Here is a 72,089-nt window from a genome sequence, read left to right as displayed (position 1 = left end):
GTGTGAGAACATGGGCGCACACTACCAAAATGGTGCTTGGGTTACCGATGGTGGCGGATTTCATGACGTATTTTCCTGTCTATATTTACCGCGACACTTTCACGCACTGCAGAGAGTACATTCTAAAGAGATTTAATACAAGTAACTTTGAAGAAGCATTTAAGAAGTCCTACCATAGCGCCTTTCTAATATCTCCAGTCAACGTTGTGATAAGTTACGCTGGGTTCTTCGAGAGAGATCGATATGACTGGAATCTAAAGATATGCTGTAAACTGACGTTATACAATACACGTTTCCCAGTCGGCCACAAAATTGAACCACAACACACAGAAGATGTTCTCTCTCAACCTCAAACAGCTTTACATATTGATCATACTTTTCAGATAAACACAACATTTTTTCTTCCCAACATTTTTGTTAGTTACTGTCTGTCACAAAGAGCAGCCGATAAACAACAGGCGATTTGCTCCACTCGGTCATTTTCAGCGGACACTAACCTGGTTCTTTTTAATCACGATCTTATGAAACTCACACCGGGCCATGAAACACCATGTACTAGAAGCAAGAGAAACCACTGCCTAAAGAATCTAGAGCGCCATTATAACCAAGTTGGAACTGAAATTAAGCAGGGGCGTGAAATAAAATGGCGGGACCTTGAAACTGTGGAAAGGCTTGCGAAGGAGGCTGACATTATCTGCAAATATTCCACCTAGACAATACGCGTCATAAAACGGTGGAGCTCATGTGAACGGGAAATCCACTCAATCAACGTTTGTAATCGAGTGATCAACAATCTCTTACAAAATAGTTTTTTTGGCAACACCAAGTATTTTGCGCGTTTCCTATTTACCAGGCCTCAGTTTGCCCTATCTTTGTTGTTTTTTTAAACCTTACATTTCGGTTTTAGTTCGAATTCAGAGTTCAGTTATTACGATTTTATTCGAAATTCTTTAAATCTCCTATATTCTTCCATGACTCTTGATTTGAGTCCATTTTGAATTGGTTTGCACTTAGCCAAGCTACGTGTATTAAATTGTGGGCGTCTGCTTAATGCCCGGGTTATATAATTAATTGCACTGAGGACATCAAAAAGCGCTCAGCAGGACGGGCCAAAAGGTGTCCGCGACCGCTTAATAGAAGTGACCGTTTCATAGGGATTTTATTTACAGTATTTTACTCACAGCAATTCTAAGACTTTGATAACTGGCCGCTTAACAGAGGGTGGCCGCTTAATGGCGGTTTGGCAGTATTCCATACGGTAAACGTTTTGACAAAATCTACAATGCGCTGTAGTCCTAGAATTTAGAAAAAAGTTCTGGATAATTCATTCAATTCATGATCACCTCGTACATATTTACAATGATTTTATAGAATGTAAATTTTCATGAATTTCTTCATCTTTATGGGTTTGCATATGCGCGTCACATTTCAAATATCTTTTCAGTACAGGGAACAAAACAACGAAAGAACAACGATTATTTAGGGTCGTGAACCGACTTTTTTTGTTTAATCTATAGTTCGAGCGCTCTCAAGTTTTCTTCTTAAGCTCTGCGCTAGCGACGATCGCATGTTGTCTTGACATGTTGATCATTTCTAGTTCTTTTAATTCATTTCCGCGTCTCCGCATCAAAACATTGAGTATCACTATACTCCTTATTCCTCAGATAGACTTCGATGCTTACAAGATTTTTCCTTAATTTCCAAAATTCCGTGAGAGTGCCATTAATTTATGTACATGTCTCAGTACGATTAACAAGAGCAAAGTAACACTAACTTCTTAGAGGTACCTAACAAGATTCACGTTCCCAAATAAAATCTGCCTCTCTTCTGAATACCATTCTATGACTTCTAACACGTGGACTTCATTTGAATTCGATCCAGTCCTATGCATTTACATCACCCTGCGGTTAAGCACATTCCAACGGTGCCGATCAGGTTGCTTGACATCAACTTTTTATCACTTCTTCAGCAGAAACGCTCAAAGATGCAAGCAAAATTTATCACAAGCTAACAATATTTGATAAAACTTCCTTTGTTAAAGCTCAGAAAAAAAAAAAACAGAACAGCAGGATTTCGTATGTAAGACTTCACAAACAGAGATTTGCTACAGCTCTCATGTTCAAGTTTTGTTCGTGGAAAGCATAAATTTAAATGGCTTTCAATGCCAGAAAAGTTTTACAATGAAAGGTCGTCATATCGCTAGAAAATTCTCTGTAAAATTCCCGCAATGCATTACTACCAGTTTGTTGTGTTTTTTTGCTCGGTCTCCGAGTGCCGAGTGCCTTTCTTGAACCAGCTGATTCAACTCCTGCTCGCTTTAATTCGCAAATCTCTAAGAAGGGGGACGCCCGGCAAAAAAATTAAGCTCGAAATTTGCTAGCTCACGGAAATAATATTCCCCATCTCCGGAAGAATCATTAGATTTTTCCATATTTAGAAGAAAAATAGGAATTATGTTTTACATAGTGTCAACATCGATGAAAAAAATTGCCGAGACAAAGTACGAATAAACAAACTGACGTGAGCGTGCAAGGCACGGGCAAATGGTCGAGCGCGTTAGCCAGTCAGAAAGCGCGCTTCGATAAGGCTATGTTAAAATACGCTTTTACATCACCCTGCGGGGACATTTAAGCACATTCCAGCGGTGCCGATCAGGTTGCTTGACATCACCTTCACATCACTTCTTCACAACAAACGCTCAAAGATGCATGCAAAATTTTCGACGATCGGAAGGCTTGCATGGAGTAATGAATTCAAATTGATCGCTCTCACCTGCGTTATTTTCAGTATAAAAATGCTGTACGAGAGCGACAAAAATGAGTATCGGAACGTTTGGAGGTTTTCGTGAGGGACTGGTGTGGGCCTTAGGCCTGACCATACAAATAATGCTGCGGTTTCAAATTTCTCCGGCGTATTTTAGACTGGGTCCCTCTGTGTTAGTTGGATACTGTTTGTTTTTATACACGCTTCGTTTGCTACGTACTAGGAAATAACTCAGTTGTAAAGTTAACTGTTTATGTTTATCTACTTAAGTCGTGATAAATCTGTTCTCTACAAAATGGTCAAAAACAACAGACTTCAAAAGTTAGGCTTGAATTTGAATTTCATGCGTAGACACCATCTAACGACGGCTATTAATTATTTATAAAAGCGGACAAAGAAATTTTTTTACGCAAATAAGTGTCTCCATCTTTCTGGCAGACGCGAGATGTTCCACAGGGCTTCATCATAATCTTAATTAAAAAGACAAGGTTGCAATGAAACGCAGGTTTTTCTGGGCCTTGAATCGCTTTGCATTGACGCGAAGGTTTCAATTCGTCGCCCTATTGATGACCTTCAGTGGCATTATTTTATGGAACTGTATCAACATCAATAACAAGAGCGAAGTAGCAGCCCCGTCATACAACCTCGCTGACAAAGCAAGACAAAATCGTGATGGCACTTCCATGGAAAATTCTACTCCATCGATCTCGCTGTTCGTGAGGATGACGGGCAAACTGAAAGAACACAGGACTCGTTTTTTTCTGCGACTTGTTCAGGACTGCTGTTCTCTTCTGACCTGCATCGTTTGGGAAGACAGTCGTAGTTCTTGACGAAGAATCGGAGCAGGATCATATTTTTGCCAGAAACCTCACAAGTCAAATCAAACAACACTTTCCAGATCGCAAACTTGAGGTGGCCTTTGAGTCGTTACCCAAAGACGCAAGTGTTTTAAAGTTCAAGGGTGCTCGAAAATCCCCGGGTTACAACCGCCAACTCTGGAGCAGTTTCTTTATTGATCTATACACAAACGACCACATTATAGCATGGATGGATACCGATGTTGCATTTCTGGCACCCGTAACAAAAGCAACCATATTTAACGGCTCAAGGATACGCATCCTGGGTTCTCAGTGCTCTATGAAAATTGGCTGGGTGCGAAAGTGGGCGAACGCTACCGAAATCGCGCTTGGGTTACCGATGGTCGCAGATTTTATGACGTACTTTCCTGTCTACATTTACTGCGACACTTTTACGCACTGTAGAGAGTACATTCTAAAGAGATTTAATGCAAGTAACTTCGAAGAAGCCTTTCAGAAGATATACCAAGGTGCTAGGTTGATCTCACCTGTCAGTGTAGTGATTAGTTACGCTTGGTTCTTCGAGAGAGATCGATACGACTGGAACCTAAAGATATGCAGTAAGCTGAAATCATACAATAGACGGCTTCCAGTCGGCCACAAAATTACGCCACAAGACACAGAGAATATTCTGTCCCAGCCCCAAACGGCTTTCCATGTGCCTTGCCCAAAAGAGCCTCTTTCCCCAAACATCGTGATTAGTTACTGTCTGTCACACGAGGCAGCGGGAACCCACAGGCCATGTGCTCCAATTATTCAGTTTCACTAGCCGATAACTTGTTCTTTTTCACCACGATCTTCAAAGGATCACTCCAGGTAAAACACCGTGCACTGGTAACAAGAAAACTGAACACTGTTTAAAAGTTCTAGATCGTCATTACAAACAAGTTGGGATGGACATCAGAAAAGGACGCAAAATACAATGGGAGGATTTTGAAACAGTCGAAACCCTTGCAAAAGAACTTGACATTATATGCACAATGAAGGCAAAGGGAAAAAAAGACAGACTGATTAGAATTGATAACTTAGAGTCACAAGTGTGATTATGAAAATATCGAGGGACCCCAGCCAGTATAAATCACATGTAGTAAAATTTTAAAACGTTCTCGGCTAAAAATATTATACAAGCACAAGCTTTCGGCTGCATAAGGGTGAGTTTTCAATGGGTGAAATGATGAAAGAGGCGCCGCCGGCTAAAAGTGTTAAAATATAGTGTGATTGCAAGAGAAAATAATGGAGATATAATTTAGAATTTTTGCTCAAAAGAGCCGATGCTCTATCGTTCTGGGAGTGGAAAAGGGCACAACTTGTACAGCATTCTTTTGCATAATGTTGTTCCGTAGTTCTATTTTATCTACTGATTTGAGTTGATAACTTGGAGTCTCAATCAGTTCTGATTATGAAAATTTGGAGGGATTGCAGCCAGGATGAATTATACTAAAATTTGAAAACGTTTTCTGGCTAAAAATATTGTTAAAAAACACAAGCCGGAGTTCTTCTGATAATTAATAAAAGAAATAAATAGACTAAGGTAATGGAAATAAAGTGCATCAAACCCCCATTTTTTTTTTTTTTTCGTTAAAACGAATCTACTTGTTATTTGAAATACTTCTGCGAAAACACTTTTGGATTCAGTTAAATCCTCGATTTTCTGTGCCCCGACGAAATCTCGAAAATAGCTCCAAAACACCGCCATTTTGTTTCGCGACCGAGTTTAAAGGAGAAGGTCGCCCCAAAAACCGTGTATTTTTTTCCATCACCAATAAAAAGTTCACATTGAGTTGAGTTACTCACCGTTGTTTTAGCTTCTTAAGTGGATGCGATCCCAATGAAAAAGAAGTGAAAAGTTCGACACCGGGAGCCGCCATTTTGAAAGGATCTTGCAGTCCAGGCCGAATATCCGTGACGTCATTCCGTCCGAATTGGCGCGAAGCTCAAAGGCTGAAGCTCTTCCTTTCTGTTCTAAATTCGTTTATTCAGCTGTGAGCTAAAATGTTCGGGCCCCGGCTGTAAAACCAGAACCGAAAAGGATAGGGAAAGAGGAGTGACTTTCCTTAATTTGCCTGGAAAGAACAAAAATTGCCAAAGAAGTGGTTCTAATAGCTACGTCGGGATCGGATGAGAGATTCATGCAAAAAAACTCGAAAATATGTACGTGTCCAACGAGCATTTCACAGACGACTGTTTCAAAACTGAATACCAGTTCGAGCTTGTGGGTGGAAACACAAGAAAGAGGTCATTGAAGAAAAATTCTTCCGACAATTTTTCAACGGAAGGCCCTTGTAAAGGCATACATTACAAGCGAACGGCGCATCGCAAGGAACGAAAAGAGGTAGCCATCAGTTATACTTTTCATTTTTAAAATCCTTTTGCTCTGCAGATTTGTCGTTGATTTGATTTGGTAAATATTATTTCTGCGCAAGAAATTGAAGCTCCTCGCTGGACTACAGGGCTCGAGTTTCAAGAAAAAACATTGGGTCCAGCTTGCCCCTAAGTTTTCAAGTTTGGTCGCCAGCACAATTATTTTAGTTCGTATAGTGTGATCGTCCGGGTGAGTGTAGTTCTGAAAAGAACTGTTGTTGGTGACTGACGTTTCGACAACCTGAGCGGAAGTCATCTTCAGAGTCAAGTGAATAGTGTTTGTCAGTCGATGATGTTATAAGTCTGGTCCGTTGAACGTGATTGGTCAGTATAGCCATGATGGTATTGGCTGAAAGACTCGTGTAAAGTTTGTCATCAGTCATTGGTGGGTTTCGATCCGTCTATTGTTAGTCAAGTAGGTCGGTTTTGGTCCGTGTATTGTTAAGTCGGTCTGTTAGAAGTCCGTTTGTCGGTTTCGTTTCTGTCGTGGATAAGTCGTTTGTAAGGCGCTGGTAGTTGTTGACATCTGTTAAGAGGCGTTTGTTCTAGGTTAGTGTACCAGCTTTCCAGAGTCAGTCGTTGAAAATAGTTTGTACTGTAGGTTAAGCACTGAGCAGAGTCCCAGTCAATGTTGTGGTTTGTCAGTTGATGATGTACAGCAATGTGATTGTTGGCATCACCATTTCTCGTGGCTCGTTTGTGTTCAGTCAGTCTCGTGTTAAGGTTTCTGCCAGTCTCACCAATGTAGGAAGCCTGGCAGTCGGAGCATTTGATCTTGTAAACTGCTCCCTGTCTGTCGTTAGGTTCGTCTCTGTCTTTCACGTTGGTCAGTAAGTGTCGTAACGTAGTTGTAGGTTTGTGGGCTACACGAATGTTGTAGGGCTGTAGGATCCGCGAGATGGTCTCAGAAGTGCCCTTAATGTAAGGTATAGTCACTGTAGTAACAGGCGTAGGGTTCCTGTTCGTAGCGTCAGCTTCAGTAGGTTGGTAAATGTTTCGTCTAATAAAGTCAGCGTTGTAGTTGTTTTTGTGAAAAACACGTTCAAGGTATCTGTTTTCGTCACGTAAGCTGTCCGGTGTGTAACTAGTCGCCAAAAATTTTCGACCCCTCAGGCTTAATATATTTAACGAAAAAGACGCTAAAACGGCGTGAATCACGGGTTTTTTCATGTATAATCAGTTCGCCGCTTTTTTTCTATAATGACAGGGAAAATGGCTAAATGAAATTCTTTTTTTTCATTTACAAGTCTTACCAGTATTTATAAAAAAGCTTCCATGTTGCAAGCTTTGATTCATTATTTTTCGTATCCTGGCGCTAGGTTTTTCGTGTTTTCGTGTTTTCGTGTTCATTGTTGCATAGCGACTGCACGCACTTTTTGGAAATGATTTATTAAATTTCTTAGGGTACCGTGGAAACTTCAAATGCCCTGCAGATTTCTTTAAAATTACAAGCCAGACCAACCCGCTACGGTTTTCTTTTATCGAAAAAGTATTTTTTGCGATTTGTAAATCTCTTGCGTGGGCCAAAATCAGAGCGTGTTTAATAATCGGCCTTGACAGCTAGGGATGAGTTAAAATATTTACAAGTTTTTAAATGCTGTCTAATTTGATTTGAAATACATTGGAAGAAGTAGTTAATTGTACATCAGTCCTACCGACAACTACCGATAACAAGTCCTGCTACAGCGAAATCCGATATCCGCATGTAAATAATATTATTCTATGCATCATAGAATGTATCATTCCAAAAATCAAAAAGAGAAAAAGAATAATGATAATAATACAAAAAATTGAAACCTAGTTTACCATAGGAGCAGTCCTAGTTACTTTGTTGGTCAATAACTACACCATCCTTTGTAAAACTGCCACCTCAAACTGAAATCAAAAGAAAAGCATCCTTGCCTCAGAGTCTCAAACTACACAGGATACTCAGTGTATTAAAGGAAACGAATATGCTGTAATTTTATTACACTACGTTGCTCTTGGTTAATTTGTTCACTTCTAATCAACAATCTTGAGTTGATAGCCCTAATCTCATATAATCTGAGTGTGTCTGCTCGCTCATTAATTTTTTTGTCCTGTAAAGAGATCAAGAGACATCGGGAAATGAAGAATCAGTTAAATGTGTTCCTATCTCTTCTTTCAAACAATTGTATGAGCCATATGCGAGCAGCAACAGTAGAATCTATCTGTAGGGTAATTTACCAGATAAGAAAAAACTGCCAAACTTTAACTACACGTTGCTACTGTGTTAGGGTACAGAAGGAGTTATTTAGCAGGGCAGAGTAAGTAGTGTGAGAGCGAGAGGGTTGCTCTTTTCTCGCAATCCGTGTTCACCAAGCAACATCGGCCCCGATAACTTCCTGTTGTCAGCTATCAATTAGTTTGTACACTGTTAATTCCAAGAACAATGGTAGGTTCTACATGTATACCTGACATTTAGGCTCCTTTTCTTCAGTAATAGAGTAATTGCTATAAGAGTTTTATTTCCCTAATATATTGAGGATTGTATGCAAGTTACTTCAGTTTTAAAATGTTTATTAAAACATATGATGCTGACTCTTACTTTAAAACAACGTATATTTACAAGGTTTTGGGCACAGGGAATTACCTTTCCCCGTGCTCCTGGGGGGCTTTGTGATGTTGAACTGGCCTACGAAAAAAGAAAGAAAGAAAATGAGAATAAGGCCAGCATAAATTACTATTCAAATTGGTGTAAAAATCAATTAGTCATAATAATAACTAGTTTTCTTTGCATTATTATTGAAAAAAAAGAAAAGAAGGTTTAGAAAAATCAAAAAATTGCAAATAAAAATTTTACTTACCCCCCATCCCCGGTTTCCTGTACCGGATAATTTCATCGCTCTTCTGGGGCCCTTAAGATTAGGGCCCGAACAAGAGCTGCGATTATTATGGTAAGTAGAACAAATTGCATCTGCAAATAATATAGTAAAAAAGTTAATTACATTGGGATTGAATAATGGGTACATCATTTAGCATTAGCGAAAAATTGTATTATCTTTGATTGGAACTTGAAGATTTTATTCCCGGTATAATAAGAGAGTTAAATTAACAGTAACAATATGTACAAAGAAGGTCCAAAACAAGAAATAGAACTAAAAGGAAAGAGTTGGATTAGTCACAACCAAAACATTTCTTTCATTTGTGTCCTGAAATTTGACCCTGTTTAAATACTTTCGCCCTTGAAGTAAGCGCTTATTCGGATGTTCTAGATTTTCGTTGCTCAGAGCACTGCCTTTTTTTTCTAGTATTAATGGTTTAAAAATTTACACTAACTTCATTAAAGGTAAAGACGGATGGAATTTATTTCATTATCCTTTTTTCTAGAAATTCCAGCCAACAAATTTCTGTCTTGCACGTGGTCACACTGCAGAGTACAATGGCCTTCCGAGGGGTCAAAGCTAAGAGCTTCCAGCTACATAACCCCGATTAACTGGTGTTTGGGACAGATGATTTGATGCCAAAAAAAAACAAAATAATAAGACCGCGACATTTGCTTCCACTGGCTAAGCGAGGTAGGTTCACGAAAGATTGCAGCAAATTACACTGCTGCTTCAAGACAGCTACGCAGTGGCGCTATGGCCTGTTTCGCGTTGTACAACAAGTAATGAAGAAATAGCTATCCGAAATGAGGAAATACATACTAACAGATGCATTCCTTTCATTTTCATTCCATCAACCGATGGCGAACGGAAAAATTAGCTCAAATCATAATCTTTGTCCCGTTTGCGGATGTACACAAGCAAAAAAGTCAGTCTCTGCAAAGATTAATCTCTCTGTCGATTAAAGTATACATGTTCTCAATTTTTGTACAGTTTTACGATCCTAACATTGGACAACCGTATAGGAAATGTTTTGAACAGTTCTGTTCCCACGATTACACAACTGTGTGTGTGTATTCTCGCAATAACTAATTCATTGAAATCATTCCTTACCTCACTCATCAAACTCTTCTGCCAACAAATCAGATTATAGGCGTTCACTATTAACAATGCTTTCTATCATCTCTTTCCATAAAAGGAAGGCTGTTGTTGTTGTTGTTGTTGTTGTTGTTTTTGATTGACAGTTCATTGTTTTCCACCACTAAGGAAATTTAAACAGATTTCTGCTTCGTCGTTGCAGAAAAAGTACCAACTGATGCACTCAAGGTACAGTTTGTTTTTTTTTTTCGCAATTATCTTGGTGCTAAGAACACTTACACAGTGGGTGTTGGCTGGAATTCGGTTTTCTTATGTTGCCGTGTCGCTTTTTGCTGCCGATGGAGTCTGTTATCGTCCAGCAATAATGTTCCGCAGCGCTTACACTACGTTAAAAAGAAAAACATTCGTTGTCTTATATGATGGCGGTTCCGTTTTGTCCTACTAGTCGGAGATTTGTACAACGGAAAATGCATCTAGCGGAGGAAGAGGCAAATCTGGGAGTAACTGGAACATTGAATATAATATCAAGATGATTAAGGAAAATTGTACATTACTCATTGACAGAATGTGTATGCATTGTATCTTCAACGAAATCTGCACTTCTGGACCTGCCTTTTTTACAAAAAGTGCGTGCTGAAACCGAGAGGAACTCAAACGCAGGTTAGTGATGTAGCAAAGATTAGCGCAAAATGCCACTGCTACAATATACAGTGGAGAATTACGCAGCTCACAGTTAACATTGCGGAATCCGGTAGGTTTGCCCTCATGTAGGTTCTGCTGCATTAAAATTGATTCCCCTACACCATTAGCAGATGTTTCGCCAACCCTGAAGTTTAAACACGATGTTTATTTTACCATCAAAAAAATTTGAGAGTCCTTACATTATAATCACGAGGCATTAAACCTTCGCCTGAAAGCTTTACAGTGCGGCGAATCGACAGGTTTTCTGCGAAGTATTTTGGAGAACAAGTTACGGACATTTTTCCAGTTTGGACTAAACTATTTATAATCGCTTTCTTTCTATAGTTCCTGGTTTAGTAAGGTGGAGTTAAATAATATGTAAAATACTTACAAGGAGTCCAGTAAAATTCTAAACACTAGTATTCTCTAATATACATAAGTTAAACATTAGTTAAGATATTATTTATATGGCACGTTTCTTGTTACATGTACATGTACAACGTTGTTTTCGCAAATCCATTTTCTTTCTTTATAGGTCAGTTATGTGCAATTGTTAATGTACACACTGTTAGATTCTTTGTTGATTTGTATAGAATTGTTGTGAGTCCTGTTAGAAAAGAATTTATGAACAACAAGCAGCTTGCTTGGAATCATTGTGTTTAGGGGGATTCTAAAAACTTGCTATTGAGCACCGTGCGGAATAAGGATACTATTTTACAGGCAACTAATAAGGGCCAGAGCCAAATGCATGGATCCTTTTTTTTTTTTTACATCATACTAAACAATAGCCCCCCAAAAAGCATTTCTTATTCCTGCTAACACTTAAAGTACATTTTGCCATTTCTTTCTTGTACGCTTTGAGATATTTAATTCAGTGATGTCGTTCTATCAAATATGGAGGTGCTATATTATTCGTACACCCCTGTCACTCTCTCCATCCTAATTATTCTAAAGGCAAAAAAATTAAAAACCTCTCAACCGTACTTAACAGTTTCACATAGGGCCCTCCTTCGAAAATTCCTAAGAATACTTTCAATGGTTTTTATTTGTATTACGTGAATTTGATTTTGTTAAAAGATGTTATAATATGTTAAAGATCAAATGATGTAAAATTACCATGCTGCAGTACTGTTTAAATGACATAAAAAATAGGGTAACAGGCTTTTACCTTCTTTTTCATCAATCTTTCCTTTGCTTTCTTTGAAGGAGAGAAATTGGATTGTACAATTGCCAAGTATTTCCTTTTTATTACAGTTGTAGTGTTCTGTAGAAGCTGTTGTCTCTATGCACCTTCCAATATGGGAATTTTAGTAATCTTCTGCATAAGGTTATTTTCCTTAAACAAGTTGCAACTCAAGCACTCCCCCTAAAAAGAGAACGCAAAACATCAGATTAGTTGCAACACTAGTTATTTGTGCTTCTTTGCCTTTCAATACGAATAGGTAACTGTTTTTCATATATATCACCATTGCAAAAGTATTCATTCCAATGTTGGTACAGTTTGTAATAATTTATTTCCCTCAGGTAACTTCAGGAGTTTACAGCACTAAGCTTCTCCAAATTTGAACCAATCTCCTTTACAGAAGAAACTCTCGTTCTAATGTACGTGAGGCTTAAAGTTATAGAAACTTCTATTAGGAGCTAAATTTAGGAGTTTGACACAGTTTCTAATCTGAAAAATTACATAAGGATCAGAATGTTCTGGAATGTTCTTATACGAATTGGTCACGGCTGAATGACTTCCGGTTCTAGATTGTTCTAGAACTTGACTTAGACAATTTTTCGTAACACTACGTCACGCGTGAACGGTCATTCCGAATGTTCAATAAACATGACAAGTCTTGTTTTCCACATTTGAGCATTGCCTTTTGTTTTTACTAATTTAAAGAGGAAACTGCAAAATTTGAATAGCGATTTGGAATTTTCGAGTTTTCAAAATGTTCCGACCAGCGGCCGTAAATTCCCTAGGTCAGGAATATAAGCCTCCCATCTCCTGATCAGCTCATCTAACAAAAGGCGCAGTTTGAAAGATCATTTGAGCGTGTGATTTTCGCCTCCTCAAATAATCACTTAACGCATCACGTGAATCCAGTTCGACATTGGTTTCGTTTGCTGTCATTGTACGAATACAGGCTTTGAGTAGCAAGCCTTCCTCTTTTTTTCTGCAAACGGTAAACGCACGTCGACAGAAATTATACTCCCGGGGCAGAAGCTCGCCTGCACTCCTTTTTTCATTCTATAAAAATATATTTTATAAGAATATCGATGGTGAAATTTGCAAAATTTTAAGAATATTTTAAGAATAAACCCCAAAGCTGAGATTTTAAAAAGAATATCCTTTTCTGTGTTGAAAATTTGTAAATACAATACATTATATGTTTTTATCTAAACTTGATATATGAAATTCCTCCTTTTTCTAAATAGCAAAACTAGGAAAAAAAACAGCAAAAAAAAAAGCACTAGCCGTATAACATTTCTGAAAAAAAGTTCTATGTGTCATATCAGGATTTATTGCCTGCAGTCCAACATTTGCTCCAATTTTTTTCTTTTTTTACAAAAAAAAAAAGACTACGGTCGAACCTCCCGTAAGCGACCACCCAAAATGTCAAGCCTAGGTGGTCGCTTACGGGAGGTCGTCGCTTACGAGAGCTCAGACCATTTTGCCGGTCAAAATTTTACCTCATTAGCATACGGTAACTGCAGAGAATTACCCATGCTTTAAATGTCTTATTTACGTGAAAAGTCAATTTCGAAAAGAAAAAAAACCGGTACTTTTCGCTAAGAAAATTTCCATCTCTTGTACTACCCAGGAATGCAATGATGTAAAAACATCTTGCATTGTGTCCAATTTTCGGTCTATAATCTGTTCAATGGTCGCTCACAGGAGGTTAAAAACAAAAGAAAATTTCAAACTTTTAGCTCTAAAAGTGGTCGCGGTCGCTTACGAGAGGTGGTCGCTTACGAGAGGTTCCAAATATAGTGATCTGACTTAGAAACTTTTGGTATTTTGAAAAATTGGTCGCTGAGGAGAGGTGGTCGCAACCGGAGGTTCGACTGTATTTCTCCGGCTAGCTCTTCTCGTACCAGAGAAGATAAGAGAAATGGACGAATGAATAAAACTACATAGCCTCTGTAAGGCACAAATGTTCTACTTTCAAACTTGGAACCTCTAGAAATATGGTGTCCATGGTGGTCAGTTTGTCGCACAACAGATAGAACAGAGTCTCTTGTGTCACATGGATCTTCAAAAAAACGCCATGCGTTTTACATCTCTTACTTTCCAGTGTCATCTCCGTCACGTATCTGAACGTCGCGCGTAAATAGGTTGTTTTTCATCACATGTTCAAAACACTGTTCACACGTGACATAGAATGACTGCAAGCACATTCCAGCGGTGCCCATGAGATTGCTTGACATCAACTTAGATTTAGATTTAGTTAAAGAATTAAAACTCTTGGGCCTAACTATAGACAGCTCATTAACTTACAAGACCCATGTTAAATCTGTATGTGATAAAGTCAATGCTAAAGTTGCTGCTCTTAGGAGGGTACGAAAGTTTATATACCTGCTGATGTGATGATCAATATTTACAAGGCCTTCATCTTACCAAACTTGGAATACTGTGCACCTGTTTTAGTGGGACTTTCATCTGCACTTTCTAACAAGCTAGAATTTACTAATCAGTTTGCTATCAGAACACTAATGAATCGATATCTGCCCAAGTCAACTCCACATGGCGATCTACTTAAGATAGTAAACATCAAGTCCCTGGAGCATCGCAGATACATGCAAGCCTTAATCCTTCTTTATAAATCTTTATTTATTACGGGGCCAAACTACATCAAGAAATTGTTCTCCTTGCGTTCTAGCAATTATGACCTAAGAGGCTATTGTAAGCTTAATCAGCCTACCTTTAAATCAAAGTATTTGCATAAATCTTATCGCGACATAACTTCACGTTTATGGAACAGCCTACCAGACAATATAAGAGGAGCGTTCTCTCTCAGAATTTTCAAAAATTTACTGAACAATGTTAACCTGACTACCGAGGCCAAATGTTGCTGTAATCTTTGTATCGATTAGTTTATATATGTAAATTTTTATAGTCTACTTTTTAAATTCTATAGTCTAGTTTTTGTACTTTTATTGAATAGATAATATATTTAAATTTTACATTTTAATTTTAGCATACACGTTCACATTTAACGAGCCCCACGCATACTGGTGAAATGTGTCTAAATAAAGTACTCACTACTTACTTACTTACTTACTTACTTACTTACTTACTTACTTACTTACTTACTTACTTACTTACTTACTTACTTACCTACTTACTAACTAACTTCTGATCACTTCCTCACAAGAAGCGCTCAAAGATGGAAGCAATATTTCTGAAGGTCGTAGATTTTGAATGGAGCCACGGATTTAAATGAATCGCTCTCATCTGCGTTATTTTTGACATAAAAATGTTGTACGAGAGCGACAAGTATGAGTATTTTGACACCGCTACCACAGTAAATCGAAATCGTATTAATACTTGCGTGGAGAACTTTGGTTCAACTCCAAGAATCCCGTCGATCACGCTGTTCGTGAGGATGGCGGGCAGGATCATATTTTTGCCAATAACTTTACAAGTCAAATCAAGCAGCACTTTCCAGATCGCAAACTTGAGGTGGCCTTCGAGTCGTTACCTAAAGACGCAAGTATTTTGAATATTACGGCTTCAATAAAATCTCCGGGTTACAATCGCCAACTTTAATTTTGGAGCAGTTTCTTTATTGATCTATACTCAAACCATCCTATTGTAGCATGGATGGATAGCGATGTCACATTTCTTACACCAGTAACAAAAAGCAACCATATTCAACGGCTCAAGGATACGCATCCTGGGTTCTTAGTGCTCCATGAAGATCCCCCGTGTGAGAACATGGGCGCATACTACCAAAATGGCGCTGGGGTTACCGATGGTGGCGGATTTCATGACGTATTTTCCTGTCTATATTTACCGCGACACTTTCACGCACTGCAGAGAGTACATTCTAAAGAGATTTAATACAAGAACCTTTGAAGAAGCACTTATGTCCTAGCGCCTATCTAATATCTCCAGTCAACGTTGTGATAAGCTACGCTTGGTTCTTCGAGAGATCGATATGACTGGAATCTAAAGATATGCTGTATACTGTCTGTCACAAAGAGCAGCCGATAACCAACAGGCGCTTTGCTCCACTCGGTCATTTTCAGCGGACACTAACCTGGTTCTTTTTAATCACGATCTTATGAAACTCACAACGGGGTTCAGAGCCACCTTAAATTTTCGAAAATTTAAGGTGGCGCTGAACCCCATGCACAGAATTTTTTTAAACTTTGCCAAAAGTTGCGTCTTATCATGCTTATGAAAAGCTGATAATATAAAAAAAATTTCACCGTGTCGTTTTTGAATTATAAGCCCCTAAAGCTGTAATGAAGGGTGTTTTTAGGAGGTCACACTGTTGCTATGATAACCTGTTGTGTCACGAAAATGATGACAACGTGTTCACCAATGCTTGGGCAGTTTTTTGATACTATGATTGTAGCATTAAGTGATAAAGAGTGGTTATAACGACCCGTCCAGATATAAGTGCTACAAACTGTTTTGAGCCACCTCAATAGAAGTGACCGTTTAATAGGGATTTTATTTACAGTATTTTACTCACAGCAATTCTAAGATTTTGATAACTGGCCGCTTAACAGAGGGTGGCCGCTTAATGGCGGTTTGCCAGTATTCCATACAATAAACGTTTTGACAAAATCTACAATGTACTGTAGTCCTAGAATTTAGAAAAAAGTTCTGGATAATCCATTCAATTCATGATCACCTCGTACATATTTACAATGATTTTACAGAATGTAAATTTTCATGAATTTCTTCATCTTTATGGGTTTGCATACGCGCCTCACATTTCAAATATCTTTTCAGTACAAGGAACAAAACAACGAAAGAACAACGATTATTTAGGGTCGTGAACCGACTTTTTTTGTTTAATCTATAGTTCGAGCGCTCTCAAGTTTTCTTCTTAAGCTCTGCGCTAGCGACGATCGCATGTTGTCTTGACATGTTGATCATTTCTAGTTCTTTTAATTCATTTCCGCGTCTCCGCACCAAAACATTGAGTATCACTATACTCTTTATTCCTCAGATAGACTTCGATGCTTACAAGATTTTTCCTTAATTTCCAAAATTCCGTGAGAGTGCCATTAATTTATGTACATGTCTCAGTACGATTAACAAGAGCGAAGTAACACTAACTTCTTTGAGGTACATAACAAGATTCACGTTCCGAAATGAAATCTGCCTCTCTTCTGAATACCATTCTATGACTTCTAACAAGTGGACTTCATTTGAATTCCATCCAGTCCTACGCATTTACATCACCCTGCGGTTAAGCACATTCCAGCGGTGCCGATCAGGTTGCTTGACATCAACTTCTCATTACTTCTTCACCAGACACGCTCAAAGATGCAAGCAAAATTCATCACAGGCTACCAGTATTTGGTATAAATTCCTTTGTTAAAGCTCAGAAAAAAACAGAACAGAAGGATTTCGTATGTAAGACAAACAGAGATTTGTGAAAGCTTTGTTTGTCGAAAGTATTAATTTAAATGGCTTTCAATGCCAGAAAAGTTTTACAATGAAAGTTTGAGCTGAATTTTATTGCCGTCAAATCGCTAGAAAATTGTCTGTAAAATTCCCGCAATGCATTACTACCAGTTTGTTGTGTTTTTTTGGTCGATCTCCGAGTGTCGAGTGCCTTTGTTGAACCAGCTGATTCAGCTCTTGCTCGCTTTAATTCGCAAATCTCGTAGGTGGAGGCCCAGCAAAAAAATTAAGCTCGAAATTTGCTAGCTCACGGAAATAATATTCCCCATGTCCGGAAGAATTATTAGATTTTTCCATATTTCAGAGGAACAATAGGAATTATGTCTTACATAGTGTCAACATCGATGAAAAAAATTGCCGAGACAAAGTACAAATAAACAAACTGACGTGAGCGTGCAAGGCACGGGCAAATGGTCGAGCGCGTTAGCCAGTCAGAAAGCGCGCTTCGATAAAGCTATGTTATAATACGCATTTACATCACCCTGCGGGGACATTTAAGCACATTCCAGCGGTGCCGATCAGGTTGCTTGACATGAACTTCACATCACTTCTTCACAAGAAACGCTCAAAGATGCAAGCAAAATTCTCGACGATCGGAAGGTTTGGATGGAGTGATGAATTCAAATTGATCGCTCTCACCTGCGTTATTTTCAGTATAAAAACGCTGTACGAGAGCGAAAAAAATGGGTAACGGAACGTTTGGAAGTTTTCGTGAGGGACTGGTGTGGGCCTTAGGCCTGACCATACAAATAAAGCTGCGGTTTCAAATTTCTCCGGCGTATTGTAGACTGGGTCCCTCTGTGTTAGTTGGATACTGTATGTTTTTATACACGCTTCATTTCCTACGTACTAGGAAATAACTCAGTTGTAAAGTTAACTGTTTATGTTTATGTACGTAAGTCATGATAAATCTATTCCCTACAAAATGGTCAAAAACAACAGACTTCAAAAGTTAGGCTTGAATTTGAATTTCATGCGTAGACACCATCTAACGACGGCTATTAATTATTCATAAAAGCGGACAAAGAAATTTTTTTATACAAATAAGTGTCTCCATCTTTCTGGCAGACGCGAGATGTTCCACAGGGCTTCATCATAATCTTAATTAAAAAGACAAGGTTGCAATGAAACACAGGTTTTTCTGGGCCTTGAATCGCTTTGCATTGACGCGAAGGTTTCAATTCGTCGCCCTATTGATGACCTTCAGTGGCATTATTTTATGGAACTCTATCAACATCAATAACAAGAGCGAAGTAGCAGCCCCGTCATATAACCTCGCTGACAAAGCAAGACAAAATCGTGATGGCACTTCCATGGAAAATTCTACCCCATCGATCTCGCTGTTCGTGAGGATGGCGGGCAAACTGAAAGAACACAGGACTCGTTTTTTCTGTGACTTGTTCAGGACTGCTGTTCTCTTCTGGCCTGCATCGTTTGGGAAGACAGTCGTAGTTCTTGACGAAGAATCGGAGCAGGATCATATTTTTGCCAGAAACCTCACAAGTCAAATCAAACAACACTTTCCAGATCGCAAACTTGAGGTGGCCTTTGAGTCGTTGCCCAAAGACGCAAGTGTTTTAAAGTTTAAGGGTGCTCGAAAATCCCCGGGTTACAACCGCCAACTCTGGAGCAGTTTCTTTATTGATCTATACACAAACGACCACATTGTAGCATGGATGGATACCGATGTTGCATTTCTGGCACCCGTAACAAAAGCAACCATATTTAACGGCTCAAGGATACGCATCCTGGGTTCTCAGTGCTCTATGAAAATTGGCTGGGTGCGAAAGTGGGCGAACGCTACCGAAATCGCGCTTGGGTTACCGATGGTCGCAGATTTTATGACGTACTTTCCTGTCTACATTTACCGCGACACTTTTACGCACTGTAGAGAGTACATTCTAAAGAGATTTAATGCAAGTAACTTTGAAGAAGCCTTTCAGAAGATATACCAAGGTGCTAGGTTGATCTCACCTGTCAGTGTAGTGATTAGTTACGCTTGGTTCTTCGAGAGAGATCGATACGACTGGAATCTAAAGATATGCAGTAAGCTGAAATCATACAATAGACGGCTTCCAGTCGGCCACAAAATTACGCCACAAGACACAGAGGATATTCTGTCCCAGCCCCAAACGGCTTTCCATGTGCCTTGCCCAAAAGAGCCTCTTTCCCCAAACATCGTGATTAGTTACTGTCTGTCACACGAGGCAGCGGGAAACCCACAGGCCATGTGCTCCAATTATTCAGTTTCACTAGCCGATAACTTTGTTCTTTTTCACCACGATCTTCAAAGGATCACTCCAGGTAAAACACCGTGCACTGGTAACAAGAAAACCGACCACTGTTTAAAAGTTCTAGATCGTCATTACAAACAAGTTGGGATGGACATCAGAAAAGGACGCAAAATACAATGGGAGGATTTTGAAACAGTCGAAACCCTTGCAAAAGAACTTGACATTATATGCACAATGAAGGCAAAGGGAAAAAAAGACAGACTGGTTAGAATTGATAACTTAGAGTCACAAGTGTGATTATGAAAATATCGAGGGACCCCAGCCAGTATAAATCACATGTAGTTAAGTTTTAAAACGTTCTCGGCTAAAAGTATCATACAAGCACAAGCTTTCGGCTGCATAAAGGTGAGTCTTCAATGGGTGAAATGATGAAAGAGGCGCCGCCGGCTAAAAGTGTTAAAATATAGTGTGATTGCAAGAGAAAATAATGCAGATATTATTTAGAATTTTTGCTCAAAAGAGCCGATGCTTTATCGTCCTGGGAGTGGAAAAGGGCACAACTTGTACAGCATTCTTTTGCATAATGTTGTTCCATAGTTCTATTTTATCTACTGATTTGAGTTGATAACTTGGAGTCTCAATCAGTTCTTATTATGAAAATTTGGAGGGATTGCAGCCAGGATGAATTATAGTAAAGATTGAAAACGTTTTCGGGCTAAAAATATTGTTAAAAAAACACAAGCCGCAGTTTCCTCTGATAATTAATTAAAGAAATAAATAGACTAAGGTAATGGAAATAAAGTGCATCAAATCCCCATTATTTTTTTTTTTCGTTAAAACGAATCTACTTGTTGTTTAAAATACTTCTGCGAAAACATTTTTGGACTCGGTTAAATCCTCGATTTTCTGTGCCCCGACGAAATCTCGAAAATAGCTCCAAAACACCGCCATTTTGTTTCGCGACCGAGTTTAAAGGAGAAGGTCATTCCAAAAACCGCGTATTTTTTCCATCACCAATAAAAAGTTCACACTGAGTCGAGTTACTCACCGTTGTTTAAGCTTCTGAAGTGGATGTGATCCCAACGAAAAAGAAGTGAAAAGTTCGACGCCGGCAGCCGCCATTTTGAAAGGATCTTGCAGGCCAGGCCGCATATCCGTGACGTCATTCCGTCCGAATTGGTGCGGAGCTCAAAGGCTGAAGCTCTTCCTTTCTGTTCGTTTATTCAGCTGTGAGCTAAAATGTTCGGCCCTGGGCTGTAAAACCCGAACCGAAAAGGATAAGGAAAGAGGAGTGACTTTCCTTAATTTGCCTGCAAAGAACAAAAAATTGCCAAAGAAGTGGTTCGAACAGCTACGTCGGGATCGGATAAGAGATTCATGCAAAAGAACTCGAAAATGGGTATGTGTCCAACGAGCATTTCACAGACGACTGTTTCAAAACTGAATACCGATTTGAGCTTGTGGGTGGAAACACAAGAAAGAGGTTATTGACGAAAAATTCTTTCGACAATTTTTCAACGGAAGGCCCTTGTAAAGGCACGCATTACAAGCGAACGGCGCATCGCAAGGAACGAAAAGAGGTAGCTATTAGTTATACTTTTCATTTTTGCCCTGCAGAACTGTCGTTGATTTGATTTGGTAAATATTATTTCTGCGCAAGAAATTGAAGCTCCTCGCTGGACTACAGGGCTCGAGTTTCAAGAAAAAACCTTGGGTCCAGCTGGCCCCTAAGTTTTCAAGTTTGGTCGCCAGCACAAGTATTTTAGTCGCCAAAAATTTTCGACCCTTCAGGCTTAATATATTTAACGAAAAAGACGCTAAAGCGGCGTGAATCACGGGTTTTTTTCGTGTATAATCAGTTTGCCGCTTTTTTTTCTATAATAACAGGGAAAATGGCTAAATGAAACTCTTTTTTTCATTTACCAGTCTTACCAGTATTTATAAAAAAGCTTCCATGTTGCAAGCTTTGATTCGTTATTTTTCGTATCCTGGCGCTAGGTTTTTCGTGTTTTCGTGTTCACTGTTGCATAGCGACTGTAGGCGCTTTTTGGAAGTGACTTATTAAATTTCTTAGGGTACCGTGGAAACTTCAAATGCCCTGCAGATTTCTTTAAAATTACAAGTCAGACTAACCCGCTACGGTTTTCTTTTATCGAAAAAGTATTTTTTGCGATTTGTAAATCGCTTGCGTGGGCCAAAATCAGAGCGTGTTTAATAATCGGCCTTGACAGCCAGGGATGGGTTAAAATATTTACAAATTTTTAAATGCTGTCTAATTTGATTTGAAATACATCGGAAGAAGTAGTTAATTGTACATCAGTCCTATATCGACAACTACCGATAACAAGTCCTGCTATAGCGAAATCCGATATCCGCATGTAAATAATATTATTCTATGCATCATAGAATGTATCATTCCAAAAATCAAAAAGAGAAAAAGAATAATGATAATAATACAAAAAATTGAAACCTAGTTTACCATCGGAACAGTCCTAGTTACTTTGTTGGTCAATAACTACACCATCCTTTGTAAAACTGCCACCTCAAACTGAAATCAAAAGAAAAGTATCCTTGCCTCAGAGTCTCAAACTACACAGGATACTCAGTGAATTAAAGGAAACAACTATGCTGTAATTTTATTACGCTATGTTGCTCCTGGTTCATTTTTTCAATTCTAATCAACAAGCTTGAGTTGATAGCCCTAATCTCACATAATCTGAGTGTGTCTACTCGCTCATTATTTTTTTTGTCCTGTAAAGAGATCAAGAGACATCGGGAAATGAAGAATCAGTTAAATGTGTTCCTATCTCTTCTTTCAAACAATTTTATGAGCCATATGCGAGCAGCAACAGTAGAATCTATCTGTAGGGTAATTTTGAAATTTACCAGATAAGAAAAAACTGCCAAACTTTAACTACACGTTGCTATTGTATTAGGGTACAGAAGGAGCTGTTTAGCAGGGCAGAGGAAGTAGTGTGAGAGCGAGAGGGTTGCTCTTTTCTCGCAATCCGTGTTCACCAAGTAACATCTGCCCCGATAACTTCCTGTTGTCAGCTATAAATTAGTTTGTACACTGTTAATTCCAAGAACAATGGCAGGTTCTACATGTATACCTGACATTTAGGCTCCTTTTCTTCAGTAATAGAGTAATTGCTATAAGAGTTTTATTTCCCTAATATATTGAGGATTGTATGCAAGTTACTTCAGTTTTAAAATGTTTATTAAAACATATGATGCTGACTCTTACTTTAAAACAACGTATATTTACAAGGTTTTGGGCACAGGGAATTACCTTTCCCCGTGCTCCTGGGGGGCTTTGTGATGTTGAACTGGCCTACGAAAAAAGAAAGAAAGAAAATGAGAATAAGGCCAGCATAAATTACTATTCAAATTAGTGTAAAAATCAATTAGTCATAATAATAACTAGTTTTCCTTGTATTATTATAAAAAAAAAGAAAAGAAGGTTTAGAAAAATCAAAAAATTGCAAATAAAAATTTTACTTACCCCCCATCCCCGGTTTCCTGTACCGGATAATTTCATCGCTCTTCTGGAGCCCCTAAGATTAGGGCCCGAACAAGAGCTGCGATTATTATGGTAAGTAGACCAAATTGCATCTGCAAATAATATAGTAAAAAAGTTAATTACATTGGGATTGAATAATGGGTACATCATTTAGCATTAGCGAAAAATTGTATTATCTTTGATTGGAACTCGAAGATTTTATTCCCGGTATAATAAGAGAGTTAAATTAACAGTAACAATATGTACAAAGAAGGTCCAAAACAAGAAATAGAACTAAAAGGAAAGAGTTGGATTAGTCACAACCAAAACATTTCTTTCATTTGTGTCCTGAAATTTGACCCTGTTTAAATACTTTCGCCCTTGAAGTAAGCGCTTATTCGGATGTTCTAGATTTTCGTTGCTCAGAGCACTGCCTTTTTTTTCTAGTATTAATGGTTTAAAAATTTACACTAACTTCATTAAAGGTAAAGACGGATGGAATTTATTTCATTATCCTTTTTTCTAGAAATTCCAGCCAACAGATTTCTGTCTTGCACGTGGTCACACTGCAGAGTACAATGGCCTTCCGAGGGGTCAAAGCTAAGAGCTTCCAGCTACATAACCCCGATTAACTGGTGTTTGGGACAGATGATTTGATGCCAAAAAAAAAACAAAATAATAAGACCGCTACATTTGCTTCCACTGGCTAAGCGAGGTAGGTTCACGAAAGATTGCAGCAAATTACACTGCTGCTTCAAGACAGCTACGCAGTGGCGCTATGGCCTGTTTCGCGTTGTACAACGAGTAATGAAGAAATAGCTATCCGAAATGAGGAAATACATACTAACAGATGCATTCCTTCCATTTTCATTCCATCAACCGATGGCGAACGGAAAAATTAGCTCAAATCATAATCTTTGTCCCGTTTGCGGATGTACACAAGCAAAAAAGTCAGTCTCTGCAAAGATTAATCTCTCTGTCGATTAAAGTATACATGTTCTCAATTTTTGTACAGTTTTACGATCCTAACATTGGACAACCGTATAGGAAATGTTTTGAACAGTTCTGTTCCCACGATCACACAACTGTGTGTGTGTATTCTCGCAATAACTAATTCATTGAAATCATTCCTTACCTCACTCATCGAATTCTCCTGCCAGCAGATCAGATTATAGGCGTTCACTATTAACAATGCTTTCTATCATCTCTTTCCACAAAAGGAAGGCTGTTGTTGTTGTTGTTGTTTTTTGTTGTTTGTTTGTTTTTTTTTTTGATTGACAGTTCATTGTTTTCCACCACTAAGGAAATTTAAACAGATTTCTGCTTCGTCGTTGCAGAAAAAGTACCAACTGATGCACTCAAGGTACAGTTTTTTTTTTTTTTTCGCAATTATCTTGGTGCTAAGAACACTTACACAGTGGGTGTTGGCTGGAATTCGGTTTTCTTATGTTGCCGTGTCACTTTTTGCTGCCGATGGAGTCTGTTATCGTCCAGCAATAATGTTCCGCAGCGCTTAACTACGTTAAAAAGAAAAACATTCGTTGTCTTATATGATGGCGGTTCCGTTTTGTCCTACTAGTCGGAGATTTGCACAACGGAAAATGCATCTAGCGGAGGAAGAGGCAAATCTGGGAGTAACTGGAACATTGAATATAATATCAAGATGATTAAGGAAAATTATACATTACTCATTGACAGAATGTGTATGCATTGTATCTTCAACGAAATCTGCACTTCTGGACCTGCCTTTTTCATAAAAAGTGCGTGCTGAAACCGAGAGGAACTCAAACGCAGGTTAGTGATGTAGCAAAGATTAGCGCAAAATGCCACTGCTACAATATACAGTGGAGAATTACGCAGCTCACAGTTAACATTGCGGAATCCGGTAGGTTTGCCCTCATGTAGGTTCTGCTGCATTAAAATTGATTCCCCTACACCATTAGCAGATGTTTCGCCAACCCTGAAGTTTAAACACGATGTTTATTTTACCATCAAAAAAATTTGAGAGTCCTTACATTATAATCACGAGGCATTAAACCTCCGCCTGAAAGCTCTACAGTGCGGCGAATCGACAGGTTTTCTGCGAAGTATTTTGGAGAACAAGTTACGGAAATTTTCCCAGTTTGGACTAAACTATTTATAATCGCTTTCTTTCTATAGTTCCTGGTTTAGTAAGGTGGAGTTAAATAATATGTAAAATACTTATAAGGAGTCCAGTAAAATTCTAAACACTAGTATTCTCTAATATACATAAGTTAAACATTAGTTAAGATGTTATTTATATGGCACGTTTCTTGTTACCTGTACATGTACAACGTTGTTTTCGCAAATCCATTTTCTTTCTTTATAGGTCAGTTATGTGCAATTGTTAATGTGCACACTGTTAGATTCTTTGTTGATTTGTATAGAATTGTTGTGAGTCCTGTTAGAAAAGAATTTATGAACAACAAGCAGCTTGCTTGGAATCATTGTGTTTAGGGGGATTCCAAAAACTTGCTATTGAGCACCGCGCGGAATAAGGATACTATTTTACAGGCAACTAATGAGGGCCAGAGCCAAATGCATGGATCCTTTTTTTTTTTTACATCATATTAAACAATAACCCTCCAAAAAGCATTTCTTATTCCTGGTAGCACTTATAGTACATTTTGCCATTTCTTTCTCAGTATATTATTGTACGCTTTGAGATATTTAATTCAGTGATGTCGTTCTATCAAATATGGAAGTGCTATATTATTCGTACACTCCTGTCACTCTCTCCATCCTAATTATTCTAAAGGCAAAACAAAATTAAAAACTTTCAACAGTACTTAACAGTTTCACATAGGGCCCTCCTTCGAAAATTTCTAAGAATACCTTCAATGGTTTTTATTTGTATTACGTGAATTTGATTTTGTGAAAAGATGTTATAATATGTTAAAGATCAAATGATGTAAAATTACCATGTCGGGGTACTATTTAAATGACATAAAGAATAGGGTAACAGGCTTTTACCTTCTTTTTCATCAATCTTTCCTTTGCTCTCTTTGAACGAGACAAAATGGATTGTACAATTGCCAAGAATTTCCATTTTATTACACTTGTAGTGTTCTGTAGAAGCTGTTGTCTCCACCTTCCAATATGGTAATTTTAGTAATCTTCTGCATAAGGTTATTTTCTTTAAACAAGTTGCAACTCAAGCACTCCCCCTAAAAAGAGAACACAAAACATCAGATTAGTTACAACACTAGTTATTTGTGCTTCTTTGCCTTTCAATACAAATAGGTAACTGTTTTTCATATACATCACCATTGCAAAAGTATTCATTTCAATGTTGGTACAGTTTGTAATAATATATTTCCGTAAGGTAACTTCAGAAGTTTACAGCACTATGCTTCTCCAAATTTGAACCAATCTCCTTTACAGAAGAAACTCTTGCTCTAATATACATGAGGCTTAAAGTTATAGAGACTTCTATTAGGAGCTAAATTAAGTAGTTTGACACAGTTTCTAATCTGAGTAACTACATAAGGATCAGAATGTTCTGGAATGTTCTTATACGAATTGGTCACGGCTGAATGACTTCCGGTTCTAGATTGTTCTAGAACTTGACTTAGACAATTTTTCGTAACACTACGTCACGCGTGAACGGTCATTCCGAATGTTCAATAAACATGACAAGTCTTGTTTTCCATATTTGAGCATTGCCTTTTGTTTTTACTAATTTAAAGAGGAACCTGCAAAATTTGAATAGCGATTTGGAATTTTCGAGTTTTCAAAATGTTCCGACCAGCGGCCGTAAATTCCCTAGGTCAGGAATATAAGCCACCCATCTCCAGATCTGCTCATGTAACAAAAGGCACAGTTTGAAAGATCATTTGAGCGTGTGATTTTCGCCTCCTCAAAGAATCACGTAACACATCACATGAATCCAGATCGACATTAGTTTCGTTTGCTGTCATTGTACGAATACAGGCATTGAGTGGCAAGCCTTCCTTTTTTTTTCTGCACACGGTAAACGCACGTCGACAGAAATTATACTCCTGAGGCAGAAGCTCGCCTACACTCCTTTTTTCATTCTATAAAATTATATATTAGATAAGAATATCGATGCTGAAATTTGCAAAAGTTTAAGAATATTTAAAGAATAAACCCCAAAGCTGAGATTTTAAAAAGAATATCATTTTGTGTGTTGAAAATTTGTAAATACAATACATTATATGTTTTTATCTAAACTTGATATATGAAATTCTTCCTTTTTCTAAATAGCAAAACTAGGAAGAAACAGCAAAAAAAGCACTAGCCGTGTAACATTTCTGAAAAAACTTTCTATGTGTCATATCAGGATCTATTGCCTGCAGTCCAACATTTGCTCCAAAATTACTTTAGCACCATCAAGATCAACAAATCGGAAATGCCATAAGCTATAATCTAAGAATATTAACAAGGCTATTTGCAGCCTAAAATCGACAGAAAAATAACACTATTGAGCCTAGGCCGGAAAAACATTTTTGTTTTTGCTTTTGTTTTTTTTTTTTTACAAAAAAAAAGACTACAGTCGAACCTCCCGTAAGCGACCACCCAAAATGTCAAGCCTAGGTGGTCGCTTACGGGAGGTGCTCGCTTACGAGAGCTCAGACTATTTTGCCGGTCAAAATTTTGCCTCATTAGCATACGGTAACTGCAGAGAATTAACCATGTTTTAAATGTCTTATTTATGTGAAAAGTCAGTTTCGAAAAGAAAAAAAAACCGGTACTTTCCGCTGACAAAATTTCCATCTCTTGTACTACCCAGGAATGCAATGATGCAAAAACATCTTACATTGTGTCCAATTTTCGGTCTATAATCAGTTCAATGGTCGCTCACGGGAGGTTAAAAACAAAAGAAAATTTCAAACTTTTAGCTCTAAAAGTGGTCGCGGTCGCTTACGAGAGGTGGTCGCTCACAAGAGGTTCCAAATATAGTGATCTGACTTGGAAACTTTTGGTACTTTGGAAAACTGGTCGCTGAGGAGAGGTGGTCACTTACGAGAGGTGGTCGCAACCGGAGGTTCGACTGCATTTCTCCGGCTAGCACTTCTGGTACCAGAGAAGATAAGAGAAATGGACCAATGAATAAAACTACATAGCCTCTGTAAGGCACAAATGCTCTCCTTTCAAACTTGGAACCTCTAGAAATATGGTGTCCATGGTGGTCAATTTTGTCGCACAACAGATAGAACAGAGTCTCTTGTGTCACATGGATCTTCACAAAACGCCACAAATTTTACATCTATGACTTTCCAATGTCATCTCCGTCACGTATCTGAACGTCGCGCGTGAATTGGTCGGTTTCCATCACATGTTCAAAACACTGTTCACACGTGACATAGAATGACTACAAGCACATTCCAGCGATGACCATCAGGTTGCTTGACATCGACTTCTGATCACTTCCTCACAAGAAGCGCTCAAAGATGCAAGCAATATTTCTGAAGGTCGCAGACTTTGAATGGAGGCATGGATTTAAATTAATCGCTCTCATCTGCGTTGTTTTTAGCATAAAAATGCTGTACGAGAGCAACAAATATGAGCATTTTGACACCGCTGCCAGAGTAAATCAAAATCGTATTCACGCTTGCGTGGGGAACTTTAGCATCCCGTCGATCACGCTGTTCGTTAGGATGGCTGGCAAACTAAAACAACACAGGACTCGTCTTTACTGTGATCTTTTCAGGACTGCTGTTCTCTTCTGGCCTGCATCGTTTGGAAAGACAGTCGTTCGGTAGTTCTTGATGAAGAATCGGATCAGGATCATATTTTTGCCAATAACTTAACAAGTCAAATCAAGCAACACTTTCCACATCGCAAACTTGAGGTGGCCTTCGAGTCGTTACCCAGAGACGCAAGTATTTTGAATATTACGGCTTCAATAAAATCTCCGGGTTACAATCGCCAACTTTGGAGCAGTTTCTTTATCGATCGATACCCAAACGATCCTATTGTAGCATGGATGGATAGCGATGTCACATTTCTTACACCAGTAACAAAAGCAACCATATTTAACGGCTCAAGGATACGCATCCTGGGTTGTCAGTGCTCCATGAAGATCCCCCGTGTGAGAACATGGGCGCACACTACCAAAATGGCGCTTGGGTTACCGATGGTGGCGGATTTCATGACGTATTTTCCTGTCTATATTTACCGCGACACTTTCACGCACTGCAGAGAGTACATTCTAAAGAGATTTAATACGAGTAACTTTGAAGAAGCATTTAAGAAGTCCTACCATAGCGCCTTTCTAATATCTCCAGTCAACGTTGTGATAAGTTACGCTTGGTTCTTCGAGAGAGATCGATATGACTGGAATCTAAAGATATGCTGTAAACTGACGTTATACATTACACGTTTCCCAGTCGGCCACAAAATTGAACCACAACACACAGAAGATATTCTCTCTCAGCCTCAAACAGCTTTACATATTGATCATACTTTTCAGATAAACACAACATTTTTTCTTCCCAACATTTTTGTTAGTTACTGTCTGTCACAAAGAGCAGCCGATAAACAACAGGCGATTTGCTCCACTCGGTCATTTTCAGCGGACACTAAACTGGTTCTTTTTAATCACGATCTTATGAAACTCACACCGGGCCATGAAACACCATGTACTAGAAGCAAGAGAAACCACTGCTTAAAGAATCTAGAGCGCCATTATAACCAAGTTGGGACTGAAATTAATCAGGGGCGTGAAATAAAATGGCGGGACCTTGAAACTGTGGAAAGGCTTGCGAAGGAGGCTGACATTATCTGCAAATATTCTGTCTAGGCAATACGAGTCATAAAACAGTGGAGCTTATCTGAACGGGAAATCCACTCAATCAACGTTTGTAATCGAGCGATCAACAATCTCTTACAAAATAGTTTTTTTGGCAACACCAAGTATTGTGCGCGTTTCCTATTTACCAGGCCTCAGTTTGCCCTATCTTTGTTGTTTTTTTAAACCTTACATTTCGGTTTTAGTTCGAATTCAGAGTCCAGTTATTACGATTTTATTCGAAATTCTTTAAATCTCCTATATCTTCCATGACTCTTGATTTGAGTCCATTTTGAATTGGTTTGCACTTAGCCAAGCTACGTGTATTAAATTGTGGGCGTCTGCTTAATGCCCGGGTTATATAATTAATTGCAGTGATCTGAGGACATCAAAAAGCGCTCAGTAGGACGGCCAAAAGGTTGCCGCGACCGCTTAATAGAAGTGACCGTTTCATAGGGATTTTATTTACAGTATTTTACTCACAGCAATTCTAAGACTTTGATAACTGGCCGCTTAACAGAGGGTGGCCGCTTAATGGCGGTTTGGCAGTATTCCATACAGTAAACGTTTTGACAAAATCTACAATGCGCTGTAGTCTTAGAATTTAGAAAAAAGTTCTGGATAATTCATTCAATTCATGATCACCTCGTACATATTTACAATGATTTTACAGAATGTAAATTTTCATGAATTTCTTCATCTTTATGGGTTTGCATATGCGCGTCACATTTCAAATATCTTTTCAGTACAGGGAACAAAACAACGAAAGAACAACGATTATTTAGGGTCGTGAACCGACTTTTTTCATTTAATCTATAGTTCGAGCGCTCTCAAGTTTTCTTCTTAAGCTCTGCGCTAGCGACGATCGCATGTTGTCTTGACATGTTGATCATTTCTAGTTCTTTTAATTCATTTCCGCGTCTCCGCACCAAAACATTGAGTATCACTATACTCCTTATTCCTCAGATAGACTTCGATGCTTACAAGATTTTTCCTTAATTTCCAAAATTCCGTGACAGTACCATTAATTTATGTACATGTCTCAATACGATTAACAAGAGCAAAGTAGCACTAACTTCTTTGAGGTACCTAACAAGATTCACGTTCCCAAATAAAATCTGCCTCTCTTCTGAATACCATTCTATGACTTCTAACTCGTGGACTTCATTTGAATTCGATCCAGTCGTACGCATTTACATCATCCTGCAGTTAAGCACATTCCAGCAGTGCCGATCAGGTTGCTTGACATCAACTTCTCATCACTTCTTCAGCAGAAACGCTCAAAGATGCACGCAAAATTCATCACAGGCTAACAATATTTGATAAAACTTCCTTTGTTAAAGCTCAGAAAAAAAAAACAGAACAGCAGGATTTCGTATGTAAGACTTCACAAACAGAGATTTGCTACAGCTCTCATGTTCAAGTTTTGTTCGTGGAAAGCATAAATTTAAATGGCTTTCAATGCCAGAAAAGTTTTACAATGCAAGGTCGTCAAATCGCTAGAAAATTCTCTGTAAAATTCCCGCAATGCATTACTACCAGTTTGTTGTGTTTTTTTGCTCGGTCTCCGAGTGCCGAGTGCCTTTCTTGAACCAGCTGATTCAACTCCTGCTTGCTTTAATTCGCAAATCTCTTAGGTGGAGGCCCGGCAAAAAAATTAAGCTCGAAATTTGCTAGCTCACGGAAATAATATTCCCCATCTCCGGAAGAATTATTAGATTTTCCATATTTAGAAGAAAAATAGGAATTATGTTTTACACAGTGTCAACATCGACGAAAACAATTGCCGAGATAAAGTACAAATAAACAAACTGACGTGAGCGTGCAAGGCACGGGCAAATGGGCAGAAAGCGCGCTTCGATAAGGCTATGTTATAATACGCATTTACATCACCCTACGGGGGCATTTAAGCACATTCCAGCGGTGCCGATCAGGTTGCTTGACATCACCTTCACATCACTTCTTCACAACAAACGCTCAAAGATGCATGCAAAATTTTCGACGATCGGAAGGCTTGCATGGAGTAATGAATTCAAATTGATCGCTCTCCTCTTGCTTTATTTTCAGTATAAAAATATTGTACGAGAGCGAAAAAAATGGGTATCGGAACGTTTGGAGGTTTTCGTGAGGGACTGGTGTGGGCCTTAGGCCTGACCATACAAATAAAGCTGCGGTTTCAAATTTCTCCGGCGTATTTTAGACTGGGTCCCTCTGTGTTAGTTGGATACTGTTTGTTTTTATACACGCTTCGTTTGCTACGTACTGGGAAATAAATCAGTTGTAAAGTTAACTGTTTATGTTTATGTACTTTTAAAGTCGTGATAAATCTGTTCCCTACAAAATGGTCAAAAACAACAGACTTCAAAAGTTAGGCTTGAATTTGAATTTCATGCGTAAACACCATCTAACGACGGCTATTAATTATTTGTAAAAGCGGACAAAGAAATTTTTTTACGCAAATAAGTGTCTCCATCTTTCTGGCAGACGCGAGATGTTCCACAGGGCTTCATCATAATCTTAATTAAAAAGACAAAGTTGCAATGAAACACAGGTTTTTCTGGGCCTTGAATCGCTTTGCATTGACGCGAAGGTTTCAATTCGTCGCCCTATTGATGACCTTCAGTGGCATTATTTTATGGAACTCTATCAACATCAATAACAAGAGCGAAGCAGCAGCTCCGTCATATAACCTCGCTGACAAAGCAAGACAAAATCGTGATGGCACTTCCATGAAAAATTCTACTCCATCGATCTCGCTGTTCGTGAGGATGGCGGGCAAACTGAAAGAACACAGGACTCGTTTTTTCTGTGACTTGTTCAGGACTGCTGTTCTCTTCTGGCCTGCATCGTTTGGGAAGACAGTCGTAGTTCTTGACGAGGAGTCGGAGCAGGATCATATTTTTGCCAGAAACCTCACAAGTCAAATCAAACAACACTTTCCAGATCGCAAACTTGAGGTGGCCTTTGAGTCGTTACCCAAAGACGCAAGTGTTTTAAAGTTCAAGGGTGCTCGAAAATCCCCGGGTTACAACCGCCAACTCTGGAGCAGTTTCTTTATTGATCTATACACAAACGACCACATTATAGCATGGATGGATACCGATGTTGCATTTCTGGCACCCGTAACAAAAGCAACCATATTTAACGGCTCAAGGATACGCATCCTGGGTTCTCAGTGCTCTATGAAAATTGGCTGGGTGCGAAAGTGGGCGAACGCTACCGAAATCGCGCTTGGGTTACCGATGGTCGCAGATTTTATGACGTATTTTCCTGTCTACATTTACCGCGACACTATTACGCACTGTAGAAAGTACATTCTAAAGAGATTTAATGCAAGTAACTTCGAAGAAGCCTTTCAGAAGATATACCAAGGTGCTAGGTTGATCTCACCTGTCAGTGTAGTGATTAGTTACGCTTGGTTCTTCGAGAGAGATCGATACGACTGGAATCTAAAGATATGCAGTAAGCTGAAATCATACAATAGACGGCTTCCAGTCGGCCACAAAATTACGCCACAAGACACAGAGGATATTCTGTCCCAGCCCCAAACGGCTTTCCATGTGCCTTGCCCAAAAGAGCCTCTTTCCCCAAACATCGTGATTAGTTACTGTCTGTCACACGAGGCAGCGGGAAACCCACAGGCCATGTGCTCCAATTATTCAGTTTCACTAGCCGATAACTTTGTTCTTTTTCACCACGATCTTCAAAGGATCACTCCAGGTAAAACACCGTGCACTGGTAACAAGAAAACCGACCACTGTTTAAAAGTTATAGATCGTCATTACAACCAAGTTGGGATGGACATCAGAAAAGGACGCAAAATACAATGGGAGGATTTTGAAACAGTCGAAACCCTTGCAAAAGAACTTGACATTATATGCACAATGAAGGCAAAGGGAAAAAAAGACAGACTGATTAGAATTGATAACTTAGAGTCACAAGTGTGATTATTAAAATATCCAGGGATCCCAGACAGTATAAATCACATGTAGTTAAATTTTAAAACGTTCTCGGCTAAAAATAATATATAGATTTTGGCCAGCCTAAAAGCGGAGCTCCTCAATTATTTTTCGGAATGTTGTTACTAATGAAAATAATCCAACATGTCTGTGAGGTAAATTGCGAATGTTTTAATAGTTTCAGCCGGAACTAGGATTACATCAGCAGATCGAGGTGTAAGATGGTGTGAGAAAAAATGAAATGTGTTTGACTCGGGTGACAGGCCTACACGGACTCCAACGGCTCGTGACATCTCTACATTTGCCGTTCTCTCATAAATTCCAACCTCTCAACCTTTTATTTTACTCTTGACTTGTTTTTGAAGGGCACTTAATGTTGCGTTATCAGGATGATTTTTTTAAAAGTAGAGTAGAACCGAAAGACTGTTAGAGGTCAGAGCTCTGCATAGTTTCAGCTGTTATCTATCGCTTTGTAGAGTTTGACACCTCTGTAATTTGCCATGTGCCGAGTAGTGTAGTTTGTCTCTCCTCATTTCTATTGCAGAAATGTATGTTTATTGCAGAAATGTATCTCTTTAAGAGTAAATGCCACTAAAAATCAAAGAAAATTCTAAAAATGTGGCCACGGTCGAAAAATCGATTTTGCTCATAATTTGCCAGTTTGAAGGCCTAGGTAAGTAACTGACGGAAATCAAGTTAGTTTTTTGAAATATCCAATATAACGGCAGAAATTCACGAGAAACGGTTATCGCACCGAAAGCTCAGATTTCACTTCGCGATAATCCGAAATTTTACACTTTTCAGCTTCTTGCTACACAGTCGTTTACATCGCTGTGAAACGTTCTCAACTTTAGATGTGTACATTGATTCTTCCTTAATCAAGAGATAGTGTTCATTTTTATTTCTTGTGTTTTCTGGCCGAACTGAGCCCCGATTAAGTAGACATACTTTTCTAAATAAAACAAAACTCAAAAGTTATGCAAATTCAGTGAGGAAAAACACTGACCGGTAGTGCTTCAAATTGTCTGATATTCTAGCAAAAGACAGTTTAGTCAATGAATTGTAGGCTTACAGTTTCATTTTTGTGGGATCTACCAGCAATTTTGCATGAACACCGATCAAAAATCGAGAAAATTGCAATTCAGCCCCTTTGAAATTTGCAATGTAACGCAACACGCTAAAATAGGTAAGACCATTTTTGTTGGCTTGAGACAGGACAATCAAAGCCTATTAATGTCTTTTACATTTGAAAAGCTTTAAAATCTTTGTTGTTGATGTGCGAAATCGTGCATTAATAAGAGAAGATTGCCCAGTTAACCCGCCGAACGAAGTAAAAAAGGTCTCAATAGTATATACATATTGGAACGATGTTAGGGATTACAAGCTTTATGCCGTCGCTAGCCAGTAGGAGGCTATCTATTCCCACGAAAAGTTAATGTCGTATCGATAACCAAGCAAACAACGCACTTATCAAAGAAGAATCGGAGTAAGCTGGATGAGTTAGAGACGCCCCGCGCGAGTTCGTTCTTCAATACGGTGGAATCTGTGCCGGCACGCAGTTACGGTCATACCGCTCATACAGTGTAACAAGGATATCAAAAGCCACTAAAAGACCTTCGAGGTAAGCAAATACTTTAGGAATGATAAATAAATAAATAATTTCCGTAGTTTTAACGGTCACACTCTCAATGACTAGCCAGAAGCAAGGTAGTCCTGTTCTGGCCCTCTCCTTGTCACGCAACGTCGAGAGGGAGGGTCCCTCGCTCTCGGCTCTCTCCCGACGTTTCGTGACAGAGAAAGGGCCAGAACTGGACTAGTAGCAAGGGGAAAAAAATTGACGCGCGCAAGAATATCACCAATGTTGTATACACGCAATTTGCTTAATTACGTTTGGCCACCTTGTTGCAACATCCAACATCTTACAGGATACTTGTGTTTTCGAATTATTTCGTGTTAACTTATTTGAACTGAAAAGCTTGTTAAACCAGGGTCGAAGAAAGGCTCGTCAACTGAATGAGGCAGTAGTTGGTGATATAAAACGATCCACAAGACTACATGATAAAGCATGATAAAGAGTTGGTAGCACTGACTTTTTCAGAAGTGTAAACGACAACGTAGGTTAAAGATATACCGACATGTCATTGGCTACAAAAATGCTTCATGCTTCAGTGCTAAATAGCAATGAAAACCAACCGTGGCGTCACAAATTTGGTTTGTAAACAAGGCAATTTTTATCAGGAGTTTTTTCTCATCCCCACCCCAGCGTTGTCAATGCAATTCAACTCTTTTCTCTTCCTTTCTCGCCCTGCAAGTTGATCATGAAACTGATACTGACGTCTCTTTTTCCACCCCGATCAATGAGCTGAATGCAAAGGTAGGCTTTTTGTACTGGACGAAGCTTCAAAAGAAAGCGAACTGATAGCTGAATATCGCATAATTTGAAAAAGCGATTGAAGGTTGAGTTCTGGAGAAAGCTCCATCATCTTCTACAGATTTGACGCATCTGCCAAGTCCGTCACGTGCTCGCTGCATAGTAGCACCGCGGACTGCATTGTAAAGCTCTAGTACGCGTTGTTATTTGAGAAAGCTGAACAGTGCGTTTTAGCCGTCCCGAATATCCCTGCTCCTGCAGATTTGAATTGCTTCTGGGAGGAGTTATCTAAGCGCAAAGGGAATCTAAGAGCAACTGGTGGGGAAATACTTTGAACGCTTCAAACACTCCGTCACTTCTCCCGAAGCTGCATAAATTACTTGACCTTCGCCACAGATTGTCATTTCCAAGATTGTAGCATGGGCCAAGTGTATCATGCGTGACACAAAACAGGGAGAGTTAGGGAGTGATTAAGTTTGGTTCTACTCGTATTTTTTCGCTATTACAGGCAATTTCTAAGTTAAATACTATTTCTAAAGCGTTTCAAACGTTAAAGACATTAATAGGCTTTGATTTTCCTGTCTCAAGCCAACAAAAGATTTTTACCTATTTTAGCGTGTTGCGTTACATTGCAAATTTCAAAGGGGCTGAATTGCAATTTTCTCGATTTTTGATCGGCGTTCATGCAAAATTGCTGGTAGATCCCACAAAAATGAAACTGTAAGCCTACAATTCATCGACTGAACTGTCTTGTGCTAGAATATCAGACGATTTGAAGCACTACCGGTCAGTGTTTTTCCTCACTGAATTTGCATAACTTTTGAGTTTTGTTTTATTTAGAAAAGTATGTCTACTTAATCGGGGCTCAGTTCGGCCAGAAAACACAAGAAATAAAAATGAACACTATCTCTTGATTAAGGAAGAATCAATGTATACATTTAAAGTTGAGAACTTTTCACAGCGATGTAAACGACTGTGTAGCAAGAAGCTGAAAAGTGTAAAATTTCGGATTATCGCGAAGTGAAATCTGAGCTTTCGGTGCGATAACCGTTTCTCGTGAATTTCTGCCGTTATATTGGATATTTCAAAAAACTAACTTGATTTCCGTCAGTTACTTACCTAGGCCTTCAAACTGGCAAATTATGAGCAAAATCGATTTTTCGACCGTGGCCACGATTTCTTTGAGTTTTAGGGGCAATTACTCTTAATTATTCGCTCTGGAGGGACAAAGTCGGTGAGCATCAATGTTGATTACTTGCATTCTATATTGTGATGCCGTGCCCGGTTGTTAGATTAAAATGTTTTCACCACGGATCATATTTAGCTTTGTCCGGCGTCGCCAGAGACTGCTGTAGTCTTGGAGATCCGTTCTGTGCCGTCAAAGTTATGTTTCTTCCATCCTGAATTTGTTCGATATTTTCGTCTCCTGAGCTCGATCTTTAGGTTTATACCTCCTTGGTTCGTTTTGGCACAACATGATTTAAATTTAGCTAAATTTAGATGTTCACGTCTGTTGACTGTTTTGCGTCATGTATACATTTGTAAATTGGTTATTTGAGACATTTTTTCGCGCCAGTAAATTGAATTGCTTTGTTCTCTCTCATTCTTTCAAGCCAACCATTTCAAGGGGGCGGTAGAGCATAAACAATGGTGTGACTACAGGCGGATTTTTCTGCCCTCGCGCTTCGCGTGCGCTCGTGTATCGCGCTAAAGCCCGCTAATCTGCCTGTACTGCAGGCCAATTTAACATTGTCTCATGACTCAACTTTGCAGTTTGAAGCATTCAACATTCAAGTCCACGCAATTCAACATTCAACCTCATTGAACTTTCGAATGTGCATGTTTTCAATATTCAACAGCAAGCCAGTCTAGAGGTTACAGATCTTTTCACGGTCCATGGAGCGGAACTGAAATTCGTGGGAGGCAGTGAATGAGAGTAAACCAAAAGCGGGCCAACACGTATCACTCGGGCTCCGTCCACACTACGCCAGAGAAATCTAGAAACGGCGTTTTCACTCTGAAAACGCAACAAATGTTTTCAATCCATACTAAGCCAGAAAAAAATTCAAAACGCACCAATCACCGGCGGCAGAAACGCTTGGGTGCACCCCTGCATTGAGGATTAATCACATGACTATCTTAACGTCATCGTTTTCGAAAAGCCACGTTTTAAAAATGTTTTCCGTCCACTCTAAAACGCAAAACTAGCATTGTCAAATTTCTCCGCTTTCAAAAAACGTTTTGGTAAAGCTCCGTTATAGTGACAGATTGTTGTGGGCGGAAGGGCTTACCATACTCATTCAGTTGCAAAGTTAATTGTGTATGTTTATAGACATAAGTCGTAATAAACTATTTTTGAAAACAGTCCGCTGATTGGTTAAAAATCGTGTTTTCTATTTCTAATCAATGGTCGAAAAGAAGTTAGACTCGAATTTGAATTTCAAAATCAGATACCTCCTGACGACGGCTCATAATTATTCGTAGAAGCGAAAAAAGGAATTTGTTTTCATGCGTATGAGAGTGTTTTCATCTTTCCAGCAGACGCGAGAAGTTCCACACGGCTCTATCAGACACCGCGGAAATACGTTTTTTGACGTCACCGTAACTGGTCAGTGGTCATCACCATCAGGCTGTGCTGTCCATCGATCGATCAGTTCTCCGAGATTAGTATTTTGGTTCGTTTTAAGGTCGAAAATATCCTTGATACTTCTCGTTATTGGTGAGTTTGACGTCCTTAAATGGGTTTTTAATACTCAAACAATGTTCCGGTAATGAATCGGGGTACAGGGGAGTCATTTTGTGTGGAGTAATGTGTAGTTTGCTAACTCGAGCCTGGATCGTGTTGCTTCAGTCGCCCTCGCCTCAGAATTGTCGAAAACAACGATGGGTATCCAGCAAAGCAGAAGATTGGTTCTGTATGAAGCTTTTGCAAGGATTTTGAAGACTAGTTGGATTGCAAGTGTAATTTGCATGAAGTGGTTAAGGTACATGTAAGTCGGGACCGTTTTATTCACACTCACTTTGCGCCGACATGTGGTGCTTGTTCATTTGGATTATATTTCGCAACGCGTCAAAGAAACTTTGATAAGAATTTGTCTTTAAAGACTGGCTTGTTTGGCGTTTCTATCACCTTTCTGACTTTCTGCGCCTTTTGGAACAGGTGAAATAATTTTTTTGTACCTGCCGTTTGCTGTCAGAATAAAACATTTGTTCATTTCATTCACAAGATATTTCTCTATCATTAAAGATTGTTTAAGCCTACATTAACATATAATGGTGGCGTTTGCGAAGGGAGTAGAGATCGAAAATATTGTGATTTGTTGGCCGCAGCGAACGCTGGAAATACTGAAAACATTCAAGACCGCTTAATATGTTCGGTTCATAGACCATTTTTCCTCGCTTGAGGTCTTTTTTGTTTACATCGATTACATGTTGATAGTACATGGAAATTTTCAAGACCGTTTCCTTGTACATGTATGCACAGGTAACTAAATATTTTAAAATGCCCAAACACCTGAATTTGTTTACACGAAACCGCTTCCACTTATGGGATGTGGTCAAGTTTCACATCTTTTGATGCTGAAAAGACATTCAACATTTCAGAGAGGCAGTAATCAACTCTTCAATGAAACCCACTAGTTTATTTTGTTTACTCAGTCATTTGAAGAATTTCGATTTCTATTTCCCAATCTTACATGTGAGGTGTATCAACTGATATAAATAATTGACTGTTGTTTTTCCTTTCATTTAATTTAATTCACATGAGCTTTGCTCAATCACTACAAAATAATTTTTACATTGTATGTGCTTAATGAATCAGACATGTACATATCACGTGCTTTGAATCAATATGAAATTAATTATGATTCCCTTAGTCATAATATTGTATCATCCTCCCTTCTGTAAGATTCTTACTTAACTTGTAACCACTTTATTACAAGACATTATAGCATCTGATGGCAATAAATTATATAATTATATGTATTTATTTTTTTTCCTGTGATGTTTGGCTAACAAGTGGGTTTGTTTATGCCACTGTGTCTCTGAATTGGCTTACTGTCGTCTACAAACCATTGGTAATGTATCTGCGCTACATCCAACTCAGATACTAGACACAAAAGCATGTATTAAAGAACAGATACATTTCTTACAAATTAATATTTATTGCATTTAGTTCATCACTTAAGTTCTACAACATTGCTTTTCTCCAGTGAGAAATTTTGTGCAAAGTCTGAAGTTGTAAGTTGCAAAAACAAGTTCCATCAGTAGTTACAAATCACTTAAAATCAGGCTTTGGTACTGTAAACTGAATGGCAGAAAGCGAGGAAATTAGAAATTGTCTCAAATACACAGGTGATAAAAGAGATAAACTTGACTGAAGTCTACAGACTCCTTTTTTTAGGTTTAGGGTTAAGGTTAGGCCTAAGGGACAAGGTGGGAGGTGCGGTGGCCTTGTGGTTAGTGCGCTCAGCAATGGATCAAGCGGTCCGTGTTTGAGCCCTTGTCAAGGACATTGTGTTGTGTTTTTGGGCAAGACACTTGTACTCTCACGGTGCCTCTCTCCACAAAGGTGTACATATGGGTACTGGTGAATATAATGCTGGGGGTAACCCTGTGATCGACTAGCATCCTATCCGGCAGGGGGTAGTAGAAATACTCCTAGTCGGTTCATGCTACAGAACCCGAGTTAAGCCTGGCCTGATGGGCCACTTGGCTCTATGCAGACTTTACCTTTTACTTAGGGACAAGGTACTGCATCAAGTGGGGGAAGAGACAGTGGAGTCAGAACCTCCCACTTCCCATACCCTGTTCTCCCACTTCCCATACCTCTATCTCTTGACTCCCACCCTTGTTCGTCCTGCTCCTGTCCCCTGTAAATTAAGAGACCCAAAACACATCTTAGTCACTTAGCTGCACACCCCTTGGGCATTTCCTTTTCCTTCGTTTTCAGCCTTGCTACTCTTACCCATGTCTTTCAAATGAATGACCTATGACGTAACCACTGTCAAAGGGTTTCATTTTGGGCCTCATTTTGAGCCCAAGGGTGAATTTTTCTTTGCCCGTCGGCCTAGAAGTCTCTAAAGACACTAAATGAAAGTCAAGTAACATTTTCAGTTCTTGTTTTTGAAAGTATTTGAAGCCTTAATGAATGACAAAAATTAGCATTTTGCATTTCTCTCTGGATTTCTGCCCCCTATTCTCCCGGGCTCCCGCCCCATATTCTCCCGGGCTCCTGCCCCCTGCCTCTCCCCACCATCAACAGATGGCTGAATGTTCAGGAGAGGAGTTGCCATATGGAGAGCATTGGTCACTGTTCTCTCAGTTGGTGTTTTTACAGCATTGATGTTGTGGAAATCATCCATGGACAGTATCTAAAAGGATTTTTGCTGAGCCAAAATAGAAAAAAAATTACAATAGGAGAAGTTTTCTATTGGGAAATCCAGATAATAGTAATATGTAAACAAATATTAATCTTAGAAAGTTATACAGAGTCTCAGGCTCTAAGGTAATGTGGTCAGAAATTATCTGGGTGGCCTTACAATCAGAAGATTGCTGTGTGAATACAGGGGGGGATAGCCTATTTATAACTAAAAATGAAATTCATTTATTGAGTTTTAATTGAAAGGCCGCGTGCAAAAACGTCCCCTTGATTTTTTGGCTATTTTTGAAAGTGCTCAAAAATAGCCGAATTTTGGCATGTAGGCTTCGTTTTACCTGAGAAACATTGCTCTGTAGTTTTTTTCGCTGGGTTGCTCTTCGTTTTCGAGAAATAATGTATGCAAAAAAAGGCACATTTCCTAGCGGCATCTTTTTGTCGAACGCGAAACAAAAGAAGCCTTTTGTTTTGCTGGACAATGAAATCAACGAAGCGTCACATTAGCCGCTTGTTTTCGAGCCGATACAAGTATTGTATTCATAAAATATGGCTTTATCACTGGTGTTGCTTCGTTAGCACAAGTGATAAGGCGCTGAGTGGGCCGAATGTGCATATCTTTTGTCGTGAGTGGAGTTCGACACGACGTTAGGCCTTTTTTTTTTCCTGTTGATTTCTCCTTTTTCTTTCAAACCAAAACATTAAAATAGGCGCCGGACGTACAATCGATGCTGTTGTTGCTGAAATAAACCGTTCAAGTTCGCATCGAAATCCATCTTCGATTAATAAAATATGTATCGGAAGATTCGCCCATTTATCGATGCCGTCGTTGATAAACTTTTCAAGGCCTTTTTTTAAAGTGAAGTTTGAGCATTTGAGCGTGTAGCGTTTTCGAAAAGCGAATTCAATGAACTGAAAATCAGCGACCGCTAGTCGTTCGAGCCGATAAAAGCATTTTATTTATAAAATTAACAAAGTAATGGTTATGTTGTTTCCATAGCACAAGCGGTTAAGGCGCTGCGCTGCGCGTCGCGGTAAGGGGTCATTTTGGTGTGACACCGGTTCGACATTACGTCAGTCTCTTTTTTCCTGTGAATTTCTCCTCTTCTTTTTGAAACCAAAACATTAAAATAGCCGGGCGTAATATCGATGCTGCTAGTGCTAAAATAAACCGTTTCGAAATACACCTTCGATTTATAAAGTTCCATGTGTATCGAAAGATTCGCCCATTTATCGATGCTGTCGTCGATAAACTTTTCAAGGTCTCTTGTTAAGTGAAGTTTGAGCATTTGAGCGTGTAGCGTTTTCAAAAAGCGAATTCAATGACCTGAAGTCAGCGACCGCTAGTTGTTCGAACCGATACAAGTAATATTGTGACGAACGAATGCGTGACATTATTTGTTGTTGCGAAATCACCACGCTGTTGTAATAGGATCTAGTTTTTGTTCGGAGAATTGAGAAGAGAATTAAAACACGTGTGTATTTTCGTGAAGGATCTGTCCTTTATTTCGGCACGTTACATTGGTGGCAGCGGTGTAGGATTTGGCAAACGATAGTATGGCGCACTATAACGATGGTGAGGTTAATTTTGGCCCGCTGATTGACCTGAATTCCGAAGATTTAGCTCCAACTGAAAAGGATGCGACGACAATGGCGAAATCTCCTGTCCCGGTCGGCAGTAGTACTCCACATACTGAAAGGCACAGCAACGACGAAACCGTAGACCAAGTTTTAAAGGCGATTACGGCAATCAGCATTGGCATCGAGAAGCAAAACAGTGCCTTAGAAGATCGTTTCGGCGACCTTAGTAAACGCCTCGATGCCCTCGAAACAAAACAGCGTGACAATCGTGTTACACTGGGCACCAGTCCCCGCGATAGCGGTCTGGATTTGTTTAGCAACCACGAGGAGGTGCGTGTCAATGATTTGGCCCAAGTATTGCAACCTGGTTTGAGAGAATAAACACTTCTCAAGGTTGAGCGTCAGTTTCCTCTCCACTAGCCTGTCAAGGACTTCCTTAAGTCGCTGATCATGTTCCGCTTGGTTTCTCCCGATGACTAGAATATCGTCCATGCGGCACTTGACCCCCTCTATTCCAGAGAGCTCTTTATCCATCCTCTTCTGGAAATATTCGGGCGCCGATGATATGCCAAAGGGAAGACGCTTGAACATGTAACGGCCAAAGGGCGTAATAAAGGTAGTTAGCTTGGCACTTTCTGGGTTTAGGACTATCTGGTGGAACCCTGAGTTAGCATCGAGTTTGGAGAATACCGATCCTTCTGTGAGGCTTCCCAGTGTCTCTTCAACTGTTGGCATTTGATAGACTTCTCGGCGGACTGCTTGGTTAAGCCTTGTAAGGTCAACACATATCCTTACTCTTCCGTCGGCCTTTGGCACTACCACAATCGGCGAACACCATTCTGTCGGCTCGTCTATTGGTTCAATAACGTCCAGTTGCTCCATACGTTTGATCTCCTCCTGCACTTTCTTCATAAGTGGCAGTGGTATTCGCCTGGGAGTGGTCAGACAAAAGGGTGTGGCCCCTTCCTTCAGATGAATTGTATGCTCACCCTCCAGTTTGCCAAGGCCTTGGAAGAGCGTCGGGTACTACTTGACAATGTCCTCCTTTGTCCCTGATCGGAGTGGATGGTTAGCAGGCATCTGATTGACAGCTTTGACACTGTACGTCCCAGGAATTTCATGGATAAGGCCAAGACTTCGGATGGCAGGTACCCCAAGAAGCAGCTTGGATGCCCCTCTGACCACGTACACTCGTTCTTTAATGACTGTTTCAGCTAGGGAGAGGTTCATGACTGCACATCCAAGGGTCACCAGAGGAACATCCCCTGCTTCGACAAGTTCTCTGTCAGATTTTGAAAGCGTCCCATATGACGACTTGTAGATGGCCTCAGGCATCACAGACACTTGTGCTCCTGTGTCAATGCACCATGTCAGCACGTCTTGGTCTTGGATCTTGAGCTTGACATGCCATCCGGGGTCGGACCTCCCAGTTTGAGGGTTTGCAACTGGTTCTGCCATGGAAGTATTGGAACAAGTGGGTGCGGTAACCCCTCCCACGAATGTGGGGCTAAAGGCATCCTCAGTTTCGAGAACTTGGTTGACTGTTTTTACAGGTACACTCTTGCATATGACAGGGAAATGTCCCATTTTATTGCACTTGCTGCATCGTGTATCCGCAGCTGGGCAGTTCCTCCTTCCAGGAGGATGTCGGCGGTTGCAATAACCACAGTTCCGGCCACTCGTTTGGAAGAGCTTCCTCTTAGAGTCTTGCTGGGTCCTTTGCTCTGTATCTTGATCAGGGATACGGTCTGGCCTGTTCCCTCGCGGTGTGACACTCTCAATCTCTGAGGCTTTTGATTCTTGTAACTCACGTTTTGTTGCTTCCTTCAAAGACAGGATTTTCACTGCCTTTCCGAGTGAAAGGGCTGCTCCTTCGTCATAGAGTTTAAGCTTGTAGGTGTCTTCCTTGCAGGAAAAGGTGAGTTTGTCTCTAACTGCTTGCTCATAGAAATCGGCTGGAAACTTGCACTCGGCAGCTCTTTCTTTGACAGTCACGACCCACTAATCAAGGGTCTGTGTCGGCTCTCGTTTAAGGTGAACCCAAAATTTCTCTCGCAGCATGAGTTGAGGGTCTCGTTTTTGAAAGTATTCATCAAACTTTGCCATAACGGTCGCGTAGTTGTCGGGATTTTCGGCTGGAAGTTTTTCTTCTCCTCCGGCGGGGTCGTCACGCTCGGGTAAGAAGATGAAATTTGAGTAAATTTCCAAACACGGCTCGCCGATGTGGTTTAATAGCAGCCCCACTTTCATTTCATCAGGTTTCTTTGCAGCTCCAATTGCCTTGAGGTAAATTTCGAATTTTTGTTTCCATTTCCCTCACGAATGAGCGGGATTTCCCGTCGAAATTTCCAGCGGTACCGGCGGTCTGGCAAATGACACACTTTCCGCCATCTTGTTTGAAACCACGTGTAGAATTCGCGTGCAGTTTGACGGGTCAATTCTTCTATTCAATCCGTTCCTCCAACTGGTTTGATCTCAGCAGCTGTAGGCTAGTAGGACGATCTCGCTTCTGACACCATGTTGTGTCCGGAAAGGTACCAAGACAACAGACATTAACGCAACATGCTTTAATACGGTCGATTCCTACAGCTAGCACAATTCCTTCTCCCGCTATCGGTCAGCGGTCAGTTAGGACTTCATGTTACTACAGATGTCCTCAGAACACCGCTACAACAACACAAAAGCTGCTTAGTTTTAGCCTTAGCGCACATCGTAACGTAAATTGCCGCTGGCTCGCCGCTTGCGAGCATGAACTTTCACGAAACAACAACAATTTCACACCGTGTGCAAGTTCAGTTTGGCTTTGGCACAATATATAATATTAACTGAGAACTATCCAACAAATGAGCGGAGTTTAAAAGCTAAGTTTACAGTGTGCGCTCTAAGTTTTGTATCTTTTTGACTGTCGACAAGACTCGCTGCGATAACAATATAAAAGTTGCAGGCATTTTGTAGTTTTGTTAAGGTGTACCGCTGACCAGCAAAATACTGTATCACGCCCCAAAAAACGTATTTCCTCGGTGTCGCTCTATCATAATTAAAGACAAGGCTGCAATGAAACACAGACATTTCTCGACCTCGAATCGCTTTGCGTGGAAGCGAAGGTGTCAATTCGTCGCCCTATTGATTACCTTCAGTGGCATTCTTTTATGGACCTGTATCTACATGATTAACGAGAGCGACGAAACTGCCCTGTCATTAAACATCGCTGACAAAGCAAAGAAAAATCGTGATAACGCTTCCATGGCAAATTCTAGTCCATCGATCACGCTGTTCGTGAGGATGGCGGGCAAACTAAAACTACACAGGACTCGTTTTTACTGTGATTTTTTCAGGACTGCTGTTCTCTTCTGGCCCACATCGTTTGGGAAGACAGTCGTAGTTCTTGACGAAGAATCAGTTGCGGATCATGTTTACGCAAATAACCTAACAATTCAAATCAAACAACACTTTCCAGATCGCAAACTTGAGGTGGCCTTTGAGTCTTTACCCATAGACGCAAGTGTTTTAAAGTTCAAGGATTCTCACAAATCTCCGGGTTACAACCGCCAACTCTGGAGCAGTTTCTTCATTGATCTATACACAAACGACCGCATTGTAGCATGGATGGATACCGATGTTGCATTTCTGGCACCCGTAACAAAAGCAACCATATTTAACGGCTCAAGGATACGCATCCTGGGTTCTGAGTGCACTATGAATATCAGCTGGGTGCAAAAGTGGGCGAAAACTACCGAAATCGCGCTTGGGTTACCGATGGTCGCAGATTTTATGACGTATTTTCCTGTCTACATTTACCGCGACACTTTTGCACACTGCAGAGAGTACATTCTAAAGAGATTTAATACAAGTAACTTTGAAGAAGCCTTTCAGAAGATATATCATGGCGACAATTTGATATCACCTGTCAGTGTAGTGATTAGTTTCGCTTGGTTCTTCGAGAGAGATCGATACGACTGGAATCTAAAGATATGCAGTGAGCTGAAATTATACAATAGACGGCTCCCAATCGGCCACAAAATTACACCACAAGACACAGAAGATATTCTCTCCCAGCTCCAAACGGCTTTCCACGTGCCTCACGCAAAAGAGCCCCTTTTCCCAAACATCTTTAGCAGTTACTGTCTGTCACACGAGGCAGCGGGAAACCCACGGGCCATGTGCTCCAGTCATTCCGTTTCACTAGCCGATAGCTTTGTTCTTTTTTACCACGATCTTCAAAGGATCACTCCAGGTAAAACACCGTGCACTGGTAACAAGAAAACTGAACACTGTTTAAAAGTTCTAGATCGTCATTACAACCAAGTTGGGTTGGACATCAGAAAAGGACGCAAAATACAATGGGAGGATTTTGAAACGGTCGAAACCCTTGCAAAAGAACTTGACATTATATGCACAATGAAGGCAAAGGAAAAAAGACAGACTGATTAGAATTGATAACTTAGAGTCACAAGTGTGATTATGAAAATATCGAGGGACCCCAGACAGTATAAATCACATGTAGTAAAATTTTAAGACGTTCTCGGCTAAAAATAATATATAGATTTAGGCCAGCCTAAAAGCGGAGCTCCTCAGTTATTTTTCGGAATGTTGTTACTAATGAAAATAATCCAACATGTATGTGAGGTAAATTGCGAATGTTTTAATAGTTTCAGCCGGAACTAGGATTACATCAGCAGATCGAGGTGAAATATGGTGTGATTATGATATAAAGAGCCATGATTTCAAGGATTTCTGGAAAGCCACTAATAACAGAACTGTCTTCTGTGCTTTTTGGTGGCATTTCTTGTTCTTTCCTACTTTATGAAGAAAGACAAGGCATTGGTATTAATCATTATATTCTTCCTTAGTTAACATGGGGACTCTTACACAAAAGAAGTTTACCCATTTTTTTGTTGTGGGGGCTGATTGAAATGCAGTGGTTACAACATACTTAGTCCCTAAATCTCTACCAAATGAAATCTTGCAAAAATACCAAAACAGTACACATATGTGAAAAGTTGGAAAGTTTTGTTTTCTAACTTGTTCCCAAAGATACATTTAACCATATTCACTATTGCATGGAGTCTCCTCCTGCTGGAAGGGTTTGCAATAAGCAAAATCACTCTGGCATGAACGGTAATTATGATATTTTTCTGCTGATCATGAATAATTGCATAAGCTTCTAATAATAGTTTTATTATTCAATTTCAATGTGATTTGTTCTTTTTCTCGACTGAGATTGTGGACTACAGGAGCTGTTATTGGGTTCCATTAATTAATTTTGTTATGATTAAATTATACCAAGAATTATAAGTAAGCTAAGAGCATGTACACGTATTTTGTCTGTACTACACAACCAAATGCACTCAAAGGTTATCAGGCATAGGTATATTTGTCAGAAGAGCTCAGCATATCCAAGGTATGTTTTGATTGACACATAAGATAATTTACAGCAAAATGGATAAACAATACATCAATATCCTACATGCACCAAAGCCAGACATGGGGTTATAAGGCAATCATTTAAACAACAGATTGAAATAATTTATAAATTAGAGAACACTATTTGTACAACAGTATGGAACAAATTAACCTTATTGGACATTGCGAATGGCGAGGCTGTCTGTAGAATGTCACAAATTTCTCAACCCTTTCTTTCTACAAAAGTGCTAATCCTGCAACTTTGCTTAAGACCCAGTTCTCCATTTCGTGTTGGCAAAGTATCAATTTATGCCATGTCCAATGCGGATTATCACAAAATTGATTTAAAAGCTCAATAAATATCATTTTAAAGCCAAAAAGCCAATTATTTAAATAAAACATGAGTAAATTATCTCTAAGAAAAACTGATTAATTTAACAGGCACTTAAAATAATTAGTTAATGTATGTGTTTCTTAATAATGTAATGCAGTGTATCTGTCACAATGTTGCAGCTATGATATTACTACACACAGAATGGGTTGCAGACCTGAACCTCCAAGTCAGTTTATTCAATGAAATTGGTGCAGAATTTATAATCCCATCAAGTTTTCTGTAAATACAGAGAAACCAAATAAAGCGTTAACGTCAACCGATAAGGTGTCTTCGTTCAAATAATGATCACCTGCGACTGCACATACCGGTGTTTAGGACAAAGACCTACGGGGGACGCGCTTTTTCATCTTGTGCGCCAGCACTGTGGAATAGCCTCCCACTTGATGTGAGAAGTGCTCCATCAGTGGATACGTTTAAAACTAAGCTTAAAACGTTTTTGTTTAATAATTATCTTTAGTATTTCTATAAAGAATTTTAATATCTTATAATGAATTTTAGTATTTAATGAATTTTAGTATTTTATCATCCATTGTAAGTTAATATATTTTCGTTATATTGGTTTCGTTATCGTTTTTCTCATTTTTATTCTGTGAGAGCATTGAGATTTTTTAATGTAATGCGCTAGAAATAAATTATTATTATTATTATTAATCTTAAGTAATGATTTATTGGACTCTTTTACATGTATGTGCAGTATGTTCCATTAATATTGGGGATCTGTTAGAAGCTGCATCCATGATAAATTTATTTGTTACCGGGTGCATTTGTTTATAGAACTTTTCACAAATTAAGAGGCCCTGCGCCTAAGAAACGACCGATGATTTCCGGCTAAAAAATAAAATCGGCCGATTTTTATCTCCCAAGTAGAGGTTACCGAATACTATTTAAAAATGAATTTCTTTTCTTTCAGTTTCGCTTTAAACCAAAAATATCGAGCGGCAAACTTTTTCCGTCTGGTAGCAGCAAAATCAGGCCGAAAATAAGGCCCCGCTAAAAACTGTTCGGAAATTACTATCGCAACGCAAAATAATGAGAAAACTACACAGTGTTGAAGAAAAAGGCCTTTTAATGCAATATCATTCGATAAACATAAAAAAACTGCCGAACCGATTGAAAAATAAAGTTTCAAATATTGCATACTAAATTAGATGGAACGTTGGAGCTGATTTTAAAATAATTATTTCTCAAAAGTTCAACGCTTTTGAAAGCAGTCACGGTGATGAATCAGACATTGGAGGGATATACATCACGTTTCTGAAAAAACATTTTTCGGCCAAAGTATATTGACCTTGTACAAAGCGTTCAAAGTTACCGTGTTTACCGTTATCCTGCTACTTCGGCGAAACACTTCTCTTTTGCCAATACGGCCGTGGATAGCGTGGTAAACGCCACCTTAAACCTTGCTAGGCATTCCAAGACCATCCTGAGTAGAAGGACGTAGAATTAAAAGAGAAAGGAAGATTAAAAATACGCAGAAAAAGAAAATAACTCGAAATTACCATCTGCTAACGAAAGTTGAATGTGGAAAATGTCGTCGCGTGACAGCAGCCATTGACGTCATTTGTCTACACAGCGGCGGAATCCAAACGAATACACAAATAGGAAAACAATTTTTCCCGGCCAGAAAACGTTTAGTGGAGCAATGTTATGTTATTTTTCACAAATGATGGTCACTCAAAAAGAAATGGTTGGTGGCAGAGTGATATTTAGTCTAACCCTAGAACTAGTTAGACTAAACTGTCACTTCTTTTAGCTTGAATAAGGTTGGTCTGTTTACTATTAACATACAGTAACACTTAAAAAGTCTACAGTCTGCATTTTAACACCTGACCTGCAGTCCAAAGTCTGTGTCTTATACTGACCACATTGGAAAGCATGCCTTTTTGCAAAAAGCACCATTTTGAGAAAACACATGAAAACTGTACCATCCCTCCTTCCCCAATAGTAAGTTTAAGCCTCGTTCCAAGCAAATACTGTATACCATCTCTCCTAGATACTTTTAAGGAGAAGGTTCAGTAGCCTACACTGCAACAAAATTCTACTGATTCATATTGTGTTCCAGATAAATTCCATACCCTTGCAGACCATGCCACCAAATTTTGTTTACTCCCTCCCCCAACTTCCAACCATCTTAAGGGGTCACCACCTTACTGTGGAGGGATGGTTTTTGTATCCATGACCCAATGAGCTATGTCAGCTGGAGTCTTGTACTTCTGGTAGGTTGAAGGATAGGGACCAGACAAATTGTGATCACCCGGCTTTCTAGGTTTGGTGTTGGGCTGAGGGCTGATAACCCACTACTGCAGAAATTAAGACTGTAGCAAATACAGAAGATATTCAAATCTCTATCAACATCAGTGAAGCAACAAGGGCTCATATCATAACACATGCATTTGGAGCAAACCCCTTCCTCTGAACACCCCACTGAAAATGCCAGTTCACCTTCATACTTTCCTTTTCAAAATTTTAAGTTTCGAATTCTCTCCCCCCCCCCCCCCACCCCCCCACTCCTCAGAATTTCCATTGACCTCCCTTGAGGTGGATATGGTTATCTTCTGGCAACACAATTCACTTTTTGGTAAATTAATCAGATCAGGCAATGATGTCTCAGCAAAATGTTTATCTGATTAAAATGCAACTTAGAGATTTGCAATTCCAAAATAACTACATGTAAAAACTATTGTTACGTTAACCTCTCCCATTCTCAAACAAAGAGACCAAACAAGCATGACTTGAATTGTTTCATTAAAGACACCCCCCAAATATAGAAAACTAAACTGAAATAAAAATAAAATCCAACACAAACACACAAGCAATGAGCATCATTAAAAAACTGGATCATTGGATAATGCAATTTGAGAGTTTTCATTGTTTTAGCCATCAGGGGTTATGAGCCATTATACCATGCTCTACAAAATAACATGGGAAGCGTATGCATGATTTTTTGAGCATTTTCATTGTTATTTAAGTCTAGTTTTCTTTATTTTGGGGGCCTTTTTAATAAAACAATTATTCTACTCGTGCCTGTTGGATATGAGAAGATTAAAGCCAACTCAGCGCTACGCACCTTGTTGGCTATCTATTATCTCATATCCAACACGTTCTCGTGGAATAATTGATAATTATTCACTCCCTAACAAGTGAATGATGCGTGATCCAAACAATAACAAAATGGCCAGCGAAAACTTATGTTCCGCCAGTGTTTCTGAAACTGAAATCCTGAGAATACAAGAAGATACTGTACCAGAAAATACAAAAAAGTCTTCAAAGTTTTGAATTTTCAATTTTCATTTCAAGTGAAAATGAAAACTTTGATTGAACAATGAAATTGTTTTGCAAACATACTTTTCATTTAGATTGCTGATTTGAACAGTGTTAAAAGACCATTTGGCTAGATTGTGATCAACAAGGACTTTATCGCAGGTTAACTACACTTGCCATGTTAGAAGATTCTGTAAAGAATTGTGCACATCTTCATGCCGCTTGCATGTTTTCCACGCATGAATTGAGAGGTCAATTAAACTATCTTTTAATGGTTTCCTTTTCATCTGTTGTTGAGATCACTTTGTACACATACTAAAGACTTGTCAATCTCAGTAAATAACAGCCACTATTCACCTCCATTGCAAAGAATAATTGTTAAATATCGCATAGACTTCCACACCAAAATATTATGATCTACAAATTTTTAAGAAGTCAAATCCCAACCAAGTTGTTTACCAAACTATAATTTTTCTGTCTTTAAACATTTTACTTTATTCATTACTGGGAATTCTGAAATACTTGTTCCATGCATTTGGTTCCTTAATTATCCCTTTTATTATTCCTTAACCTTTTTATGAAAGGGGACATATCATATAGTATCCTCTCCAAGGAAGATGGCATTCATTTCATCCATGAAAAAAACTTCAATCTTCAAGTTGATGTACATGGCCACGTCACACTGTCTCCAGCCAGAGAATCAAGTAATTGAAAGAGAGGAGGAGAGCTGTGAAAATCTGAGGTCTAACTGTCTAAAAAAAGAGGAAAAATGTAAAATTAAATTAAGCTATACTTTGGCTTCATCCTTGAATACTTATTACATTGCAAGAAGAAATGTCATTAATTTAGTATCTGCACTATTCATACATTATACAATACTGCGTAGAGCATTGAAGACTACACAACTTCTTTCAACCTATAATTATTGTGAATACCTCAGTCATTTTGCTAGCTTTGTAACTGGGAAATTTAAATCATGAAGTACAACAAAAGGATTGTTACTTCTTGAGGTTTCACTCAATAAAAAATAAATAAAAATATTTCATTAACCTCATCATCATCAGACTAATTAAACCCAAAAAAGTCTGCCTTTAGGTCAAAAAATAATTTTACAAGATAACTTTTAAAAACTCTTCCAAAACCACGCAATTAGTCCATTCAATAACAACAAAACAAAAAACTTAGTGTGCGTCTGTCATATTAGATTCTTGCACCGCTGCAAGAACTTTGAAATTGTAGACAACACAAGCCAGAGGATATATCCAAACGTAGAAAGAAATGTGTCACCTTGAATAGTATGCTGATATCCGGACTGAACATCAGTTGGCTACGCTTTTAAAACATTCATTGCATGTAAGATTTATATCCTTAAATCTAAAAAATTAAGCTCATTTACGGTACAGTGTCACCGGTTTTCGTCACTTATTTATATGAACATGGCAGACAAAAAACCTAACGGGTCTCTTCCCAGAGGCAAGTCGAGGTATGACGGGTAATTCAAATGATAGCGAACAAAATATTCAACTTTTAAAATGCAGACTCACCGAGCCAAAAAGTTTCCGAAGCCACACACGAACTAGAAAATGTTGCCACTTGCAAAAATCAACCATTTACGGAAGGAAAGGAAGGAAAACTTGGCTTACCTTTCAACATAGCTTTCCATTATGCTGCGTTCATTGTGTTAAGCCATCTGTACACCGATATCTGCAGCAGAAGAGTATTGTAAATAAACTAAGCAGGTGCTTCGATCTGTTAGGCACAAAATGAACACGACACCAACGGACAAAAGAAATCACAACACAAAGAACAACACACAAAGAAAGCGAAAAAACCAGGCTAACATTTGCAACATACTTACTTTTGCTTGATTCGCATTCTCTGCGACAAGTAGAAGTTCTAACTGGGTAAAAATCCACAATATTTCTTGCTGTTCGATGCTCCCGCTTGTAAAATGTTCAGGTTCAGACATTTTCGAAACTCGTTTGCAGCCGCAAATTGTCAGCGGCAAGCGCTTGAGGATGCTCCAAGACAACGGATTTTTCAGCCAATCAGCGGTTTTTCCGCCGTGCAACCTTCCTGTGGTATATGTTCGTCACGACACGAGCGTTTCATTCTTGGGCTGCCAGATCCACTTGAAGCCCGCGTTATAACTTTGCAGCGGTAGATTTTGAGATGAGTCCGCTGGTCGTAATTGCGTTTTGCGTTCCATCACGTGTAGACTAGTGAGAGCAAAGTTTTTCGATCTGTGGTTACGTGTCCGCTGTTTTTTTTCCATTTGTGATAAATTTCGACGGTATGTGTGGCGAATATGCTATAAAGGTCATCGTTGGAAACAGGTCGATATACTGGTAAGTTCTGGGTTTTTTTTTTATTTTAGTGGAAACTTTAACAGTTAGCAGTTTCTTCTCGTCGTTTTACCAGAAGCTTGATTTCGCGCCTGACAGTCTTTGTCTACGTGTTGTTTGCGATCGCTCAAAAATGATAGGGTTGCCTCAGTCCAATTTTACATTGAAAAGTCTTATTGGTTTCAACAGAATGCGTTTGTCGAGTGCAAATGTTTATATTGGACCTTATTCACCAGTGAAATGACTCAGAAGTGGATGTACTGGAAGGTGACAAAGGATCCGTCAGGTATCCGGTCGTTTCGCCAACGAGTCGTTTCGCCAACGACTCGTTCGCCAACGTCTTAGGTCGATTCGCCAACGTCCTAAGTCGTTTCGCCAACGTCCTACCGGTCAATTCGCCAACGTCATATATCCAATACTAACGAAAAAAAAAGCTGCTTATTGATGTTTGGAATGCAATCCTGATCCTTGGGTGATCCTTGGGTCAAGAAATTTTAAGTCACTGCCAGTTTCGCTTGACTGACTTAAGATCAATTTGCATGTTTCTGATAGTTTCACAAGCCGGCTCGTGGGCGCTACATCGCGGTAATTTTCACGGTGAAAATTGACTGTTGAATACCAAAGTCGATGGCTTCCAAAAGTTTGATGGCTTCCAATTCGCGGATAATGCATTACGATGTAAATTAACATTATATCTTTTCCTTCTTCAAAAGCAAACAGAGTTTGTTTTCATTTTCCAGCCTTTCCAGTTGTTTACGCAAGTAACTCTAGGTAAGGGAATGAAATAAATGACAACAGACACAAGTGAAGGTAAACTTTAAACTTTTATTTAGACGTTGGCGAATTGACTAGTAGGACGTTTTCACCGTGAAAATTACCGCGATGTAGCGCCCACGAGCCGGCTTGTGAAACTATCAGAAACATGCAAATTGATCTTAAGTCAGTCAAGCGAAACTGGCAGTGACTTAAAATTTCTTGACCCAAGGATCACCCAAGGATCAGGATTGCATTCCAAACATCAATAAGCAGCTTTTTTTTCGTTAGTATTGGATATATGACGTTGGCGAATTGACCGGTAGGACGTTGGCGAAACGACTTAGGACGTTGGCGAATCGACCTAAGACGTTGGCGAACGAGTCGTTGGCGAAACGACCGCAATTCATCCGTCAGAACGACACCCGTTTCTCATTCTCCTAGATTGGCTCATCGAGGATTGCTGTCCATTAAACCCTTACACTCAAAAGAAGATTACATACCGGATTTCAGTTTGCACCAATCTCGATTGTATGAGAGTGGAATTTTTTTCAGTATCTGCAAGACGATTTCGAGGTTTTACCGCGTTACGGTTTTGTATAACACCCTAGATACGGCGGTACTGATTGTTGGCGCTTTCCACCAACCTAGCGGAGAACTTTGACAGTTGCCTCAGGTTGGTTTTTATTTTTTTGTGTAGTTTATTTGTTTCATTGATGAAATATTATGATGATTATTTAACCACGGACCTATGAGTATTAAACGGTTAACTCAAAGGTCATGGTACTCTATTTACGGTATTAAACTCTTGACAGGACGACGTCAAGGGGTAGATTGTTCACTGTATACTGTCATATTTAAATGTGTCGAACTTCACTGTAAATTAAGTTGATCAGCAGATTCTCGAGCTGTCAATTGCGAATATTTCGATCAAGTGTTCTCTTTTGTCAGACATTTTCTTGACCACAAATTTCCCACTCTTTGCTTGATGCTGAGTCGGCCGGTCGCGTCCTCAAAAAGCGCGGGAATTTTGCCGCGCGTGTTGCAATTTTCCGGCTCAATGGTTACGACTTGTTTGGTTTCTTGCGGAATGCCAAAACAAAGGTAGTGCATTGAATTGTCGGGTTTTGCTTTGTTTTGCTTTTAATAAATGTTATTTTCAAGGCAATTGGCTTCAGCTGCTAGCTAAATATATTCGTTTTTCTATGTTTGAAGAAGCACAGTGGTTCGTCGGTCAAAACCGAGAGGTGTTGTATGGCCAGAAGTAGATGAGGAGGAAAAAAGTAGCTTGCTTTCGCCAATTCAGTTTTTCCTGATTTGGTTTCATCATTAAAAAAAGGAGACACTTAAGGAACTTTTGGTCTTAAAAAATTAATACATTTCAGAAGCCCAGAAGAAAAAAGACACCAAGAGGAAGAAGAATTGAGAAGAAGGGAAGAGTTAAAGGAAAGAGTGGAAAGAGAAAGGCTAAAGAAATTAACCAAAAAAAGAAAATAAATTTGTGAAATCAAATTTGTCAAATGACAATAAATTTGTAAACAACTGATCCATACAGCTGTAACTGTGGCTTATTGTGTTGTGCAAGCCTCTCCCAAAATAATCGCCCCTTACAAGCCATTTGACCATTCATAACTCAAAGCAATTACACTTAGCCAGTACAAAACTCTGGAAAACTTACATGAGCAAGTCATGACTGGTTTTGGTTTTATCTCTGATTTGTTGAGAAAGTGGTGCAAGTTTTTTATGCCAATCTTTATAGCTTGACGCACTTAGTGAGCTCTGTATCGTGCGACAAACACCGCAGCTTTGTTTACAAATGAGATCAACAGTTTTGTGGTGATGTTTTTAACATTGAAAGGAGGCTGTGTTACCGGTCAAAGAAATTCTCGCTCTCTGGTTGGCTATTAAACTTGTGAAAAAAGTTTGTTGGGTGGCTACACAAAGGCGCATCGCGCTGTAAGCAAATGAATGAAAAACTTCAGTAAATGCAAATTACTTTCCCCACTCAAGGGAACGTTACTTCACCGGGAATTGTGCAACTTGTTAAGATTACTTGTGCAATATTGATTAAAATGAAAAGTGCAATTTTATTCCCAGACAAAGATGTGCTATAAAGTCTCCAATGAAATCGCTTTAATACACATTTGCATGTCTGTAAATTTTTCCATATTTAGCAGTGTTTTGCACCATGATACAACCGTCCCTCAGGTTTTAATAAGACGACAACATGGAACTATTTATATGCTTATTTCAACTAACACTTTCATTTAATTGTCTATTTGTTGAGATCTCTTATTTAATGCCTTATATTAAGTATAATTTTGAAATAGCAGTAGCAACTGCAGTAAACAAGGAAACTAGCTTCGTAGATGTACATTTAATGTAAAAATCCTACAATTAGGTTAAATAATACTGTGGTATTCTGTGGTAATTGCAGTAGTTAAAGTGCTTATGTACATTTATCATTTAAAATATTAACGTAATACCAATGATGAAGCACTGCATAACATTATTATACACCAGGGTGCTACTATGGTCCTGCGTAGACAACTACATTTTCTTATTTCTGTACATTGCGTACTGGCCATCAAAATAATCATGCCTTACATGTAAATGCCAATTCTCTAAAAGAATAGTTAAATGCCAAACCAGTTAGTGGCAATTTCCCTAAATGAGAGAAATGGTTTTGATTGTGTGATACTATACCCCTAGGCCCTACGTGGTGTAAGGGAAATTGGTTTTCTATACTACTGCAGTTTTCTGTTGTTACAAGATGTGTTAACATTTATGACATACAAAAATTAAGCAAATCCATAATGGCACATATTGATGTGAATTATGTGAAAGCACTGAATGATGTGGATGGCACTTTTTGTGGAGCAGGCTAAACTAGGCTTCTTGGATATGATTCGTGATGTACTAATTTGAAGATAAATCCTCGGTAAAAGGTTTTCAGAAAAGTATATTATAGAACCAATGTAATATTGGTAAATAGTATTGGCAAATAGTATTGTATTGTATTCTTGTGTTTTCATGTTATTGTATTGTGTGACTTACATTGCACTTGTTGATTTACATGTATGATAAAGTTCTCCTCATGATCAGCTATAAATTAAGACTTAAAGTATATTGCTACTGCCTGCATCACTATAGCTACAGGAACAATTATTACAGTTTGAAAAAAAAAAACCAACATTTCTCCACATGTCAGCTGGTTACAGTTTATCTGAATCGTAGAATATTTTAGTGCAATATGCCTTAAGTCCCCATTTATTATGGAAGCTTGGCAACTTTTCGATTTTCAATATAGAAACTATTCTTCTGTTGTAATTACAATTGCATCTGATCTGTTTCTGTGTTTAGGTTTCCTGAAGTTTGTCAGAGTGGAGTTGCCTTTAAGCCACTGGCTCTTGACTACCAGTGCCAAGCGATCACATGTATTAATATTTTTGTGTAGTGGCATAAGTCCTTTCAAGCCTGTTGACCTCTGAGTGTATACTTTCTGAGCAGTGTTCAGCTTCCGTGCCCATGGTGTTCTTGGAAATGGCTTTCTCAGAGACATGGAAAGTCAACAGATGCAATTTTTGAAGCAAGTTGGTGTTTGGAAAGTTTATAGGAAACCAGTGACCAAAGCTAGCACACCGGACCGCAAGGAAGGCTACCTCATGGCGACAGAGAGGAGTACTGGGCATATGGGCTTTAAGCTATGCAACCTGAAAGAAGCTTATGTCAACTGTGATAATAATAAATTTCAGACAAACAGTGGGTTGAGCTTTTTTCCATTTTGATTTCAAAAATGTTACAGGCTGTTGTTTTTGTTATACTGTCTAGTATTAATACAGTGTAGATTTTAGGAAGGTAGGCAATCACTTTGTGTGAAATTATTTCTTTTTTATGTCTTTGGTAACCTGTATTAAATTTAAAAAATGTTTTGCAGAGCTGAGATAATGGTGAAACATACTAGCAAAAGTATGGCTCGGTGACATAACAACACAAGTTGACTAGGCTTGCTCAACACAACAACTTTATTCTCTAAGCATCTTGGGTAATACAACAGCTTAACACAACTTCCGGTTACGAATATATTACACTGCTTTCCCCCAGATTTTCAGGATGCACTTATACCCAAGACATAGTGATAACCTACAGTTACAGGTTAAGTTTAACAACTGGTTTTCTAATCCTTTGAGATCTTCGCAAAACTGTAGGTGGACTACTTACAACTAAAGGAGATACAACAGTATCCTCGTTTTCAGGCAGATCTACATGTGGTTCAGAAGTACTATCGAGAGGATTCACATTATCATCATTTATTTTCTGACCACTTGATTCAGGCACCACGACATCTGGCTCACTGACATCATCTGGTACATTATCATGTGCTCTTATCATGTGATCAGTGTGCACATATCTGGTTTTGTGTCCTGTCCTAACTACATAGGTTCTGGGCCCACAAACTTTAATTATAGTGCCTGGAATCCACTTATCAGTCTTAGAATTGGCCCTCGAGTTTCGTACCCGCACCCTGTCATTTCTTACAAAGGATCTTTCCCTCTTACATTTCAAATCCTTATACATTTTCTGTTTCTCTTGCTTATTCTCTACAACTTGTGCCAGATTAGGCTTAATCAGACTTAATCTTGTTCTTAGGCAACGCTTCACCATCAACTCAGCGGGGGTCACACCGGTTGTACTGTGAGGGGTTGTGCGATACCGAAATAGAAAATTAGCAAGTCTGTGCTTCATAGAGATGCCCTTTTTACCCTCAAGCACCTGTTTAACTAAAGCATCCTTAACAACTCTCACAGACCTCTCCGCTGCCCCATTAGATTGAGGGTGATAGGGTGGAACCAACGTGTGCTTGATGCCGTTTTTGCGCATGAATTCGGTAAATTCAATGGACGTAAACTGTGGTCCGTTGTCAGACACCACCTCTTCAGGTAAACCATGAGTAGCAAAAATTAAACGGAGCTCATCAATAGTCCGTTCAGTAGTTGTAGAGCTCAAATGTTTCACTTCAATCCACTTTGAGTGGCTATCGATTACTACAAGGAAGTAATCATTACCCTTCTGACAGAAATCAATATGGATCCGTTGAAATGGTCTAGTTGGCCACTTCCATGGGATCAGGGGTGCACTGGGTGGGGCATTTCTAACATTTTGGCATCCTGTACATACTCTCACTGCTTCCTCGATTTCCTGATCCATTTTTGGCCACCACATGCATGTACGAGCAATTGCTTTCATACCACATATACCAGGGTGTTCCCAATGCAACTGCCCCAGCATTTTGGCTCTAAAGATTGGTGGAATAATCACCCTAGAGCCCCAAAGGACACAGTCCTGTTCACAGGACAGCTCATTTCTTCTATTATGATAGGGTTTGAGGGTCTCATCAGGACACCCTTCTGGCCAACCTGACGTCACAAATTGATGTACCTTACCAAGTACAGGATCTACAAGGGTTGCCTTTCCGATATCTTCTGCAGAGATTGGAAAATCATCATCAATTACCCTCACACTGTAGACCACACCCTCACTTCCCACTGTGGAGTCCTCATGTGGTAGCCTTGAGAGAGCATCACAGTTGGCATGGTCTTCAGATCTTTTGTATTCAATCTCATAGTCATACGCCGAAAGTACTAGAGCCCACCTCTGCATTCGAGCTGCTGCTAGTGTGGGGATAGCGGATTTTGGATTGAAAATTGCCAACAATGGTTTGTGATCAGTGATCAGGGTAAATTTACGCCCATACAAAAACTGGTGAAATTTTTTTACACCAAAAACAATTGATAATGCTTCACGCTCAATTTGTACATAGTTCTTTTCACTTGAACTCAGTGTCCGAGAGGCATAGGCTATTGGCCTCTCCTGGCCATCATCCATCACATGGCTAATAACTGCTCCAATTCCATAGCTGGACGCATCACAAGCAAGTCTCAGTTCACGGTCCCCATCATAATGCACCAACAGTGCATCACTGGTGAGACCTTGTTTACAAGCTTCGTATGCTTGCTGACACTCTTTTGTCCATGTCCACTGGACACCCTTTTTGAGGAGCTCATGTAATGGTGCTAGTGTGGTTGCTAAACCTGGAAGAAATGGGTGATAGTACTGGACCATGCCCAAAAAAGATCTCAACTCACTGACGTTTTGTGGTACTGGTGCCCTTTTTACGGCAGCCACTTTTTCCTCAACTGGATGCAAACCTTCAGCATCTATCTTCAAACCCAAATAGACAACTTCCCTCTTCAGAAATTCACACTTTGCCATCTTCAAATGCAGGTTATATTTATGCAACCTCTCCAATACCTCAGCCAGGATTTTGATATTCTCCTGCCAACTGACACCACCAATAAGAATGTCATCCTGCTTACACACACATTTTTCTACTCCTTGCAAAATCATATCCATTTTAGCTTGGAATATTTTAGGTGCTGATTTAACCCCATATGGTAATTTGGTGTAGGAATAGAGTCCCTTGTGTGTGCTAATTGTCAGGTACTCACGACTTGCTTTATCAACACTTAGCTGAGCATATGCATGCGACAAATCAAGTTTGCTGAAACATTTTGATCCCGAGAGGGCAGCATACAAGTCCTGTTGGGTGGGAAGGGGATACTGCCCATCTTCAACAGCTGAGTTGATGGTTACTTTGTAGTCCCCACAAATTCTAACCGATTTGTCAGCCTTTGGCACAACTACTATTGGGCTTGCCCAGTCTGATCTGTCAGTTTTAACGATTACCCCATTTTTCTCTAACTTATCCAACTCCTTTTCGACTTCATCTTTTAGTGCATATGGAACTCTACGTGGCTTAATAAATATGGGCTTTGCACCATCTTTCATGGTGATGTGTGCTTCCAACCCTTTCATGCCCTCATAGCTATCTTTGAACAACTCACTGTGTTTAACTAGTAATCCATCAAGTTGACTTTTGGCACTTTCCAACTCGGATCTTGTTAAACTAAATATTTCACCCCACTCAAGCCTTATCTGGTTTAACCAATTTCTTCCCAGCAAAGTAGGCTTCTTCTCATAATCAGCTACAATAATTGGCAATGCATATTCATGGCCCTTGTACACTACATCACACAGCATTTCACCACACACTGTAAGGGTTTCACCCGTATAGGTTTTCAATTCAACTTTTGACGGACGAAGTGGAAAATTACTGAATTTCTGAGAATGTGTTCTCTTACTCATTATTGAGTAATCAGCTGCAGTGTCTGCTTCCATTGCACATGGTGAACCATTTATGGTCATTTCTACAGTATAACTTTTGTTGGTAGGATTATCTGTACCAACTGCATACATGGAATAAATACCTAACTCATCATTATCATCACAACCTTCTGTGTTTGATTCTAAGACACTATGAACAGTACCTTTAGCTCCTGGTTGTTTTGTTTTGATGCCAGACTCAACATCTTTACTGCGACAAACTGATGCAAGGTGACCTACTTTGCTACATTTGTAGCATTTTGCTGACTTAAATTTACACTTAGGTGCAGCATGCTTACCACCACACCGGTAACATGAGGGTTCCTTAGTGTTTACAGTTTCCAGTTTATTTACTATGCCTTGGCTGTCATCACTTGCACTGACAGGACGGAATTCTTGGGTGTTCTTCTCTTCCATTGACTTTGCAATCTGACACGCTTTCTCAAAAGAAAGATCCTCGGTGTTCAAAAGTTTATTCTGTATTTTGGGATTGTTCAATCCGCACACAAAACGGTCTCTCAGAGCTCGGTTGAGAAACTCTCCATAGTTACAATGAATCGATAACTTCTTCAAGGCCACAATAAAGTCACTGATGGATTCGTCTTGTTTTTGATAGCGAGTTCAAAATGAAAACTCTCTGCTATCTCGAATGGCGCTGGATTGTAATGTTTCTCCAATGCTTTGACAATGTCCGCAAAAGGAGTGTCTTTTGGTTTCACTGGTGTCAGCAGATTGCTCAGGGTAGAATATGCTTCGGGTCCAATCTCAGTCAGAAAGATAGCACGTTTTCTATTTGCAACTGCGAGATTGGCTTCCTCTTTACCCTCGCCTGTTTCTTCTATGATATTATTTGCCATGAAGAACATTTCCATTCTTTCCACATAGGAACGAAAAGTCTCTCGCTCAGGGCTGAACTCGCCGACACGACCAAACAATCCAATTCCCGCCATTTTGATAGCACGTGCTCAAACTTTGATCAAGTTGCCTCGGTCGAAAACAAACCTTTTTCCTCACACAGAGAAAATCAAAACTTCACTGGATTCCTCATGCGTCTTCGTGCATGTAGAGGATCCCATCCTCGTCGCCAAAATGAAACATACTAGCAAAAGTATGGCTCGGTGACATAACAACACAAGTTGACTAGGCTTGCTCAACACAACAACTTTATTCTCTAAGCATCTTGGGTAATACAACAGCTTAACACAACTTCCGGTTACGAATATATTACAAATGGCACACACTGGGCTAGCAGGATGAATTAAGTTCTTTTTTATCCATGCAGGCTTCACACTAGTTCATTATTTTACTGCATTGTTTCAAAATGCACATGTAACAACTGAAAATTTTCAATTTTGTTTTCCAAATAAAACATCTTTGTAGTTGTTACTCATCTGCTTAAGTGTAAAAGACTTTATGATGTTCAGACCTCCCTCCGAAAATGACTTCAGAAACTGTTCCTTGTTTCTGTTAATCGATGTTGCAGTCTGATGTATGACATCGTCTGCCATCTTTGTTGCTGACGCTACACTCTCTACAAATTTCTTAATGACTTGACTCCTTTTTTGCAATGTGCTAGAAGATGCAGATGAACTTCCAGTTTGTGGCTGGGAAACTGGCATTAACTTGATAGGCTTTCCTTTTGATTGGTTTGCATACATGAAGCCTGAATTACTCTGCCCAGTCTTCTTGTTGATGAGACTCATAAATACCTGCAGGTAACATAAGCCTAAGGTTACTTACAGATATTTTCAGGAAGATACTATTATCAAGTTTTGCTAACAGAAGAATGAACTAAGTAACAGGATTATACCTGTTTATCAAATTATTCCAAGATATCACAATTGGAATGCATATCAACATGGCAAAAACCTAAGATACCTCTCCCATCCTTGGAAGAGGTAAATGTTTTTGGAACTCCAGAACTCATAACTAAACCAGCAATGGTCAGACATTGAGAATTTTGAGTGGGAGGGGGTTTCACAGTAGAAAGGTAAACTGGAAATCTCATTAAACAAAGAAAAGAAACATCTGTGGGAGAGGTATATGTTTTTGGAACTACACATTTTTAGGTCCTTGCTTTTAAACAGGTGACAAAATTTCTTAATTTGCAGGCGCGGATTTAGGATAAATGGTGACCGATTTCCGCCGGAAACAACGAGCGCTGAAGGTGCAAACTACAGGGGTCTAAGGCCATGCTTCCCCAGGAAATGTTCTGGATTTGCAGTAACTCTCTTAAGTCCCCTTTCCTGGGTTTCTGCGTCATTCTGAAAACTCTGACCGATTTCCGTAAAACGGTGGAAACTGGTTTAAATCTGCGCCTGATTTGAATGTAAATGGTTACCAGTCACCTCACCACCAAGGAGTTTCTCCATCAACAAACATGCTGTTTGTTTGTGTGACTGTGTACATAGAACGGTTAATATATGGTATGGCTAGTATCTTGGCCAGTTTGGTTTGTGGTTGCGAGAGTCCCTGATGGCGAAGTGATCAGTTGCCTTGTTAATAATCCATCCAAGGCAAGGATAAGAATATTAAAGAGATTTTAAAAGATGGGTTTTAGGTGGTTTTTGTTTTTGTTTTTTTCAAATCATGCCAAGATATTGGTCAGAAAAAAAATATTTCTCACCATCTTAACTCCCTCTCAAGCAACCAAAAGCTGAAAAAAAAAACAAATTTCGTGAACCATGCATTGTACTGGTTTAGTTATTTCTGTATTACTTCTTAGTTCTGTGCAAGTGTGGCCAAATAGTTCCAACAGAAATTTCGACAAATATAGTTAGACGGGCAAATTATGTTTAGGTACTGGCACGACAGTCTCGAGTTACAAATATCTGCGATGCCAGCATATCTGAAAATATCCAACAGCACGACCTCCGGTAAACATAGCAGCAACCATATTGGGGTTGTTTTGGTTTCGGTGATATTTTTTACGGCAAGCCTCCGGTCCTGTTGAGCTGGGGTTATTCTGTTGACAAATGCCTTTCCTCGAGATTGGGCTTTTACAAAATATTTTTCTTTCTCTTTGTCGCAACTTCGTTGCCATCTCGTCAAATTTCTCCGACAAGAGGCACACAAACACGCATCATTGCACGATGTTTCCACATTAAAACAATTTTTCACGTCTTCCACAATATTCTCAACAATCCTATACAGCGCGACGACGATTTGCAACAACAGACGTGACAATTTCTTTGGGAAGCCATTGACAATTGAAACATTTCAAGGGCTTTATTTTCTTTATTGAACTTCCCGCCACGAGCTGGAATGCGCACGCATATTTTTTTTAAATTCAGCTCTGACAGGTGAAAGCAGTGATCGTCATTAAGTTGCCCGGGAAAATATAACGCCCGGGCGGTGTATGGGGTTGGACGCCTGGATGTTGCTTATACAATGTAGACGTGTTAATAAACCGCTGTACATGTTTACCTTGCTTGCTTGCAGTTAGCACGGTTAGGTTTGCTTGCGGTTAGTGTCACTCCATTTTGCTTGCGGTTAGCGTCACTCCATTTTGCTTGCGGTTAGTGTCACTCCATTTTGCTTGCGGTTAGCTTTCATTTGTATGTTAGGGTAACTCTATATTAATTTATATTACTGTTCATTATATGTAGTTTAAATTTTCGTCAGCCGGCAGTTAGCAGCTCGGTGGTACAGTGGTAAGTAAGGGCACAGTGGCCCGGGTTCGACTCCCAGTGACGGCAAATTCATGTAGTTCTTTTTCGTCATAAAATAGTTACAAGACTTAGAATTTTAAGTCGTATTTAGTTGACATACTGTTTCTTCGTTTAGGAACCCGAGAGGAAGTCACCCTCAATCTACGCCCGTGAGGTAGAAACACCCGCCTGAAACGCTCGTGTCGTGTAGAGATTGGTGACGTCCATTGAGACAAGAATGGCGTTCTTAGGCAGTTTAGTCTTCTCGATGAAGTTAAGAAAATCTGTTGTATCTTTAAGATACGAGGCTTGTTTTTGTGCTGTTGGCTGAATAAGGTGGTCAGCAAAAGCTGAGATCCTTTCTGTGGGGCCGTAAAGAGTTTATCAAAAGAGAAGCGTGAAGGCTTCTCAGAACAAATTCCTCTCAACTTACTTTTGAGGAAAACATGAGTAATTTTAAAACACGCCTGCAGAATAGAGGTTACCCAGTTAGAATTGTAGCAAAACACCTTTCAGAGATTAAATTCTCTGATAGAAAAATGTCGCTAGCACAGAAAAACAAAACCGCACAAAAGAAAATACTGCGCTTTGTAACGCAATACCACCCGGCGTTGACTAACCTAAAAGGCACACTTATGGAGAAATGGCACCTTATAGATAATCAACCGCAACTGAGAGAAATCTTTAAGGAGTCCCCTATCATCTCGTATCGCAAGGGAAAATCCCTAAAAGACATCCCAGTTAAAACTAAGCAATGAAGACTCTATAACTTATTCATCTGCGAACGGCAGGAGTCGTGCAGGCTTGTCAACACTTTTATCACTCGAATGCGAATTAGTTTTAAGAAACCGCGAGTGAAATTTAGCGAATACCAATCAGTTTCCAATAACAATTAGTTTTTAGCGAGAGAGAATACAATTTAGCGAATGCGAGTTAACTTAAGCGACGGCGAATAAAATTTAGCGACAGCGAGATAAGTTTAGCGACAGCGAATTAAGTTTAGCGACAGCGAACAAAATTTAGCGACAGCGAATGAAATTTAGCGAATACGAATTAAGTTTAGCGACAGCGAATAAAATTTAGCGACAGCCAATTAAGTTTAGCGACAGCGAGTGAAATTTAGCGAATGCAAATTAATTTTTAGCGACAGCGAATTGACGTTTAGCGACAGCGAATTAAGTTTAGCGACAGCGAATTAGATGTAGCGAATATTGAAACAAATGGACGACCATACATAGGTAGTCCGCGGACCGGGGGTCAGTGTTTTCGGGTTACCCCTGATGTCCTTGCTTACTGAATGTGCAGTTCCCGAAGATATTCACACCCAACACCCATTAATGGCCAGTCTTAAGAAATTCCAAATTAAAGTATCAGGGAGAGAGAGCTCTAATAGTGAAAAAACCTCCATGTGGGGTATGAATATTTTCTTGAAGAAAACAATGTCTGAGAAATCATTAATTACAAAATAATGTTTAAGAAACATCTTACCTTTCAGAAAATTTTGTAATCTAGGCTGTCTGGCCAGTTCATATATTTGACAAGTTGACACTGGGCATGTTTGTAAATTCGTGCAGTTCAACATCACATTACTATGTAGTAGCATTGGTCAACTAAAAACATCATAATTTGGTTAATTAAAATACACTGTACATTATTAGGTTGAAATATTCGTTTAGATCGTTGCACACCAACAGATACAGAAACTATTGGCACCTGAATCATAACAAGTGAAAAATCGTGCATGACACATTTACATGTACATGTAACAGCTCTCCACCTCAGAACCATCACAGATATGATATGATACTTTTAAACTCTCTGAAATTTCAGATTATTCAAGATTAACATGCATATACATCATCTAGGGCTACCCTAAAACACTGAATCCGGAAACCGAAATCCAGAATCTGGAAGCCGTAATCCGGAACCGCAAACCGGAAACCAGAATCCGGAATCCAGATATTATGAATGATGATAGAAATAATTCGCTTCAGCAGTGTCTAATAAATAGATATGAGCAAAAATTATTTTGTGGTAATCTATTTTCTTGGCTTTACCTCAGCCACAAGCTGTAATTGCTAAAACATTATTGACTAGTTCTGAACAACCCTTAGCTATACATCTGGCCCGGTTGTTCAAAAGCTGGATAAAGCTATCCATTGGGTAAATCACTATCCAGTCAGGGTTAGTGATTTTTCGGCTGGATAGAGTTACTCATAGCTTACGAGCAGGCTCTAGTATCTGTCTCTAGTGTCCGAGTAGGTTAAATAGGTGTCTAGTGTTTTTCTGCATTGGCATGTGACCAAGTGCCTTCATGCGACTTTGCCGCTCATGCCCCCGGCCCAAACACGAGAGCCTGCTCATAGGCTAAGTTACCCATCTTTTGTTCAACCTGGCCCTGGTGAGAGCCCGGTTCTTGTCTAGATCAAATTGCTCTGAGAAGACTGGTGAGCAGCACAATAGCAACAAGCTATTACGGTGAGTTTCTGGCAGTCTTTTAGCATCTTTCAACAACATGTGGTCTGATCTGTTCGCAAGCGAGAAGCAGACAGAAGTAAGTGTGCAACATTTCTACAAATTGTTTTAATATGATGGCCGCCAAGAATATGAAATGCTGATTTGTCACAATATCAGTGTGGAAATTGTGTTGATCTGGAATTGGTCTCGTATCTGTTGGAAAAATCAAATTCCATATTTAGACCAGCCAGGTTAGCCTTTGGACTTCGAAAGTGGGAGGCGTGACTGTCAATGTACAGGGGACTGCCACTGACAGACATCCTGTTCTCTATGACATTTTCTATCTTGTTCAGTATCTACTAGGCATAAAGGATAAATTTATACCTGCGGTAAATTGGAGATCACTTATTAAACAAAATGGCAATTACCAGCAAGCTTATTTCAGACACTCTCAAGGTGTTTGGAATAAAATTAAGACGCACTTTACTGAGATTGTCATAATCATAGCCCTCACTAGAAATAACGGTTGCACATTTCAACAGATGGGGAATTTTTGTTTCAAAAAAGGTTAAGTTTGAGGCCCTTTTTACTTGGCAGCTTATTTTTTACAAGCGAAAACCTAAGCAAAACAATTTTTGTGTATTTGAAGAGCTTGTTTTCTGTGATTTGCAGATTCCAGTTTCTGGTTTCTGGATTCCGGTTTTTGGTTCCGGATTCCGGTTTACTGGGTTTTAGGGTTGCCCCATCTTTAACAAAGTGTTTGCTTCACATTCAGTTTACACGTGTCTGTTATTCAGCATAGGCAGACTTATAAGTTTTCCTTCAAAAATATATTGCAACAACTATTGCATCTTTCATTACTTATTCTTGTGATGAAATGACACAAAATCCAAGTACAAAAAGTCATAAGCATAAAACTAACTTATGTGGTAATGCTTACAGTTCCTCTTACTGTCTGCATATGCTGTCCATAAACTGGTACTGCCTAGACAATACACTCACTATTTTTCTGATCACACCTTTTAAAACGTCACTGTTATATAACTTGTCCTGAAAAAGCAATACATGAAACGTTATGCCTTTGGCAATCACCCAATACCTTCACATGATGTACAATGTACACCATATCAACATTCACTATTCTTTTTACTTTCATTGTAACTCTTTTGTGTCATTTTCCCTCACTTGAAGACAGCACTTCCACATTAGGTGATAATTTGCCTCTGGAATCTCAACGAATTCACAGGGAGTGATAACAATTAAATCGTGACTAGTTTTCGCAAAGGAGGCGTTCAAATGTCAGATTTTAATGTTAAGTTTATACAGTAACTTTACATTACTCTTCGCATATATGTATGTATATATATATATATATATATATATATATATATATATATATATATATATATATATATATAGGAAGTCTGTGTTTCGATTTTTCCGTAGTACAATGCTCGATACATTAAAGTAGAGCGCAATATATATATTGAAAATAGAAAAAAACTACACTTTCATCCCTACAAGCCTGTTTCGTGGTTGCCCACTCATCAGGGGATTTAATAAGAATAATCTTTACCACCGTTTATATACAATATAATTTACATAATATATGCAGCGCGAAATTTAACGGGTTAGTTGTTTCGTAGGAGGGCTTTGTTTCTGTGGCGGCAAGATGATACGAGTTCATTACGTTTGTTAAGTGTTGATAGCTCGGGTTGACAGATGATAAGGAATTTTTCTTTAAGGCAAAGGTTACATCTTTTGCTTGAGCTGTTATACGGCGAGTGTGAGGAGAGAATGCGCCAGGAAATAAAGTGTTCGATGTCATTGTCTTTGAGGGTCCAGATGTGCTTGCTGAGTTCGGTCGAGTTTCTGTGTTTAGCGTGGCGGAATGATGCGGTGTGGTTTCTGTATCTAGTTCTACTTCAAAACTAAAAACTTCAAATCCCCTGATGAGTGGGCAACCACGAAACAGGCTTGTAGGGATGAACTTGTAGTCTATTTGTGTTTTTCCTCCCACATTGTATATATATATATATATATATATAGGAAGTCTGTGTTTCGATTTTTCCGTAGTACAGTGCTCGATACATTAAAGTAGAGCGCAATATATATATTGAAAATAGAAAAAAACTACACTTTCATCCCGACAAGCCTGTTTCGTGATCGCTCACTCTTCAGGGGATTTTAATGATAAGAATATTCAAAACCATCGGTTAAATACTATAAAAGTTACATAATTACTGCTGCAGAAAATTTAAATGTTTAAATGTTTAGTTGTTACGTAGTAACGCTTTGTTTCTGTGGCGGCAAGACGATACAAGTTCGTTACGTTTGTTAAGTGATGATAGGTCAGGTCGACAGATGATTAAAAATTTCTCTTTGAGACAGAGATTGCATCTTTTACTTGAGCTGTTGTAGGATGAGCTAGATGAAATGATACGCCATGAAATAGAGTGGTCAATGTTGCTGTCTTTAAGAGTCCAGACGTGTTTGCTGAGTTCGGTAGAGTTCCTGTGTTTTGCGTGACGGAATGATGCAGTGTGGTTTCTGTATCTTGTCTTGAAGTCGTTTTCTGTTAGCCCGATGTATGTTTCTGAGGTGTTATTGTCGTTGCGTGTGACGGTGGCTTGGTAGATGACTGATGATTGAAGGCATTTTCCGTTAAGTGGGCATGTGATCTTTTGTCGGCAGTTGCACGATTTCTTGTCAACAGGGTTTTCGGCGGTTTCATCAGCGTGCTTGGATGAATTCAAAATACACTTGTTGTGGTTGTCGATAATTTGCTTAGTGTTATTCATGCAACTGTAGCTAATCTTGATGGTATTGCGATTGAAGATTTTTTTAAGCTTGTGGTCTTTAGGGAAGTGTTTGTCTACTAGGGTGAGGAATCTGTGACCGATATTGGTGTTGACGTTTTTGCTGAATGGAGGGTTGTACCAGAGGATGTTGTTCCGTTGTCTGTTTCTCCGTTTAGTAGTCGTGGTTGGTTCGTAACGTAGAGTGTAGTGGTATCCACTTTCGTCGAGTGCTTTTTGATATGGCGGGGCGGCTTGGTCGAATGATGCTTTGTCTGATGAAAGGGATGACAGACGTTTGTTGATGCCGGCGGGTATGTTTTTTGTGGTGATCGGCGGGTGATTGCTCTCGCGATGGACGTACTGCAGCGTGGTATTAGGTTTTGTGAAGGGCTTGTAGGTGCTGTTATTAAGGTTAAAGGTGACGTCTAGAAAGTTAATGATCTGTTTGTTGGCTTCAATTGTGATGCGTAGGCCATTTTGGTTAAAGACGCGGCATATTTCTTTCTTGATGCTCTCTGTTCCTCTCGGTGTGGCGTTGGAAATGGCTAGCCCGTCGTCACGGTAGAGTCCTATGTTGACGTCAAGGTTCTGTAATTGCGAAAGCAGGAAACTTCCTACCAGCTCACATGTCTCAGCGCCGTCGTAGCTACCCATAGTAACGTCAAATGTTGTGTCACCCTTCTTTTGCCATGGTTGTTGCTTGTGTATTAGGATGAATTTTTAGCATGTACGATGATGTTTCGTTCGTCTTCTGTGATGTTGTCG

At 39.3% G+C, this 72,089-nt stretch overlaps 4 protein-coding genes, 3 long non-coding RNA genes and 3 pseudogenes across 9 annotated transcripts in view; 9 read left to right on the top strand and 1 right to left on the bottom strand.

Moving 5' to 3' along the window:
• LOC149104421 (uncharacterized) overlaps positions 1 to 1,815 on the top strand; it is a 2,459-nt gene extending 644 nt beyond the window's left edge. Inside the window, exon 1 of the mRNA XM_089272174.1 lies at positions 1 to 1,815. This exon is cut by the window's left edge and continues 644 nt beyond it. Coding sequence (XP_089128300.1) covers positions 1 to 713 — 713 coding nt within the window. The 3' untranslated portion in view covers positions 714 to 1,815.
• Positions 1,816 to 3,169: 1,354 nt separating this feature from the next.
• Positions 3,170 to 5,181, top strand: LOC149104420 (uncharacterized; annotated as a pseudogene).
• Positions 5,182 to 14,979: 9,798 nt separating this feature from the next.
• Positions 14,980 to 16,783, top strand: LOC149104419 (uncharacterized; annotated as a pseudogene).
• Positions 16,784 to 18,364: 1,581 nt separating this feature from the next.
• On the top strand, positions 18,365 to 20,452 carry LOC149104418 (uncharacterized). The gene has a single exon (XM_089271428.1). It carries the CDS (start codon positions 18,365 to 18,367, stop codon positions 19,769 to 19,771), a length of 1,407 nt encoding a protein of 468 aa, XP_089127554.1. The 3' UTR covers positions 19,772 to 20,452.
• Positions 20,453 to 28,378: 7,926 nt separating this feature from the next.
• On the top strand, positions 28,379 to 30,868 carry LOC149104417 (uncharacterized; annotated as a pseudogene).
• Positions 30,869 to 32,291: 1,423 nt separating this feature from the next.
• On the top strand, positions 32,292 to 34,275 carry LOC149104416 (uncharacterized). Its single transcript, XM_089271405.1, has one exon. The coding sequence runs from the start codon at positions 32,292 to 32,294 to the stop codon at positions 33,696 to 33,698; it is 1,407 nt and encodes a 468-aa protein (XP_089127531.1). The 3' UTR covers positions 33,699 to 34,275.
• An 11,441-nt stretch (positions 34,276 to 45,716) lies between these two features.
• Positions 45,717 to 49,089, top strand: LOC149104415 (uncharacterized). The gene has a single exon (XM_089271186.1). It carries the CDS (start codon positions 46,091 to 46,093, stop codon positions 47,465 to 47,467), a length of 1,377 nt encoding a protein of 458 aa, XP_089127312.1. The 5' UTR covers positions 45,717 to 46,090; the 3' UTR covers positions 47,468 to 49,089.
• Positions 49,090 to 51,436: 2,347 nt separating this feature from the next.
• Positions 51,437 to 54,114, bottom strand: LOC149104414 (uncharacterized). Its single transcript, XR_016201136.1, has 3 exons — positions 53,953 to 54,114; positions 53,738 to 53,798; positions 51,437 to 52,842 (listed from the first exon to the last, which is right to left on the bottom strand). It is a non-coding gene; the product is annotated as an uncharacterized LOC149104414 (long non-coding RNA).
• A 74-nt stretch (positions 54,115 to 54,188) lies between these two features.
• LOC149104413 (uncharacterized) lies at positions 54,189 to 58,957 on the top strand. Of its 2 annotated transcripts, none has more exons than XR_016201135.1 (4): positions 54,189 to 54,442; positions 54,629 to 54,725; positions 55,610 to 55,868; positions 58,556 to 58,957. It is a non-coding gene; the product is annotated as an uncharacterized LOC149104413 (long non-coding RNA). The 2 variants fall into 2 exon arrangements; XR_016201134.1 differs by having other exon boundaries at positions 56,578 to 58,957.
• Positions 58,958 to 64,138: 5,181 nt separating this feature from the next.
• LOC149104412 (uncharacterized) lies at positions 64,139 to 68,093 on the top strand. Of its 2 annotated transcripts, none has more exons than XR_016201137.1 (2): positions 64,139 to 65,907; positions 66,203 to 68,093. It is a non-coding gene; the product is annotated as an uncharacterized LOC149104412 (long non-coding RNA). The 2 variants fall into 2 exon arrangements; XR_016201138.1 differs by having other exon boundaries at positions 64,139 to 65,933.
• The last annotated feature ends 3,996 nt before the right edge of the window (positions 68,094 to 72,089 follow it).

Source organism: Orbicella faveolata, unplaced genomic scaffold (assembly GCF_042242905.1).
Source record: "Orbicella faveolata isolate gen_17 unplaced genomic scaffold, um_ofav_v1 contig_34, whole genome shotgun sequence".
Lineage (NCBI taxonomy): Eukaryota > Metazoa > Cnidaria > Anthozoa > Scleractinia > Merulinidae > Orbicella > Orbicella faveolata.
This window is presented reverse-complemented; position numbering and strand designations above follow the sequence as displayed.

Excerpts from the sequence above, each read along its gene's own strand:
- LOC149104415 (XM_089271186.1), top strand. The coding sequence starts at position 46,091 with ATGAAACACAGACATTTCTCGACCTCGAATCGCTTTGCGTGGAAGCGA.
- LOC149104416 (XM_089271405.1), top strand. The coding sequence starts at position 32,292 with ATGAAACACAGGTTTTTCTGGGCCTTGAATCGCTTTGCATTGACGCGA.
- LOC149104418 (XM_089271428.1), top strand. The coding sequence starts at position 18,365 with ATGAAACACAGGTTTTTCTGGGCCTTGAATCGCTTTGCATTGACGCGA.